General features: G+C 44.4%; 2 protein-coding genes and 4 non-coding genes across 6 annotated transcripts; all 6 read right to left on the bottom strand.

Moving 5' to 3' along the window:
• Positions 1–6,636: 6,636 nt before the first annotated feature.
• HSPA8 (heat shock protein family A (Hsp70) member 8) lies at positions 6,637–11,181 on the bottom strand. Its single transcript, XM_053452109.1, has 9 exons — positions 11,029–11,181; positions 9,963–10,172; positions 9,627–9,832; positions 9,386–9,538; positions 8,535–9,090; positions 8,126–8,328; positions 7,822–8,020; positions 7,364–7,596; positions 6,637–7,060 (listed from the first exon to the last, which is right to left on the bottom strand). Exons 2-9 carry the CDS (start codon positions 10,165–10,167, stop codon positions 6,872–6,874), a joined length of 1,944 nt encoding a protein of 647 aa, XP_053308084.1. The 5' UTR covers positions 10,168–10,172; positions 11,029–11,181; the 3' UTR covers positions 6,637–6,871.
• On the bottom strand, positions 7,244–7,338 carry LOC128470797 (small nucleolar RNA SNORD14). Its single transcript, XR_008346065.1, has one exon. It is a non-coding gene; the product is annotated as a small nucleolar RNA SNORD14 (small nucleolar RNA).
• On the bottom strand, positions 7,693–7,791 carry LOC128470796 (small nucleolar RNA SNORD14). Its single transcript, XR_008346064.1, has one exon. It is a non-coding gene; the product is annotated as a small nucleolar RNA SNORD14 (small nucleolar RNA).
• On the bottom strand, positions 8,396–8,494 carry LOC128470800 (small nucleolar RNA SNORD14). Its single transcript, XR_008346067.1, has one exon. It is a non-coding gene; the product is annotated as a small nucleolar RNA SNORD14 (small nucleolar RNA).
• LOC128470798 (small nucleolar RNA SNORD14) lies at positions 9,207–9,305 on the bottom strand. The gene has a single exon (XR_008346066.1). It is a non-coding gene; the product is annotated as a small nucleolar RNA SNORD14 (small nucleolar RNA).
• Positions 11,182–18,111: 6,930 nt separating the features above from the next.
• Positions 18,112–41,016, bottom strand: CLMP (CXADR like membrane protein). Its single transcript, XM_053452111.1, has 7 exons — positions 40,631–41,016; positions 21,649–21,809; positions 21,037–21,232; positions 20,201–20,368; positions 19,482–19,598; positions 18,666–18,807; positions 18,112–18,392 (listed from the first exon to the last, which is right to left on the bottom strand). Exons 1-7 carry the CDS (start codon positions 40,656–40,658, stop codon positions 18,203–18,205), a joined length of 1,002 nt encoding a protein of 333 aa, XP_053308086.1. The 5' UTR covers positions 40,659–41,016; the 3' UTR covers positions 18,112–18,202.
• Between the last annotated feature and the right edge of the window lie 31,073 nt (positions 41,017–72,089).

The raw sequence follows: 72,089 nt of genomic DNA, 5'->3' as shown, positions 1-72,089 counted from the left end.
TAAAAGGGTTTTTTTCCACGTTCTGCGCCGTGGTTTTTGTGGTTTAAGGTTTTCTCACCATCTGCCGTGAGCCGCGAGCAGGAGGGAAACTCAGCGACTTCACTGGAGATGACATTTGGGGTGAATGGGCCATTTTTTTTCTTCTAAATGTCGAAATGTTTTTTAAACCTCATATTATACTTTTTTGCTTTTTATTTCATCATCCGCAGACTTTCCGAGGCGTTCAGATTTCCTTCAATGCTTTATTTATTTATAATTTAAAGGACTTTACTTAAAAGTACGATAATTATACAAATTTAAAAAAAAAAATCAATAAAGTAAATTAGTTAAATAACACATAGTTTTAAAAAAGTAAATAAAATAAATTAAATAAATAAAAATAATAATATTAAAAAAATGTTTCTATAAAATATTATGTTTTTTACCCAAGGAGACTCGTGGACTCGCCCCGTGTCCCGGCTCTCACTATTATAACGAGACGCGGAAGGAGTGCTGCGCGGCGTGTCCTCCAGGTCAGTGGCAAAAACATACATTAACCCCCTGTCCGCTGGGATCAATTATCGCATAAGATAAACTAAACGTAAATGGGGTATATTGGGTACCATCTCTGCCAGGTGACTGCCCATAGTATTTGTGGCAATGCTAATGAAGTCTGTTCCTCCATAGACTTTCATTAGTCAGAGAGTCCGGCTGGGCGATTAAGACCGAGCCATTCCATTATTACCCACAGGCAGTACGATAAGGAGTCGCGCTGATATATTGGCCGCCGTATTAGATGTTTTATGGATTTCTGTTGTTTATTCCCCATTTTTGTTTGTTCAGGTTTTGAGAAACGCCGTCCCTGCGTTAAAGATAAGAGGAGAGATTGCCGGGAAGCCTGTCCCGACGGGTATTTCATTAACTGGGACGCCGCTCGCTGCCAGTCCTGCACCCAGTGCTCACACGGTAACTTCATTCGGGGTCCCCTGCGCCAACTGCCGTCCCTGCCCACCCCACCCCTGAATTTCTAAACTGGGTTGGAGATAAACTCAATATCATGGAAGTTATTATTATTATTGCTATTATTATTTGTATTAATTTATATTATTATTAATATTATTATTATTATTTGTATTAATTTATATTATTATTAATATTATTATTATTGTGATTATTTTTACTACTACTATTGCTATTATTATTTTGTATTATTATTATTATTATTATTATTATTATCTTTTATTTATTTAGCACCAAAAATGTACGCAGCATTTACATTTAATTTGTTTTTGTGATGTCATTGAGATAATGATGTACATTATTATTATTATTATTATTATTATTATTTATTGCTTTATGTAGCACCATCATATTCCGTAGCGCTGTACAATGGGTAAACAGGACGTAACAAGTAGTAAATAACGTAACAATTCGTTGCCGTTACTGTATTTCTAGTTCCAGATCGCGCATTAAATTCTGCCATTGAGTATAGAACCGTTTGGGACAATGAGGCTTTGGTTTGTTCCGGAATTTTCTTTTCTCCTGGATTTTTTTCACCCCGATTTTTTTCGCCCCGTGTTCCGTATGCGTTCCTTTCACGTTCTCCGTGTTCCTCGTAGATGCCGATCTCATTGAAATCCGGCCGTGTTCCGGGCAGGCCAACGCCGTCTGCACGTGTCGGCCCGGCTTATACTGCAAAACCCCGCTCGAGAACACGTGCGCTCGGTGCAAACCCCACAGCCGGTGCCGAGCCGGATACGGCGTGAAACGCCAAGGTAACGCGTCGGGCTCCATACGTAAACGTTTAAAACTAACCGAAACACGGAAATCTACAGATTATTTTTATTGTTATTATTATGATTATTTTTATTATGATTATTTTTATTATTATTGTTATTATTATTTTTATTATTATTATTATTGTTATTATTATTTTTATTTTTATTATGATTATTTTTATTATTGTTATTATTATTTTTTTATGATTATTTTTATTATTATTATGATTATTTTTATTATTATTATGATTATTTTTATTATTATGATTATTATTATTATTATTTATTACTTTTCTTACGTTCCCAGAATGTTTTTCTTGGTATCCTCCCGGCCGGACTCTGGTTGCGGGCGAATAAATCTATTCTCTGTTTTATATATAAAAGCGTGACTGTGATGTCATACATTTTATAAACTTCTTATAGCCCTGGCATCTGTATATTGATGTAATATGGTGATTTTTGTGTCTGCAGGCGATGAGACGCGTGACACTGTCTGTGAAAGATGCCCTCCTGACTCGTCTTCGGCCTCGGATCAGCGCACGGGGTAAGCGCGAATTATCGGTGTGAATCGCCATTATTACATATTCCTGCCAAAAACCTTAAGTAGGGGTTTGAGTCCCGGATATCAGGAAAAACGGGCAGACTAGACGGCCAAATGGTTCTTTTTGGGGGAAATTTGCACAAATTTACCAACCAAAGGAGAAATGATGAATCCTAATGAATTAATTGCTTTCCCGTCAGCTGTGCCAAATTAAACTCACCCTCTATCGATGCGGATTCCACGAATAACAGACGGCGTGACGATCCCGGGGGATCCAAGAGGTCTACGGGCGAACCCCCAAATAACCACTCAGCCCCCACCACCCCGCTGTACCCCAGACGTGCCACGGCCCACAGTATACCGGCGGCCGCGCAGACCAAGTCCAGTCCAACAACCCATTCACAGCATTTCTCTTTGGCTACAACCAACATCGCTAACGAGGATTCAGGTGAGTGAGATGCACCAGGGCCCGGGTTAGCCGTCCTGCTCTTTTGGCGTTGCCCCCAGCTGCCCCCTCCACGCCGTCCCTACGATATGACATCATAGGACGCCCGGTGTCGTGATATGACATCATAGGACGCCCGGCGTCGGGCAGAAGGAAACCGTGGAGGGCTGTGCAGAATGGGCTGGTTGGGGTGATCTCCCTTTTCTCCACCCTGCTGGGTGGTGGCGCTACGGGGATCCTGATCACCCAATATCACAACGTGAATGAACGTTCTCAACGTCTTCTGGATATGATTTTTCTACCAAACGAGTCGAAACGAGGACGCGCGACGTGATTGGCTGCTATTTCATCGTTTCTGCAGGTGAATGGCATCCCCTGCACGTATTGGCCGGCTGTATCTGCGTGGCGGTCCTGATCGCGTCTTCTCTGTTGGTTTGGAAGCAGAAGGGATGTAAGATGAAGCCATTGCTTATAACTCAGAACGGTAAGAAATCTCAGCGTGCTTCTAGAACTTCTATGACATCATCAATTAGACTTCATAGTTAAACGTATCATTATGATGACGTCACGGTGGCATTCTTCACCCAGCTATAAATGTAAGATGAATGGATCCTGTAAGCCCCGGTCACTAGAGTACAAACCATTCATCCTAAATGTATAGATCAGGAGAAGAATGACATCATAATGATGTAATGATTGGGCGAAGAATATTACCATGACATTATCATGATGTCATGATCAGGTGAGGAATGTTACCATGACATCATGATGGTGGCATTCTTCTCCCATTCTATGAATTAAAGATGAATGTATGGTATTCTAGTGGCCAGAGCTCATATGATGTCATCAGAGTGTTTTTCACAAGTTTTCTTTTGTACAACGCTACAGAACTGTCAGCTCTTTAAAGATGACTACAGCATGAATGATTATATATTCACAGTGTTTGTATATGTTTTTCCCCCCCAGGTTTTGCTCCGTATAAGTCCCACTGGGTAAGTATTTCTTTTTTGACAGAACATCCTAAGAGCGAAGCGTTCCATTCCTGGATACACGAGATTCCACGGTAACAAGAAAAATAGCAATTCTCGGTGGAATTTTCAAAGTATTTAAGTATTTCTTCTAAGCCCTGTTTTTGGACGTTTCTGATGTTTTACAGAAAAGGAATGCCGTCGTTCTAAAATTCCACGAAGAGTCGAAGGAAGAAGAGCTGCTCGGCCGGGAAAACTCATCGCCAGAACGGAGAGACTCGGTCGCTCAGAAAGATAAAGCGCGGGAGAGGGATCACCTGACCAACAGAATTGGTGAGAGTCGCCGTACCTGCTGGTAACACAAAGGTCATGTGACTGTTCTGTTGCCCTAATGCCACCGAGCCAAAGGGGTCATCAGAGCGTTCAAGCCGCTCCCAACGCACTCCTCCATGCCTCTATGAGCTTCCCTCCAACAAGAGGTCGTAATCTAAAACCAGAGGCTTAGCTGTAATGTAAGGAGGTTTTACTTACTGAGGGTAGTAGCTGAGTGGAACTGCCTCCCAGATAGAGGGTAATACAGTGAGGATGGGATGGGCATACGGCTCCTGAATCTAAGACGAGACCAACGACTGATTAAGGTTTGAGTCTTTACAGCAGGAGAAACGGGCAACTAGACGGGGGCCGGATGGGGCCAATCTACCGGCGAGTTCTGTGGGAAGCGTAGAAGAGGCCTCTTATCTGCCGTGATTTACTTTGTTTATTTTTTATTGATACAGAGAAGATCTACATCATGAAGGCAGACACCGTCCTCGTGGGATCCATCACCGACGCCCCAAAGCGTCAGGTAACGATATCCTCCGACGGTGAGACTGGCGCTGCCGCCCGGGAGGAAGCCGCGGTGTTTGCCACGCGTTACCCCCAGCAGGAATCCAGCACCGAAGCGGTTAACGACCTCAGGATTTCGGTTGAAGAAGAAGCAGCAAAGAATGGCGTAGACCCCAAAAACGATTCCTCGGCGTTATGCGTGTAAGTCGGGGGTCAGCGCGAGGACACCGAGTTCATGTGACGGCGGTTCGTCCCGAGGAGACATCATCGGAAGATACCGGTCAGCAACGGACCACAAAGCCGAGGAACCAAACCTGGACAGCCGGGTATCAGCATGAACGGTTATGACATCACTAGACACTGATACAAAGTTACAAGACGTCGAAATCATGCTGCCTTTTTTTCTTCTTCTCCATTGAACCCTGGTGTGCCGCAGGGGACACGGCCATCACGCTAGCGCTAAAAGAGTTAATGGGGAGGTCATGGTGGGGTGTAGAGGGTAATAACGGCGTGTCGTTGGTTAATCTTTGCAGTTGGAGATAGTGTCAAACTAAATTGGGGCACAAGCACAGTTCTCACAACCTGCTCGACTTCCACTCCTATCATCCCAAGAAAGCCTGGCGGTGTATCGTTCTTTCAATCCAGTAAGACTGTGATTGGAGGAAAGGTTGGGACCGCCTACAAGGAGCTCTTCAGCATCCACACCCCGGGCCCCATGAAAAGGACTCACGTCTTGGGTGCAGGGAAAAAAGTTAAACACGAGACGCTTTGCCCCTTGAGCTGACATTTTATGAACGCCTCTTGGGGGGGGGGGGGTTGATGTCGCAAAACATGGAGGAAAAGACAATTCCTTTCCAAACACGAACCCCGGCCTTCAATGGGTTAGAAACATCAGTTGTATTTTGTTTGTTTTTTTACCCCAAATCGCCCAGGAATTGCGTGGAGACAGACAGTAACGCACGCAGAAGATACCGTATAACCAGGAACATTATTAAGGATGGGGGGCCGCAGCGGACACAGGCCACGAAAATAAATGTATTGCGTGAAAAATAAAATTAGGATTTTAACATTTTTGTTTGGGATCATTTGTTTATTTTGAGGAAAACTTGGTTCTAAGGCTTCTGCTGGAAACTTCTAAAAGTCCAGTGAAAAGCAGCTGGCTCGACTCTAACTGGACCCCCCCCACCCACGACAGCAATAACTACCCCACCGGGTGTCAGATGGCAGCTGGTTGAGTGAACCGCCCTCTGGTGGCCAAGTGCAAAGGAGAGGAACTTTAGGGCATGTTAATGGGGTCTGGAAGATCTTTAGGAGGTTGTTTCTCACTGATGGTTTGAATAGGACGGCTGTGTGTGTTAGGTGTGAATGATATGCGCTTCTCATAAAAAGATAGTTACTGAAACTTGTATACTAGAAAGTCTGATGAAAGGAAGTAATGAGGGGCAAATCCTAAACACGGGGGGGGGCAAAGAGGTGACAGATGGCATCAGATGCAGGTATAGAGTGTACAGGTCAATGAGGAGGGTAGTGATATGGAGGGTGGGGAGAGGCAGTATGGAGTTAAGGGCTGTATCGGTCAGGAAATTTATTCTGGAGGGTGAGTTGAGCAGCAGATGAGGAATGGTGATTAATGCAACTGCAGTGCTGGGGGGGGGGTTACAATAACCCAGATGGGGCATAAACTTCTGCCATATTGTTAGTCTTCAGGTGTGGTTCTGCACCTAGTCAGCATTTAACCCCAAATCAGAACATGGAGAGCCCCTTTGTTTAATCAGACGCAATTCGTAGATGTTGTGGGGGTGTAGCGCTGTGTATCACCCCCCAGCACAGTATATAATATATATGCGTTACCCCAAACCATTTATACTGCCTCCTCTGCTCCGAAGCCCCAGCGGTGCCAACATATTCTGCCCTGAGAACCTGCGCTATGATGTCACACTGAACACAGGTTTAGCATTAAATTTTTAGTTACTTGGCTCATCAGCACCCCCTGCAGACGCAGCATAGAGGCCATAGCAGTTCGCTCGCTGACACAAAGGATTTACCTGCAGTGCGCAAGAACAGCCACCCAGCTGCTGCAATAAGAAGCAAAAAGCTGCATATGTTGCCAAATAGTTTTTTTATTCGCCTGGACCCAGTTTGTTACAGTACAGATAAAGTGCAATGGCGTTCTTATCTCCTGCAACGTGGAGTGACTTCAAGTATTAATGCCCCAAATAAACTTACAGCAGCTCGTGTGGGAAATAAACTTTGAACAACCATTCGATACAAATTGTGCCCCAGAGCGAAAAAAAAGAAAGTAACCCCTGGAGGAACGAATGCCTTTCCAGTTCGATTAATCGACCTCTTCAATGGTGGGGCCGGATGACGCTCCTCCTCCGGAGGGGGCTCCGCCAGCACCGGGGAAGCCGCTGGGCATACCCCCTGGCATGCCACCCGCACTCTGGTACAGCTTGGTAATGATGGGGTTGCAGACCTTCTCCAGCTCCTTCTGCTGGTGTTCAAACTCTTCCTTCTCTGCAGTCTGAAAACAAAGGAAAGAGAAGGGTTAAATTTCTATCATACCCACCATGACCAGAGAAGCACAATGCCCTGTATTTACCCCAAGCAGCTGGGAGACAAGGCATTATATCTGCCCCCACCCCCCCCATGGGATAAGGAGCCCCAATATCTGCCCCCGCAGTAAATGCATTGATTAGAGTAAGAGTCGCTCAGACATCCAAGGAAGGTACGGAGCCATCATGCGCCTTTCGGCATCTGGTGGAAACTACGAATGGCTTTGGAAATCGTTCATCACAGCGACCGGCGGCAGAGGTTTGCTGCGTACCTGGTTTTTGTCCAGCCAGGAGATGACCTCGTTGCATTTGTCCAGGATCTTCTGTTTGTCCTCATCGCTGATCTTGCCTTGGAGTTTCTCATCTTCCACGGTAGCCTTCATGTTGAATGCGTAGGACTCCAAGGAGTTCTTGGATGAGACTTTGTCCCTCTGCTTCTCGTCCTCAGCCTTGTACTTCTCGGCTTCCTGGACCATGCGCTCGATGTCTTCCTTGCTCAGACGACCTACAGAAGGAGATAATCTGGTTTAGTACAGGACCGACATCGCTGACATAAGACACAACACATGATTCGGGAGATTCTATGCGAAGGACGGAGAAGTCGCTCAGACATCCAAGGAAGGTATTGAGCCATCATGAGCCTTGCGACTCTGGTCTGGTGGAAACTACGAATGGCTTTGGAAATCATTCATCATGGCGACTGAGTGGAAGTCGGGAGCTGATGCGTTACCTTTGTCGTTGGTGATTGTGATCTTGTTCTCTTTGCCGGTGCTCTTGTCCACGGCAGACACGTTCAAGATACCGTTGGCGTCGATGTCAAATGTCACCTCGATCTGAGGAACACCACGGGGAGCTGGAGGGATGCCAGTCAGCTCGAATTTACCCAACAGGTTGTTATCCTTTGTCATGGCTCTTTCACCCTCGTACACCTACAGTGGTAAAAGTGTCATTAATGAGTTGTGTCAAGAATCTAAACTAAGGAATAATAACTGCAAGAATGTGCATTTGTAGCCTTATTTAGACACCGTTCTTACCTGGATCAGCACACCGGGCTGGTTATCGGAGTAGGTGGTGAAGGTCTGGGTCTGCTTTGTGGGGATGGTTGTGTTACGCTTGATCAGGACAGTCATGACACCACCGGCGGTCTCAATACCCAGAGACAGAGGAGTGACATCGAGCAGCAGGAGGTCCTGGACATTCTCAGACTTGTCACCAGAGAGGATGGCCGCCTGCACAGCTGAGAGAAAAAACACCAAGTTAACGGAGGACCCACAACTATTCACGAAGAACTTCAACTCAAGAGGTCGCTCAGACATCCAAGGAAGGTACTGAACCATCATGAGCCTTGCGGCTCGGGTCTGGTGGAAACTACGAATGGCTTCGGAAATCATTCATCATGGCGAACACAAGAGCCTAAAAAGCCCATAAAGTCCCAGAACATACCTGCACCGTAAGCGACAGCCTCATCAGGGTTGATGCTCTTGTTCAGCTCCTTTCCATTGAAGAAGTCCTGAAGAAGCTTCTGGATTTTGGGGATACGGGTGGAGCCACCAACCAGCACGATGTCATGGATCTGGGACTTGTCCAGCTTGGCATCACGGAGGGACTTTTCTACGGGGTCCAGGGTGCCTCTGAAGAGATCAGCGTTGAGTTCCTCAAAACGGGCTCTTGTGATGGACGTGTAGAAGTCGATACCTTCATACAGAGAATCGATTTCGATGCTGGCCTGGGTGCTTGATGAAAGGGTACGCTTTGCACGTTCACAGGCCGTGCGGAGACGGCGAACAGCTCTCTTGTTGTCAATGATGTCCTTCTTGTGCTTCCTCTTGAATTCAGCGACAAAGTGGTTCACCATGCGGTTATCAAAGTCTTCACCACCCAAGTGAGTGTCACCAGCTGTTGACTTTACTTCAAAGATACCATCCTCAATGGTCAGGATGGAAACATCAAAAGTACCACCACCAAGATCAAAAATGAGCACATTTCTCTCTGCGCCAACCTAGAAAGAAAGGCATACATGAAGTTCACACATCCACAATATATACATTTTGACATCTTGCCCGTAACGCCCTGCTGTCTTATTTATGAGAAGTTAACCTGAAGTTATTGTAAAAATCGCTCAGACATCCAAGGAAGGTACTGAACCATCATGAGCCTTGCGACTCTGGTCTGGTGGAAACTACGAATGGCTTTGGAAATCATTCATCACAGCGATCGTAAGGGACTTGGCGCACAGATGGGGGATTAGGCGTTTTAGACACCAAAGTGCACAAGAGACACCTGCAGACATTTACCTTCTTATCCAAACCATAAGCAATGGCGGCAGCAGTTGGCTCATTGATGATACGCAAGACGTTCAGACCAGAGATGGTGCCGGCATCCTTTGTTGCCTGGCGCTGGGAGTCATTGAAGTAAGCTGGGACAGTGATAACGGCATTTGACACGGTCTGGAAGAAAATGAGGACATACACCGTGACTTAAGAGTTGCAGACCAAAATGCAGGACTTAATTGTACGTGACCTCTAATCAACTCACCTTGCCAAGGTAAGCCTCAGCAATTTCCTTCATTTTTACTAGAACCATAGAAGACACCTCCTCAGGGTAGAAGGACTTTGTTTCTCCTTTGTATTCGACCTCGACCTTTGGCCTGCCCCCATCACTGACGACATTGAAAGGCCAGTGCTTCATGTCAGACTGCACAACGGCATCCTCGAACCTGCGACCAATCAGACGCTTGGCATCTGAAAGGAAAATAACCCCAGGTTAAGCCTCAAAAAGCAAAATGTCTGTGCCCAGTTCTTGCCGACAGGCTTCATATCTCTAGGTGAAGATAAATTAAGGACACCAAAATCCAGTCAAATAAAAACTTACCAAAAACGGTGTTTGTGGGGTTCATTGCAACCTGGTTCTTGGCTGCATCACCGATGAGCCTTTCGGTGTCTGTGAAGGCCACATAACTGGGGGTTGTTCTGTTGCCCTGGTCGTTGGCAATGATTTCCACTTTCCCATGCTGGAAGACTCCCACACAGGAGTAAGTGGTGCCAAGATCAATACCGACTGCTGGTCCTTTAGACATGGTTACTGCGGAGAGGAAAAGGCGTTACCATGACAGCCAAAAACTGACCCAGAGACACCATAGGGACCTAAAACTGTTTAGTAATTTAAAGGAGGGGCTACTGAGCAGTTTATTTTGCCCAATAATAAAGCTGCAGCCTCTTTAAATTAGACAAATATCCCCTTTAAATGAGAAGCCACATGGCCTCCAGGGCAGCCATTTTGTTCTGCTATGGAGGGAGCAGCCATCTTGCGCTGCGGCTAAACCATGTGACCTGGGTGGGGGGAGGCAAGAATAGATTAGGCTGGGAGGGGCATTTCTAGGTAGCCTCCCGCACATGGCAACAGCCTCCACAAGGGCACATAATGGCTTCTTGCCGCTAAAGAGGCAAAAAAAAAAAAAAAAAACCAAACCCCAACAAGGGCAATTAAATAAAAGCCACCTTGAAGTTAATGGCAGCTGAGAGGCCGGTTAAATATCTGCAGCTACCGTAAAACAAACCCTGATTAACCCTGGGAAGGGCAGCAGAGATGAGCCCAAAGCCCTAAACTCAGATTAACCCAATAGGAGCCAGAAAAGGGCAATTCTATGCCCCCCCAACTACCACCCATAGGGGCAAAATAACCCCCACTTCACCCCATGATCACCAGATTATAGGATTGTCAAGTAACGCTTGAAAACAGATCGCAGTATTGTGTAACAGCCCCAGTCACAATAAAAGGGAAGTTTAGGAGGAGGCCCATTGAGTCTTTTTTAAAGCATTGCCATTAACCCATAAAGAGTCGAAAAATAAACCATAAAACATTCTAAAGAAACCCGTAAACCCAACAATAACATTACAATAATACGAGCACTAAGCCAGGCCGTAAAGCGCAAACTCACTCTGTTTTTCTGGGTCTTGCCGTTGCTGAGCTGCTCGCCGTCTCCGAGCTGAAGTCGAGGAGAATGAGACTGTAATTCCGGCCGGCTCGCTTTATATACCGGCTCCGAACCTTCCAGAATTTCCCAGCGTCACTTTCCCCTTCTACCAATGGCAGCGCTCTCCGGAACCGCCTGACAGAACACCCCTCCCACTTCTGGAACATTCCTACTCCACACAAAGAGCCGGCTGCAGGCAGTTCCTTAGTCTCTGGGCGGCCATGTTTATTTGGGGCATATTAAACGATATATAACCAGCCGTCGGCCAGAACAAACATGAACGCGCGGGTCGTTATCTTACTAAATGTGTTTCTGAGAACGGAATGAAGGAGTTAAAAGAGTATCCATTCATCAAACTAATCTTAGTCTGAGCCAAACACCCCCGCCGGCGCACACATTCCGCCATTCCTAAACCTTTGCTGACTGAATCGTTCATGGCGGCTGGAATACATTTTTTTTATTGATTATAAGAATAAAGTAGAAGTCGAAATAAGGTTTGCCCTGATCCAAAATGGCGGACCCCGGCAGTTGGGGTGGGGTTACAGCCCGGCATGCGACATTGAAAAGCCGCTCACATTATGGTGACGTAAAAAGGGAGGGGTTTTATCTAGCCGGGAATCACCCGCCAATCCCAACGGGCGGTAGTGCAATGTGCCAGTTGTCAAGGCAACTGAATTAGTATGAGTTAAAATGTGGTTCTGTGGATTTTTTTTGTTAATCTAAATAAATCCTAAACCGCTGCAGAACCCCTTGCCTGTGTATTGAGGACTCAGGTTCTCTGTGTTAGTTATAATTATTATTATACCATCATATTATATACACACACCGGTATATAGGCAGATCTGCTTTTAACCCGGAGACATTTAATATAAATAATATACATTTTCCATTCAGGTTTCCTATTAAAGGTCTCCATTCCTTACTCCGCCGCTCACATTCTGTTTGTTTTTTTCCATGACGACCGTGTGTCACGTTTTACTTGGAATACTATAGAAAATCCATACAGCGGGGCTGAATTTTACCAGTTGGTGCCCTCTGGGATGCGTGTTTTATAAGCGACCTTTATTCATTGGGTAACGCGGCCTCGGGGGATATGCAAGATATCATATCCCTGCGCGGATCTGCATCCTTTGGTTAAGCTCGCCCATCCCCCCATCCTTATGTCAGTTATGCAATGGGGGAGGGGGATTGGCCGGGGTAATGCTTGCTGCAGTTATAGAAACATAGAATCTTCCGGCATATCGGCCCCATCCGGCCCCTGTCTAGTCGCCCGTTTCTCCTGCTGTAACGACTCAAACCTTAATCAGTCGTTGGTCTCGTCTTAGATTCTGGAGGCTTATGTCTATCCCATGCGTGTTTAAATTCTTTCGCTGTATTAACCTTTGCCGCTGCTGCCGGGAGGCTGTCCCACTTATCTACCACCTTCTCAGTAACCTAAATCTTCCTTGCATTACATTGCTATAGGCACCTCTTCTTTCCCAGCTGGCCAAATGAATGGCTCTGGTGCACAAGTCCGCACCTTAGCGCAGTGAAGTGGTAGCATTTGCTCCTTTGGGGTAATAGTTTGAATATCCCCCATCTATCTGATATGATTGTGTGTAGAATATTCCGTCTGCGCTGGAATCGCCATCGGCCGCTGCAGATCGTTATGTCCGTTTACAGCAAATATTTCATTGATTCATTCCAAGAACTGTGATCCCAGAGATGTAACAATCCCTAAAACCGCATGCATGGAAAGCACCCCCATTGATTTCAACTGGAATGTTTCCCTGCCACTGATTGGCTGCTTCTAGCTTCATACATGTGCATGCCGGAAACGGACCTTACATGGGACCCAGGCGGCGCTTTGACCCAAAACACGCCTTTTCTTTATAGATTCACGGAGAAAGAGAAGCGTTTCTGCACCTCTCTTTCTCTGCATTATTCCAGCCTTCCGGTGTGCTTCTGCAAAAGGGCGGAGCCACGGGGACAGCCCCTCCCCTGTTCCTCTAATCATGGGAGAGGGTGGCAAGGTTTTCCGGAGCAGAGGACAAAGAAAGAAGAAATGGAGAACACAGGATGTAAAAGAAGACAGGAGAAAAAGACATTCAAAGAGAGCTCGAGAGAGAGAATGAATGCGAGTGAGTGTGAGAGAGCATGAGAGAGTGAATGAATCATCATATAGCTTAATGTATATGGGCGTGGTTTTGGTGGGCGTCATTTCATCCTTGAACCCAGGCAGCACAATGTTTTGGGCCGGTCCTGGTAATACTCTCAACCGTTTCATTTAATGAACTAATTGTGTTAAACGACCTCGGTCTCGATCATTTAGAAATTTCCTTCCAAGAAAAGAGTTTATTCTTTCATTTCTTTTCCAGAAACTGAGAGCTTGTGTTCCGGAAACAGGAAACGGGCGGAGCTTATTGAGTGGCTTCATTCACTGAGTCACTTCATTCACTGCGTCGCTGTCTCAAACCGAGTCGTTTCCAGATTATCCCAATGTAACACTTTCTATGTTTTAGTTACTTCTAGTAAGTTTACCTCCCAAGTCTCTCTCTATTTAAGAGGGTCCCAAACCCCTGTGCCCCTCTTTCCTCCCCCGATGCCCCTCTTTCTTCTCTGATGCCCCTTTTTTCTAGGAGCTTGGAATGTTGCTATTTCTATGTCAAATTGTTACGTTATATATTACTTGTTACGTCCTGTTTACCCCATTGTACAGCGCTACGGAATATGACGGCGCTATTTAAAACAATAAATAATAATAATTTTCAGGTATGGCAAAAGCTGTGTCGGTTCCTCTTTAAGGAGTCTAGAAGTTTCCTCCGCCAAAGCCTCAAACCACATGGAAGAAACATGTGGCGAACGCAGCGCGCATGTACAGAGATATTGCAGTAATTGGCTCACCAGCTCCCTCTAGAGTTAGGCTTAAAATATCAGGAAAGATTATAGAAGTTTCAATATGTCTGGTGTGGAGGAGACAAGAGAGAGAGGGGATGGGAAAGAAGAGAGCGAAGAGAGAGAGAGGAGATGGGAGAGAAGACAGAGAGGGGAATGGGAGAGAAGACAGAGAGGGGAATGGGCGATACATTTAAATATATAAAGGGATTTAACAAAGGACGGGAGGGAATTTATTCCAAAGGAGGAGAAAAATTACAACAAGAGACCGGAATCTAACACTAGAGGATCAGAGACTGAGATGAGATGGAAGGAAGTTTTGCTTTACTGAGAGGGTGGTAGATAAGTGGAACAGCCTCCCAGCATAACTGGTAGAGCCTAATCCAGTGATGGAATTTAAAAATGCATGGGATAGGAATACGGCTCCTGAGTCTAGCATGACAACTGATTTACACAACTAGCATAGTTCTTCAGTTGTTTACATTGTTTACAGTAAATAAAGTGAATAAACATAAATCCGCCATACAAGCAGCAAACAGGCTTTTCGAGAAGACCGCGTGTCCCCTTCGTCCTGGAGCCAGATACCCCCCCCCCCCCCCGCTGCAGTATTATTACCTAATAAAGGAATGTGATGATTTTCTGGTAAAAAAAAACCCCAAAAAACTTCAGATACGTGTATAACCCGTAACCCCCACTCACTGAATATATAAATACATCCGCCGAAAAACATATTCAACACAATATTTTATATACCTATTTTATTAAAGTCATCTCGGAAGCCGTATTATGAACATTTAATTAAAAGTAAGGAAAAAACATGAGAAATCAAGTGCAACAAATGGCAGCGTAAGAGTACAATATGTATTTAAAGTGCTGGAACGGATTTTTATTAAAAAAAAAACAAACAAACCTTGGCAAGATCGGAAATATGTGTCGGAATTATTTTCTGGATGAGTAGGTTGTTAAGGATTTGACATTCTGCCAGCGAAGGTAAAGACACAAAAGGGGACAAACAGAGAAAAGTGGCTGTTCTCGGACGATAGAGAGGGACATGACTACTCTCAGATGATGGAAAGAAACATGGCTGCTCTCGGATGATGAAGGAGAAGATGGCTGCTCTCCTATGACAGAGGAACACAGATCATCTCCGATGATATAGAGGAAAAATGGCTGCTCTTTGGATGATAGAGAGGAACACTGCTGCTCTCAGATTATAGAGAGGAACATGGCTGCTCTCGGATGATAGAGAGGAACATGGCTGCTCTTGGATGATAGAGAGGAACATGGCTGCTCTTGGATGATAGAGAGGAACATGGCTGCTCTCGGATGATAGAGAGGAACATGGCTGCTCTTGGATGACAGAGAGGAACATGGTTGCTCTCGGATGATAGAGAGGAACATGGTTGCTCTCAGATTATAGAGAAGAACATGGCTGCTCTCGGATGATAGAGAAGAAGATGGCTGCTCTTGGATGATAGAGAAGAACATGGCTGCTCTTGGATGATAGAGAGGAACATGGTTGCTCTTGGATGATAGAGAGGAACATGGCTGCTCTTGGATGATAGAGAGGAACATGGTTGCTCTCGGATGATAGAGAGGAACATGGTTGCTCTTGGATGATAGAGAGGAACTCAGGAAAAAGGAGGGTACCTTAACGAAATCTGAGGGATCCTTGACTATGTATTTCTGTGACGTCATGTTCTGTCTGGCTCTTTCCTATCATACAGAAAAGGTATTTTCTAAAGATGGTAGGAAAACAATTAAAACAATAAAAAAATCTTAGTACCGGTATTAATGGTCATAAATTACATTTTTTGTCACGTTCATGTATTTTGATTTATTGCTCATATGTAAGATTTGAAGCTGCGTCGTTTTTAGAGAATTTTCAGTTAAATCTGCATTGTTTAAAAGACATTGTGGGACACATTATTCTCTGAAATGCCTTCCTCCGATCTGATTTTCTTTACCAGTTTTATACAAAATGTTATAAAGATGGACAAAATAAATTATGAATTAACAGCCAATCAGAATCCTGGGAAACAGAATATAAGGTTCTAAGCACCAGACAAGTATTATAATTGGATGGGATATCTTCGGTGGTCAAACTATGGGTTCGACCCCCCCTGCTATTTTAAGACATAGATTCAGGCACAAATTCCTTAGTGATCAGACAATAAGGCACCTTTCATCCGAGTCACACCTTCACATTCTCTAGCAGGTAACATTATATCCAGGTCCTTGGCAATGGGTTGGGTACATCGATGATTATGCCCCCCCCATCATATAATATAAGTTATATTATGTATATTATAGTTGCATGTGGGTTCTTAAATATAACAACAGCTCTGCCCGGGGTTTAGTGAATAACCCCTGTTGTGTTCTCTATACTCATGAAAATAGAAGGATTGCGGAAAATTAGATATTAATAAAATCATTGTCATATTTTACACAAGAATATTACATTTCCATGGTAAAATAAATCATGCGTAATCCAAAAGACTCCTATTTTTTTGTTTGTTTTTTTGTTACTCTTACAAAAAATATAAGTTAAGTCGGAGAATATTCCAATTTACAAGGCGGTTAAATCCTGAGGAAGTAAGTTCATAGCAAACCGTTGTCATGCTTTATAAATTGTACAACGATTCAGTCGTGGCTGTGGCTTTATCTATACTTTTTTTTGCCCATTTCTGCCCACTTTTAGACAGGGGGTGATTCTTTTTCCCCCCGGGACAGCAAGGACGAACAATGTCCCCACCGAGTGTGTAGCGAAACATCTGTTCCCGTCAATAAGTCCTTCAATCTCCGTGTGTCAATAAAGCACTAAGATAAGGTCCAACAGGTCATCACTAAGGTCGACATCGAGGGAGGACAATTCTACTTTCCAAGGGTCGCTTCCGGTCCCAATGGCCTTCTGGAGACCAGGCTCCTAGGAACCCTAGTTTCCACCAGCCACCAGCCGGATAGGCTTTTAAGTAGTCCAACCCTAGTTTACATTGACCACCAATAGGTCATGTTTAATTTATTTTAGTTTAAACGCGACCCGACGACAGCCTCAAAGAAGACTCTGGAGAAGAAGAAGAAGATACATCTCTATACCTAATCCTTCTTTCTTTGTCTGTTCACCTTAAATCATTTAATACCTGGATAAGCTTCTCTCTTTTATGTTTAAACTGTTTTTGGAGATCTTTGAGATATTCCTCTATCCTTAATGTCATCTTAGGATCATCGGATAGATGTTAGAATTCTGTCTTTCCAACCAACGTGTTCCCCTCTAACACATCAGACTCGCGCTTATGAACCCTCAAGGATCCCTTGATAACCAACTTAAAGTTCTAAGAAGCCTCCATACCATTCCAGAACTACAGGCCAACCCCACGTCCCGCACGTCCGTAATAAGTCAGGCTTAAAGTACATCCAGCTCAAGTCTCCCTGTTAAATAATGAACGCCACCGGACCTATGGCTGTACCGGGCTGCCGAGAGCCGCTTAATGGTCCAGGTTGGCGATGGTCAACTCTCTCCAAGTCACTCGGACATCCCTGCTCTTCGGGGATATTAAAAATTTCCTGAGAGGAATTATGGAGTATCAGACGTGGACGCGATTTTTCTACTTTAACAAGAAAAATAAAAATAAAAAATTAAAAAAAAAGCGAGCGTATCGGCTCACATTTACTTTCCGACATTATATTATTTCGTACCATAAGTCAATAATTACTCTATATGTTATATCGATTGTATTAAAATATCATTCTTATAAAACAGATAGCAATGTAAGCAAACGTCACCTTGTACCTTCAATTTAAAGTAGTTAAAGTCGCCGTTTTTTTTGTTTCCCTTACAAAAAAAAAACAGACGACAAAATTCACATTGCTCAATAGTTCTTCACAATGATTTGCTGTGTGGCGGAATCTTACAGCGGCGTCATCGGCGACACGCTGGAAACCACGGAGTACATTCCCCTTTTTATTATTTGATTCATCTTCTTCAGACAATTCTTCACAATCATCTCTAGAAACCATTTCCGGATCAGAAAAGCTCTTCGGCGTCCGTAATATTAAAACCACGGCGGAAAAAAAAAAACCCCCGATCTTCAAATTGACTTTAAAAAAAAAAAAAAAGGTGCAAATTCTGTACCGGTGAAAAGAGAAAATCTAAGAAACTAAACGGCTAAAAATAAAAAAAAAAAGTGACTTTTGGAATCCTTGAAAACAAAATGTATCCAGATCCAGAAGAGCGCTCGGGTTTTTGATGGCCGACCAGTTTGCTCTATATCTGGTCCAGGCAATGATGTCTCGGCTCTCCGTGGGAGGTCTCCTGGGTTGAGAGAGTCCGTTGGCTGCGAGAGGCACTGTTGGTTGTTGATCGGGTCGAGGAGGAACCTGAGCGCGAGCTTCTGGATCCCGAGGAAGACGATCCGGGTTTCACCAGGCGAGCTTTCGGGGCTTCCGCGTCCTCCCTGCGTGACAGTAAATTCATGATGACTACGGAGATTAACCAGGAATAGGGGTTTTTTTCCTTCAAAATGTAAGGTTTTTTTGCCAAATTATTTTATGTTTTCCATCTAAGCCTCTGACCCGCTAGTGTTCATTTTTCACAATCACAAACCACCAGTCACCCCCCCCCCAGTGTAGGGTCCAGTAGAAGGAAGGATCTAGAAGAGATCCATGACCGGAGTAACTGGCAACTTTCTCACTTTCTCAGAGACTTGCCTTTTTTTATCATATATTACCTAATCTCATTTAGGAATTCATCCTCTTCTCTTTTTTTCAGCTCTTTTTTGCGAAGCAGGATCCATATGGTGACACAAAGAAGGAGGACTCCGCCGACGGATCCGCAGATCACGCTAACCAGGAATCCTACGTTCATTGCATCTGCAATCAAACAATTGTCCAAAAAATGACATAAATTCACAATATTTGTACGGCTGATACCCAAAGACTGACCAGCGAGACGGACAAATTCCTCTGAACCACGAAATGCATGACGGAATGACCCGAGTCGTGTATCTTTTGTATCTAATAGTGACCCCCGCTCAGCAATGGCTCCCTCTAGTGGCTGTAGTGAGAATAGGCTATGAAATCAGATCGGGACACCTTTATCGGAGGTGAGACTGGAGATAAAATGGGCCAGAACTGGAGGCAAGATGGTTGGGAGCGGAAAGGTCATCTTACCCAAAGAGCCACCATGCGGCGCTCAGTTGCAGAACACGGAGAGGAGGTCAGGTTGGAGCAACAGTGGATGTTGATTTTACATCTTACGATCCCCACTGCCCACAAAGCGGGGCTGTTGGGCAGCTATGGGGGACACTGCCTAAAAATCGTGACTGCCCTGTAAAAACAGGGCACTCTGGAGGTATGTATATATGTAACCCTGTGTAAAGTACAGGGTGCAGGGCTTGACATGGAGCCATGGATTTTTAGAACTTTTTGTGCCTTTCATATAGATCTCTGGGGGGGGGCAGCTTTCTGGCTCCTACAAAATATGAAGTCAGCTTCTGGCATTGTCCGTCTGGCTCCCATTAAGCAGACAGGGGCCCTTTACTTACTCTGCACTCTCAGGTGCACCACGCACGTCCTTTTGCCGGCCTCGTTGGCCACTTCGCATTGGTACGAGCCATTTTCTGCTTTACTGAGGTTCTGCAGCAGAAGACTCTGTTGGGTTTCTAATGAGGGGGGGAAGCAAACAAAAAAATCTTTAAAGGGGGACGTAGGACAAAGTAAAAAGCAAACAGGATGCAATGAGAAAAGTTACGAAAAGTGTCTTTTTTCTTTTTAAACGCTAGAAGTCCAGCTAAAAACACAAATTGACAAACATGAATTGTAAAAATGACGAAAAAAAGAAGGAAAAAAATGCACAAAGAAGTAAAATGATGATTCGTAGAAACGTTTGGGATCTCTTACTGTTTTTACTGATCGACGTGATGTCTTGAAGGAATTAATATGTATCTAGCAGTCAGATTATTGGCAGAGATTTTACCTCCGCTATTTTTATTTTAGACATTTTCAATAAAAACAAACATTCATTTATAATATAACATATCAAACAAAGAGGAACTGCCTCCCAGCAGAAGTGGTAGAGGGTAATACAGCGAGGGTATTAAACATGCATGGGATAGACATACGGCTCCTGAATCTAAGACGAGACCAACGACTGATTAAGATTTCAGTCTTTACAGCAGGAGAAACGGGCGACTAGACGGGGGCCGAATGGGGCCGATCTGCTTATTCTAGGCTTGGCACTGGAATAAAGGTGTATTCGCCTTACCGAGTCTTGCCGTACTCGGCATGGATAACACCGCTTTATCCTCGTAGCGTATCCGTTGCCAGCGGTAGGTTAAGGGCTTGGTGCCAGCCGATGACATGCAGTGGAAGGTCACGTTCTTTCCGACCAGCTGATCTCCGTCTATCCAGCACTGCGGCTCCGACGGCTTAACTGAAAAGCATATTGAGAAAAAACGTCATCAATTGAAATAACCGTTGGCTCAACTGCAACAATATAATTTCTGCTCAGGAACATCCTTAAAAACAATAATATAAAAAAAAACAGTTTCCAAAGAGACCTCCCTTTTTAGATGTCAGCTGCTTTAGAGAACCTTACAATACAATATCTGTGTGGATACGGAGTCCACTTAGTCTCATCCGTGAGTGCAGTTTGATCAATGAAAACGCCACTCCAGGGGGCCCGAGCAACCCCTATGGTCACCCCTTTAACAGCCGCTGGCTGCAGGCAACACCTGCAATTAGCTGCACCGAGAGTATAGAGATCATCATATTGTATCATATCCATTTCCTGCACGCTGGATCTGTCGTTTGGGGGCCCAAGATGGCACAGAGAAGCTGTTTGGGGGCTCAGATGGCACAGAGAAGCTGTTTGGGGCTAAGGTGGCACAGAGAAGCTGTTTGGGGGCTAAGATGGCACAGAGAAGCTGTTTGGGGCTAAGGTGGCACAGATAAGCTGTTTGGGGGCTCAGATGGCACAGAGAAGCTGTTTGGGTCTAAGAAGGCACAGAGAAGCTGTTTGGGGACAAGGTTGGCACTGAGGAACATGTTGCTTGGTGAAGGCGTAGTTCTCCTTACCCCCCTGGTGCTTCATGCACTCACCTAGAACCTCCAGCCAGATGTAATTCCAGTAATATTTCCCTGCGTTTTTCACTTTGCAGGTGTAAAATCCGGCATCGCTGGGTTCCAAAGACCAGATGATTATGGAGGCGTCTCCGGCGAGGAACTTCGACACAAAGCTATATCGTCCTTTTCTGTCATCATTGTCATAGACCTTTCCACCGCTGTAACTGATTAGCTGCCAAACAAAATGAACATCGGACTCTGTAGTTCTTTCACGTTTACAGTTTACATTCCTGAGCAAGTTTAAATATGAATGGGATGGTGGAGCAGCCTCCCAGCAGAGGTAGTAGAGTTTAATACAGCGCATGGGATAGGCATGCGGCTTCTGAATCTAAGACGAGACTTCGGCAAATACATTTACATATATATATATATTGTTTAAAACGGCTTCTTATTCAGAGATGGCGAGATAATTATATCTCACGTATATCTTTAAGGAGATAATTATATCTCACGTATATCTTTAAGGAGATAATTATATCTCACGTATATCTTTAAGGAGATAATTATATCTCACGTATATCTTTAAGGAGATAATTATATCTCACGTATATCTTTAAGGAGAGTATTTTTATGAATTGTTTTTCTTACCACCTTCTGCCCGCTATGTGAAATGTTTGAAAACCATTCGATGTCCAGGCTCTGTTCCCCGAGGATGCCCAACTCGTGCTGGCATTTCAGAGTGACGTTCTCCTCGGCAATTCTCTTTATCTCCACCAGGTCCCCGAAAGCTCCGAAAACACAGCAGAGACCTGCGCAGAAAAAAAAGAAACTTTGTAACAGTTTCCATGCGCAAGCAATTTAACCATCCGGCCACCAGAGGGCGCAAGGGAGCCAAAAGAACAATTTGAAATTCAATTTCTGAAATATTTTACCTTTTTTTTTTTTCTGGCCCCGGTGATTCTATAAATATTTTTACATCCAAGAAAAATACGCTTCATATGTATCTGGGCTAATTAGGAAAATGTGACACAATGGAAAAGCATTCCTATTCTTTATTAACTCAGTAAAGAAAGGCTCTGTATATAAATAGAAACACAGAACCGCAAATCGGCCCCCTCTGGCCCCCCATCTAGTCACCCGTTTCTTCTGCTGTAAAGACTCAAACCTTAATCAGTCGTTGGTCTCGTCTTAGATTCAGGAGCCGTATGTCTGTCCCATGCGTGTTTAATCCCCTCACTGTATTACCCTCTACCATTTCTGCTGGGAGGCTGTTCCATGTATCCACCACCCTCTCAGTAAAGTAAAACATCCTAAAATACAGCGGTACATAGTCTTGAAATTCTGTTATTGATGTATGCACAGATATTTATATGTTCTGTCTGCATTTCTGTGAAGATACATAGAAGCATTTCAACATTTGAAGCTCCTGGCCACACTCCTTAAAGCCAAAAATCTTTGGCCATTTTTATGTGACTTTGTGCCCTATTGTGGGGTATTTGTGTAACTGGGTGGTGCATTTGGACGAAGAATAATGGGGTTTATTTACCCCGTTTAATTTATAAAGCCGTTTCCTGCTGTTTCTATACACATTATCGGGGCTTTTAGGGCTGTAGAACCCTGCGATCCCCTCATACCCAGCAAACATTCTGACCTCCTAGAAAAGAGGGGCATCGGGGGAGGAAAGGGGGCACAGGGGAGGAAAGAGGAACATCAGGAGAGGAAAGGGACATCATGGGGGGGTAAAGAGATGCATCAGGGGAGGATAAAGGGGCATTGGGGTTTGGGATCCAGAGAGGAACTGGTCCTCCTAAACAGGGACACTCGGGAGTTATTAGGAAGGTTATCTTCCAAATCTTTCCCCAGAGGTGTTTTAATCATAAATTACTCCTTTTAAGGCATCGGGATTCAGCCGGGGAGAGTAAAGAAGTCAGGAATGTTCTGGCAGCACCATTGGGGAATAGCAGTGAAAGTGCCGTTCTTCTCACCGAGGGGGGGATCAGGAGCGCCGGTGTCCGTACGGGGAGCTCCAGGCGCCGTGAATCAGCTGGGGCCGGGAATATCGAATAACTGGCGATGTGGAGTAATTAACCAACACGGATAGATGTATGTATAGCACGTATATCCAGCCGTGTGGAATGGGTCGGAGGAACATACGTGACAACTGTCACCGGGAGAAAAACTATTCCCAATTCATGAATCAGGGTTAGAAGAAGCGAGCGGCAGGCGTCCAGGGACCATTTCAATGAATTGATCCCGCTAAATGGGATTTATTGGTAAAACAGGAGGGGTTCTGGGAAAGTGTCCTGGGACTATAATGTGTATTGAGAAAGCTCACCATGCGCGTCTTCGTAAGAGCTGGTGCTGGGGTCTTATATTTCTTATAATACCACTATAATTTATCCTAAAGAGTGCAAGCTCTTTAGCGCAGACTCGAGGAGTTTCATCTTCTAACTCAAATAAAAACAGAACGAATGCAACAGTCTACATCCAAACATCATCTAATAAACATAGACATCTATACTATATAAATATAATGCTCTAGATTGTAAGCTCTTGTGAGCGGGCCCTCCTCACCTGTTTCTGTAAATCAAATTGTTTTGTTATATCCTCCTTTTTATGTCACACGGCATCTTAGCCAGACCATAATGAAGTTTCTGTGTGATTTAGGGATTTCACACACAATACGCGTACGTCGGTATAACGTATAGACGCCGTGTTTATGAATCTAAATCTTTCCAAGGAGAGGGAGAGCCCGGCAGATCTGACACAATGACAAACTCAGTTTACTCAAACACAGAAACCTACGCAATGCAACGGACATGCATGTAACGGCAGAAGAAACCGGAAAAAAAGGGAAAATGTAAATTATTTAAAAAAAACAACACAGTCTGCGTCATCCATCCAAGATTTAAATGCCATGTTTCAACAGGAACTATGCCTTAGAGTCATTAAGGGGTTAAATATCCAAAAGGAAGTGGGGGGGAGTCGCCGATCCTCTTAATGTGACGGTTTGCAGAATGGATTCAAAGAAAACTCCATTACGGGAAGATGTTTTCACAGTCATGTTAATGTTTCTGCCCCGACTGCCCTGCTTTGGCACAGACAGGGTTAACCGACTCTCTCTATATGACGTCAGTGAGCGCTTGCGCTTCTTCTGCCAGCCCCCCGTGGTTTATAGAAGGTCCAGACGCCAAGGTTATAAACGGCAAACCACATCCCTCGGTGCGGGTGGCAGGGAGCTGCTGTTTACCCTACAATCTGGAAGAAGGTTCTGGACTTCGTCACACGGGGTGGCAACAAAATAACCAAATACTGTGTATCGTAACAAGATGCGGTATTAGAAACACCATCCCAAACCCTTCCCAGAAATAAGTCTTTAACCACACCAAATTTTATCTCATTCATGATTTGTGCCGGGAACGTTTAATTGTCATGTGACACAAAAGCAGGTGCCGATAGGTTGTTGCCATAGAAAGCGAAAAAAAAAGGTTTAGTTTCTAACTTGTTTTTTCATCGAATTAAATCTTCTGTCCAAGTTGTTAGGTGATGGACTACCTGTCCTGTCCTGTTTACCGGTTGTACAGCGCTGCGGACTATGACGGCGATATATCAAAAAATCTATAAAAGATAATAAAGGCAACAATGGAAAAGAAGGATTGGTTCTTTATAAAAGAAAAGAAAAGGTCGGAACAGCGATAATAACAGATAATCCATCCCAATTACCCGAGTGATAAATCACCTGACATGGTGTCAGCGCTGTAAAGGTTAACGAGGTCTGTAGCCTTGAACAGGAATCAGTGACCCGCGGCAGGTAATGACTTGGACCATTTGGAAGGCGCTGGAGCTGCATCCATCAGTGCGAGGGGGTTTAACGACTGGGTGAGTAGTGCCAGGGGGCAGTCTGGACTGGGTGAGTAGTGCCAGGGGGCAGTCTGGACTGGGTGAGTAGTGCCAGGGGGCAGTCTGGACTGGATGAGTAGTGCCAGGGGGCAGTCCGGACTGGGTGAGTAGTGCGAAGGGCAGTCCGGACTGGGTGAGTAGTGCCAGGGGGCAGTCTGGACTGGGTGAGTAGTGCCAGGGGGCAGTCCAGACTGGGTGAGTAGTGCCAGGGGGCAGTCTGGACTGGGTGAGTAGTGCCAGGGGGCAGTCCGGACTGGGTGAGTAGTGCCAGGGGGCAGTCTGGACTGGGTGAGTAGTGCCAGGGGGCAGTCCAGACTGGGTGAGTAGTGCCAGGGGGCAGTCTGGACTGGGTGAGTAGTGCCAGGGGGCAGTCCGGACTGGGTGAGTAGTGCGAAGGGCAGTCCGGACTGGGTGAGTAGTGCCAGGGGGCAGTCTGGACTGGGTGAGTAGTGCCAGGGGGCAGTCCAGACTGGGTGAGTAGTGCCAGGGGGCAGTCTGGACTGGGTGAGTAGTGCGAGGGGGCAGTCTGGACTGGGTGAGTAGTGCAAAGGGCAGTCCGGACTGGGTGAGTAGTGCCAGGGGGCAGTCTGGACTGAGGTGGCACAACTCCAGACCCTGAGGGACATACACAGGACAGGAATTCTATGTATCGTGAAAACAAGGTTGGCTTTTTAATTGCACTCCAGCTGGACTATCCAGAAGCTGTGGCCTGTTTGCGGCCCTCGTAGACTGGAGTTGTTCCTCCCCTGGTCTAGCGTATGGAGTATTTGGCAGCAGGGCACGCGCCCAAAACACGTCGGGCCTCGTAACGTTTAACGTATTCCCCCAATGAATATTCATCGGGAGTAAAATAAGCCGCGGCGATGTTATTTTTGAAAGAGTTGTACTTAGTAATTAGTCTGTCGTCCCCCTGGGGAGCGTGACAGGCGTTGGGACTGCAAGGCGGCACTCAAGGACAGCTGCTTCTCATTAGACTTCCCAGGGCCGGGAGATGAGAGGTCGCGTAACCCCCCTGGGATGGACCCCGTTCCCCATGTGTGGAGCCTGCAGCCAGCTTGAGGTCCGGCTCGCGAGTCTCCGTCCCCAAGGAACACAATCCTAGTATTAAAAACAGCGATCAGTCAAACCCCGCAGACGTGCGAAGCCTTCCTCGTGTGTGCCTCTCGCACGAGAGAAGTGTAAACAGACCTTCGTGTTCTCCTTAAGCAGTGAGCGCCGTTTCTCCTCCGGTTTCGGGCTGTTGGCGTATGTCTCCTCGGAGGAGTCGGCTCAAAGGAAATGTTTTGGAACAGCAAAGAATTTAGGAGACGCTTCTCAGAACCTCTGGGAAATCCGCTGTTGCACAATATTTTTACAGTATATTGCAGTATATGCCCCTCATTCCCCAACTGTACCCTCTTTCCTCCCCTGTACCCTCTTTCCTCCCATGTGCCCTCTTTACTCCCCTGTGTCCTCTTTCTTCATCGATGCCCCCTCTTTTCTAGGAGGTCAGAATGTTTGCTGGGTATGAGGGGATCGCAGGGTTCTACGGCCCTAAAAGCCCCAATAATGTGTATAGAAAGTCACACCTCAAACAAAAGTGCCCGCCATGGGCCAGTGTCTGGAGGCCTCAGTTGCGCAGTACAGAGATGTCGGCGATGATACAAATGATGATACTTATCTCCATGTTTGGGGGGCATCATATAACCAAGAGGCGTTGGCGGGGCCCTTCTCTGCTCTTGGTAGAGCCCCGTCCCATCGCTCTGCAAGATCACCATTAGGCAGGGGCAAGTGGGGCTTCCATGTAAGAGGCAACTCGCCCCCATGCCGAAAGAGCTAACATTTGACATCATTCTCTCAGTGATGCATAAACGAGGAGCGAGAAGATGAGCAGGAGCCACGCTCGCCTCCTTCCAAGGGGCCCCACGAGACCTCTTTGCCCCGAGCTCGGTGGACCCCAAGAGCAGCCCTGATCTCGGGAAGTGAACCTCAGTGACCCTGCATATATATATTTTTTTCCCTATCCCTCTTTCCTGAATGTTCCTAAATTCTTATCACCGACGGACAAAACTAAAAATCGCTAAAATAAAAAAACCCCCAAAAAACCAGAAATCCGTTTTTTTTCTTTACCGTCCTCGGATTCCACGAAATCCGATTCAATCTATAAATAAAACAGAGCGAAATTCTTGAACCAAAAAGCCACAAATAAAACAGATTTTTAATCCTGACATCCCTGATGTTAAAATGGCAAAAAAAAAAAACCCTATTATTGTCGTCTTTCGAAATTCCGCCTTTCACAGCACTCGCCCTCGGCTCGCGGATTCACCGGCAAAAGCAGCTGTTTTCCATGAAATTGAATTTTGATTGGCAAAATCCCAGTTGGAGGTGAAGCCGCGCCGACTAATAAATAATCGCAGGCGACGCTTGCACAATCTCGAGAAGCAATGTCGCGAAACGGGATTAATGCTTTTACTAGATAAGAAAAAAAAATGAGACGGTCGGCATGTTAATTATGGCGGAACTTCATGATTTGGGGAGGAAAAAGTGGTTTGTTAAAATGAACACACACAGAGCGGACCCTGGGTCCCCCTCGCCGAACGCCCGGCTCTCGAAGGCCGGATTGGTCGGACGTCGATAATAATGCATATTGTGCGTGAATTTAATGTCCCAGTTCCTGCCGCTTAAAATAATCTCCGACTAACAGAAGGCGATTAAGTTAACAAAATTAGCACGGTCCCTAAAATAGAACGTGCGATGACACGACGAGATACAAAGTAACACGCGGCGCTGATTGTGAATTCTGCAATAATTAGTATTAAAGGGGAAAAAATGACAAAACCGGTTAATGTCTACTGCCGGGGCCGGCTGGCATCATCCGGTCCTAGGATGGGTCAAGTGGCCGTTTAACCCGGGATATATAAAACATTAATGAAAACGTAACTATTTCAAACCTCACAGGGACCCGGAAAAATTACAATTGGGAATTTATCCACGGCAGGGATGGATTAACGACGGGGCATTTGGCCCAGGGGCCTTCATGGCAAAGGTCCCCAACTTTGCTGCAGTGCCACTTGTTGTTCTCATTGACAGCAATAGGACATAGTTTTCTGGGCATGCGTTTTGGGGGTCCGCAGCTCCCCGAGCCAGCGCTGGATCTGACCGCCAGTAAGTATATCAGCCCCGCAAACACACGAGAGGTGGAAAAAGGGGGCACCAGGACAATTTAAAGGGGCCGCGCCGCTATCATATACATTAAAGAGCATGTGATGAGTGCAGTGTCCCTTTACGTGATCTCTCACTTATTGCCAGGTTGCTGATTGCTGTTTTGCGAGACACTAAATATCTCCAAACCAGTCAAACAAACAGCGCCAGCTGCATTCGATCAACTTAAAATAACGGCGGCAGATCCTTTTTATCACACAGCAAAAAATCTGCATTTCCATCCCCGGATCAGTCATTCTAAATATTTACCCTTACAATGTATACAAACGGCTACACCATGTAACATAGCGGCACGTGCCAATATCTGTGCATCTGGTTTTACGTTTACTAATCTCGTGCTCATTTTTTTTTATTTTAATTTATTGCTTTTGGGGATCCTGGCTCTAAAGGGGTTAAAATTTTATTAGTGCCTAATAAATTATGGAATGTCATTAAAAAAAAAAAAATTCCACTTGGAGTTGAGACGAGACGCAGGAGTAAAAAAATACTTTCTATGAACTGCAAATCATTACGGGGTAATAATAACTGAAACTACGAATAGCGGAGAAATCAAAGGGAAATACAAAACAAAAACCTTAATAATATTAATCATAATAGTAATAATAATGATGATTGATCTATCATTATATGGTATGAATAGGGTGGGGGAAGGGTACGATTGAAGATAAGAAAGTGTTCTGTACATAGCCTTGAAAGAAGCACATTACATAAAAATAGCTATTGTTAGAACAAACAAAATAGCTACTTTTATTATATATATATATAAATATATATATAAATTAAAGTCACGATAATTGGATTTTTTACAATCAGATTTTATAAATTCACGCGCATTATATCTCATATTCACAGATTTATATATTTATATATTATTTCTTTCTCCTTTGCATTTCATTTTTATTTCTTATCATCTAATAAAATAAAATAGAGGTGGGTTTCCATGGCGTTCGGTAGATTCTCCCATCCGTCTTATTTTATCTGACATCCTGAAAGGTGCTGATCCATTTAGACAACATATTAATTGCACCCGCCGGCGCGTTAAGCAAATAATCCTAAACTGGTCTGTCATTTTTATTCTTTCTTCTTAAGGGTTAATTAAAAAAAAAATTACAGAAATGTTGAAGGAGCCTTTCAGTTTCTATGACAACAGCCTATCGGTGTCTGCTTTTGTCTCACATGACAATTAAGTGTTGCCAGCGTAAACAATGAAAGAGGCTAAATATATTCAATGTAATGTATAGGAGAGCTGTGCCCCCCTTTAAATTAATGATTTTTCCTTTTAAATGCATAAAAAATACAAATAAAAAATATTCTTTTTGTTTTCCAGTAAATTTTCCGCAATTAATCTTTTTTGACTATACTGGGAAATTCGCTGTGAAATGCGCATATTGTTGTCTTTATGCGCTTTTCCTTTCCTGGTTCCCAGTCTTAAACTGGTTTCCACAGCTGGCTGAGTCGAAAATCAATTACATCCCTTTCGGCGCAGGCACTGATCTCCGAAAGCTCTGCTTTCACCACAAGCCATCTTCTTATATTTCTCAAGATACTAAGTTGCATCGGGATCCACGTAGTAGACCTTCGTCACGACGACGAACCTTCTAAATCCGGAATCACCGGGTACTGTCAATGTATAAATGCGTAACGTGCCCTGGATGGATTCTGAGCCATTTTAGGTCCCGTTGACTTAAGAACCCATTGAGTCGTTAGCGGTCTTGTTTTAATGTTACCATTGATGATCACAAACTGACAAAGTTACTTCTGCAGCCAAAAGGGCCGCCATATATGCCTATGTGTCAACATCTAGGCAAGATGGCGTGGGACCAGTAGCTTGGTTCAAATGGTTCTTTCAAATGGTTCTAGTTTGTGCGTTCATGGCCACCAGCCATTTATTAAAACCCCTCTTCTTCTAGTCAAGGAGACCTAGACCTCAAATACTCTACTCATCATCGGAAGACTAATCATAGAGGAATAATGACTCATTATTGTTATTACTGAGTAAAGTCGTGTCTTAACCCGGAGGACAAACGAGATAAAACTTGGTGGGCATTGAGGAGGACATGGCGGACCTCTGATCTAGTTATCCTTTTGTAAACCGTTCAACCTTCTGCTACATCTTCAGCTCTTTGGTTTCTAGATCAGCGAATCGTAGCGTCATTCCTCGGGGACGCATAACAAGGCCACCTGTCATGCTTTGGTATCCATAAAGCCTGCGATGTTACAGTTCAATGGGGAGAAGAGTTCCGAATTCCGACTGTTGACTAACGTCTCGTTTGTGTCACATCATTTTTTGTTGCTTTCCTCATCTACGCCCGAGCGTTACCTCTTCATTCTCCCTGTCTGATTGTTATTTTTCCTTTACTGCGAAACTAAAATGTTACATAAGAATGAAAACTAGCAGCGAATGAATGTCGAGCCTGGCTGAGATTTGAAGCCCAGGGTCGGCCTTCTGGTTTCTAACTGCATAATCCATCACACACAAAGTCATCAGAATGTCACAACGTCTTAATGTCATCGCTTGGCTAATGTCAGTGCCTCTGATTCACTTTTAGAACACAGATTCTCGATGTTTTTCTCCCAAAGGACATTTTAAGGATTTCAAAAAGAGATTCCAAGCAAAAAGAATTCAGAGATTTATTTCTGGAATATCCACGACTCCCGACGAGGATGCGAGAGACTTTCCAGGTGCCTCCAAGAACCTGGGATTTTTGGGGTTGTAGCGTATATTTTGGGTGAGATACAAACATTCCATCAAAAATATTTAGAAGCCCCCAAAAAATCCCCAAACTCTCAAGAAGGGAGGGTAATTTTAACAATGACTTCTTCCAAACTCAGTGTTTCAACAATAACTTGCCATTTAGGAATAAGAACTTTACGTTGGCCTCAAGAACATTGTCAATCTACTAAACGGCGTGTTTCTTACCTATCAACGTTATTAGATTACTAACAACTTCTTCCATACAATATCTTCAAGTAACAGAAACCTCAATAATTATAACACTTATAAGAAAAAGAGATACTATATATATTTCTCTGCTCTAGAAAAGGCCAGACGTGCATTTTATATCTTGTGTCTCTTTCTAAAGTTCATTGTTGTTTGCAGGCTGTTAGGTTATTGTAACTGTTCATGTGATAATGTGATAGGGTGTAATTATTGTATGGGATATAACGGCAGATTAATTATCTTGTGTAGTTATCGGTTTAACTGCATGTTTAGAGAGTCTGAAACAAGACCACGTAAGACAGAAGTGCGTGGAAAAGGGTTCCTATAAATGGAATTTGCAACAGATATAAACAGAAGCTCGGAGCCCAGCGTGTTCTGTAAATGATGACGTGAATGGCTGGATTCATTGTTTTGTGGATTCCATCTGCATGCAGAACATTTAAAAAAAAATTAAAAACGTTATCCAAAATATCGCTCCGTTTTCTCATTCAAACTGTCGTTTTTGCCCCATAATATAAAGTTTTCAGGCAGCTGCATATCAGCCGTTTGTATGATTCTCGCTCTGTTATCTGATCACCAAGCTACTAAACACACCGACTCCTTATCATACTGCCTGTGGAAACAATCGAATGGCTCAGTCTTAATTACCCATTCAGACTCTCTGACTAATAAAAGTGTATGGAGGAACAGAATTCATTAGCATCGCCATAAAGCATCAGGTTGGTGTGGTTTTTGAGCAGGAAAGTCACTCAGGAAAGTTACTGTATACAGCGCTGGGGGTTATATTACTGTATACACCGCTGGGGGTTATTACTGTATACAGCGCTGGGGGTCATATTACTGTATACAGCGCTGGGGGTTATATTACTGTATACAGCGCTGGGGGTTATATTACTGTATACAGCGCTGGGGGTTATATTACTATATACAGCGCTGGGGGGTTATATTACTGTATACAGTGCTGGGGGTTATATTACTGTATACAGCACTGGGGGGTTATTACTGTATACAGCGCTGGGGGGTTATATTACTGTATACAGCGCTGGGGGTTATATTAGTGTATACAGTGTTGGGGGTTATATTAGTGTATACAGTGTTGGGGGTTATATTACTGTATACAGCGCTGGGGGTTATATTACTGTATACAGCGCTGGGGGTTATATTACTGTATACAGTGCTGGGGGTTATATTACTGTATACAGCGCTGGGGGTTATATTACTGTATACAGCGCTGGGGGTTATATTACTGTATACAGTGCTGGGGGTTATATTACTGTATACAGCGCTGGGAGGTTGATATTACTATATACAGCGCTGGGGGGTTATATTATTGTATACAGCGCTGGGGGGTTATATTACTGTATACAGCGCTGGGGGTTATATTACTGTATACAGCGCTGGGGGTTATATTACTGTATACAGCGCTGGGGGTTATATTACTGTATACAGCGCTGGGGGTTATATTACTGTATACAGCGCTGGGGGGGTTATATTACTGTATACAGCGCTGGGGGGGTTATATTACTGTATACAGCGCTGGGAGGGGGTTATATTACTGTATACAGCGCTGGGGGTTATATTACTGTATCCAGTGCTGGGGGGTTATATTACTGTATACAGCGCTGGGGGTTATATTACTGTATACAGCACTGGGGGTTATATTACTGTATACAGCGCTGGGGGTTATATTACTGTATACAGCGCTGGGGGTTATATTACTGTATACAGCGCTGGGGGTTATATTACTGTATACAGCGCTGGGGGTTATTACTGTATATAGCGCTGGGGGTTATATTACTGTATACAGCGCTGGGGGTTATATTATTGTATACAGCGCTGGGGGTTATATTACTGTATACAGCGCTGGGGGGTTCTATAACTGTATACAGCACTGGGGGTTATATTACTGTATACAGCGTTGGGGGGGTATTACTGTATACAGCGCTGGGGGTTATATTACTGTATACAGCGCTGGGGGTTATATTACTGTATACAGCGCTGGGGGTATAGTACTGTATACAGCGCTGGGGGTTATATTACTGTATACAGCGCTGGGGGTATAGTACTGTATACAGTGCTGGGGGTTATGCCCAAGAAGGAAACCATGAAGACATTACACAAAACTAATTACACAACTTATGAATGAACAATTTAAAATTCTGCTTTCTTTATGAATAAAATCACAATGAAAATTCAATATTTTACGTCTTAGACTAATGTACCTCGACTAATGTTTCTCATCTGTATGTCAAACACAGGAAAGAGCTGTAATGTACGAATCGATTATATATCGTGCAGATCATTAATTCTTTGTATATTCCTAGAATCGAGGATATACCCTAAATATTTTTTTTCTCTGTGGTACAAAAATAAAATTAATTTAAGAAACACTATATTAAAAAAAAGGATTTACAAATAATTATTATTTATTTAATTAAATAATATCCACAGCTTTAGCTATTATAACTAATAATGTGATCTCTAGCGCTAGCGGCTCATGCACCGTCCGCTAAAACAACGCAGGAAGAGAACAGGAAGTGGGTAGCAACTTCCTGTTTGGGCTGAGGGGAGGATTCCGATGCAGTCTGCACTGAAGGATTATGGGAAAAGGTGGAACATTAGCATTAAGCGTCGTGGCGATGCGGTTCCTCTTATGTTTTTTTGGAGTGAAAACCAAGCTTTTAAAAATAACACGAAGCCTTGTCTGTTTATATCGAGCCTTTTCTTTCCACATTCCATATTCTTCGAGACTGTCTGCCTCCGTTCCTCCCAAGGGCAAATATAACATCCCCGCCACGGATGCTAAGCAACGCTCTATAGGAGGCCATTACTGCTTGCACTTGCTAAAGAGTCAGCATTTTTTCTGTGTTTTTTTTTTCCTGTTGGAAGAAATCCCAAATATTTCTGCCCCGGGTCCTGTATTAACCACCGATTTCTCAATTTGAGGTCTTTTTAAATAAAAATTATCCCTAAACCTTGTGCACCACCAAACATTTCGTTCCGACCCCAGGATTCCCGACACAGCTTTTAATGTTAACTTAAAATCAGCAGAGGTGGCCGATCAATTGATTTTCAGTAATTATTTTAGGCAAGGCCTAAAGGGGGCGGGGCCACGTGCTCCACATGACCCTGCGGCGTCGAGCTCTAGGCTATCCAGGACAGATACTGGGTAGTTTGGGGTTTAGGCTGTGTGTGCGTAAAAACACAACGCTGCCTGTCCGCAGTGTAATGCTCTGTGCATTGGCAGTATTTTTATGTCGGGACAGGACCCAACAAACAGCACTGTCCTGGGAAATTTGGGACTGTTGGCAGGTATGCCTCGATTCGGGAAGGGGTAGAAGTTGAGAGAGAGAAAAAAAAACACAAGAAGGGGTCAATCTGTGCCTACAAGCCCCGTGTCCAACAAATGTCACAGGACACATTTATCAAGAACCATTCTGGGACAAAGTTGTAACGTGGAGCAGTTGCCATGGAAACCGGGGACATGTTCCTTCTGAATCATCTTGATAAACATGGGGCGTGAAGCTGGCCTCGGTTCCAGTAATAATTTCCTTTGTGACAGATCACAGCTCAGAGACCCGGATCGAGAGGATGGCTGGGAATTATCAGCCAGTCCACAGATCCAGGAATTCACCCGAGACTTCAGAGAAAAACCTGTTTATTCACAATATTCACCCAAATCAACCCCGTCCCGTTCTCTGCGCTGATTCTGCAAAATCCTTTACGGCATTTTACAAAACACAACAAATTAACAAAAAACTGACTTAAAGTCTTTTTTTTGCTCAGGCAGAGCAGAATTTAACTTATCTTTCCTTTCAGAATCTCCCAAAAATTATTTTGCATTAATATATCATCCAAATAATTATCTTTCACCTTGAGCGCTGTATACAGTAATATAACCCCCCAGCGCTGTATACAGTAATATAACCCCCCAGCGCTGTATACAGTAATATACCCCCCAGTGCTGTATACAGTAATATAACCCCCCAGCGCTGTATACAGTAATATACCCCCCAGTGCTGTATACAGTAATATACCCCCCAGTGCTGTATACAGTAATATAACCCCCAGCGCTGTATACAGTAATATAACCCCCAGCGCTGTATACAGTAATATAACCCCCAGCACTGTATACAGTAATAACCCCCAGTGCTGTATACAGTAATATAACCCCCAGCACTGTATACAGTAATATAACCCCCAGCGCTGTATACAGTAATAACCCCCAGCGCTGTATACAGTAATAACCCCCAGTGCTGTATACAGTAATATAACCCCCAGCCCTGTATACAGTAATATAACCCCCAGTGCTGTATACAGTAATATAACCCACAGCGCTGTATACAGTAATATAACCCCCAGCGCTGTATACAGTAATATAACCCCCAGCGCTGTATACAGTAATATAACCCCCAGCACTGTATACAGTAATAACCCCCAGTGCTGTATACAGTAATATAACCCCCAGCACTGTATACAGTAATATAACCCCCCAGCACTGTATACAGTAATATAACCCCCAGCGCTGTATACAGTAATATAACCCCCAGCACTGTATACAGTAATAACCCCCAGCACTGTATACAGTAATATAACCCCCAGCGCTGTATACAGTAATATAACCCCCAGCGCTGTATACAGTAATATATACCCCCAGCGCTGTATACAGTAATATAACCCCCAGCGCTGTATACAGTAATATAACCCCCCAGCGCTGTATACAGTAATATAACCCCCAGCGCTGTATACAGTAATATAACCCCCAGCGCTGTATACAGTAATATAACCCCCAGCGCTGTATATAGTAATACCCCCAGCACTGTATACAGTAATAACCCCCAGCGCTGTATACAGTAATATAACCCCCCCAGCACTGTATACAGTAATATATCCCCCCAGTGCTGTATACAGTAATATAACCCCCAGCACTGTATACAGTAATATATCCCCCAGCGCTGTATACAGTAATATAACCCCCAGCGCTGTATACAGTAATATAACCCCCAGCGCTGTATACAGTAATAGCCCCCAGCGCTGTATAATAAGCTTGGCTGGCTGGGTGATTAAGACTGAGCCATTCTATTGTTTCCCACAGGCTGTATGATAAGGAGTCGGGTGTTTAGTAGATCGGGGATCAGATAACAGAGCGAGAATCATACAAACGGCTGATATGCAGCTGCCTGAAAACTTTATATTATGGGGCAAAAACTACAACTGGGGTAAAAAAGAAAACAGAGCGATATTTGTGAAAAGGCATTTTTTAAAATCTGATACAAGTAATACAAAATTGTTGGAGTTCCCCTTTAGGAAGACTTATGTTTCTCTGGGGGACAGCAGGGCGTAACACGTTAACAAATAAACCCTTCTGCAACGTTCACTGAAGTGATGTATAAAGCGTTCCGTGCCACGGATACATTGGGTCATAAACCCTCATTTCCCGCTGTCTGCTGGAGCCGCACTCATTCCTTCGGGAGTTTTGCTTACACAGGTGCTTTGATTTCTCTGTATTTTTTTATACGATTGACCAGGACCGGCTGCTGACCCCTCGCTAAGGGAAAGATTCGGAACAAAAATATCTGCGCCAGAACCCACAGCTCGGAGAACACGGATTTCTAGAGCGGAGGATAGCAGAGTCACAGCGAGGTCAGAAGAACAAACACTCGGCTTCTGCAAACCACACAAGTCATACCTTTCTGCTGAATCAAACGGAAATGGGCCAAGGACTGCACCTTTGCTTTAGACAATAAGGGGTGAGACGCGTAGGTGGTGAATAACTTAGACTTCGCAGACCGCTTACTTAGAAACGGACAGCACTCGGGAACCACAGGTTGTCTATTCACTAAAAGTTGAGTTGAATCGAAACCAATCAGGTTTGATAATCAAGTCTCCTAAGAAGTTGTCAGCCTAATTAGCTCTTAAGTTGGACGTTGTGTTTGACCAAATCTGGGTCAACTGTCTTCTTCTACAGGTCTTCTCTACTTAATTGTGTTGAGTCGGAACCCTTCTGTAGTTGGCAATGAACGCTAAGTCATGATGACCTCAACAACTCAACCTGCCCACCGACTCACCTGAGCCCCCTTCTGGGTATCTGAATAGACCTTTTCTTCTGGTAGCTCTTTGAGGATAAATGTTACCATTTGGGTTTTATTCCTTGTGATGCTCACTAAAAATTCCGAGGTCTAGAAAAGAGGGGCACCTGGGCCTCAAGAAAAGGAGAGAAACTTCTGGAAAAGAGAAACGTCCCAATCAAATAAGCTCACTTGGGAGACAAGCTGTTAAAGAAACATAAAGAAGAGTGTATTCATAATATTTTATTAATTAAACTAAAATCTGCAGCCCACGCCGGCAAATAATTCATAAACTCTAATTGTTTTAATCAGCGCTCGCGGATTCCCAGCAGCCGGGTAACCTCAGCTCTTAAAAGTTTCCCAGCAGCCGTTAACATTTTTTAATACTATATTAATCTCCGGCCGACACGCGGTTTCCCGGCGCCTAAAATTATCTTGACGCCTAGATTGTGCATAATGTATGTTAATATATCTTGCTGGGGTTTTGGTTGTGAAATCGTAGAATGTTGGGTAACGTTGGAATGGTGGCAGTAAATTAAAACGAGGCGTACGGAGAACGGTTGGGTTCAAGGCTGGTTCACCGCAATCATTCTGATCGTTGCTAGCAATGCCGGCACGGTCAGATATGGTTAATATGGTGCTGGTGATACAATGTATTCTGCAAGGTCAGACTGGTGACGACAGGGTGGCCCTGACACTTTTAAGAGCCGGCAGCTGGGCACATCTAGCTGGCGGCCGCACGTTGGAGCGCCCAGTCTGCCACTAGAGCGACAGATCGATGGCTGCGGGCCAGCAGGACACCATTGTCAGATGGCCGGTTGCCCTGTACCAGGGTAGCCCCATTAAAATTATGCCCAGAGGGTCCGAACAGCAATGATGTAACCGCTGCTGAAAGTCCTTGTGGCCATAGGTGGAATTACAAATAAAACACACAAAAGAATCATCCTGTACCCAAAACGGATCTATCGATATTGGTCCAAGAGAAGATGGGCTCTCTAGTCGAGGCGATACCTTGTAGAGTCATATAAGAGTCTGGGACCTCAGACCCTTTCGTCCGAAGAAGAGACCTCTCAGGTTCCGAAAGTTCAACGTCTTCGCTTCTCTAACTTTTAATGTTACCAAATAGTCTAATTAGAGCAGCACATGGGGCAATTATCAATCTTCCCCCCGGAGCCTGGATGTCGGGGCATTTCATTTCATGACACCACGTCCTGCGACAGACCTGCTTTCGGAACACGTTATGACTACGGGACTAGCCAGCCGCCATTAGGGGACATGATTTACCCCCAAGAGGCGTTCTGGAACAGTTTATTAACGTTCTCATTATCCCCAATTAAGGACGTTTAGAAAAACGGTTTGATATTTAAGGATATTTAAGGAGAGCTCTACGGGGAGCCGTTAGACTGTTTATTTGTTTAGTGACACGCAATACTCATTTATTTCAGATTGGTTAAATTATTACAAGGAATTAAAACGCTAAAAGTATATAAAAAAACCTTCCCAGCAGAGCAAAAAAAGTAGCCAGTCCGGAGGGCCGTTTAACGTGCGTTTATGCAAAGCTTATTGTCGTTTGTGGAAACAAATAAATAAGTCGTCGGACTTGGATAGTAAATATACCGACGGTTTAGTAGTGATTTCTGGGGAGTTTTTACGGAAATATTGAATAAATAATTGAGATAATTGGATGCGACATTAAGTTTAAATTGCCTCTAAAGCGTTAAAAAAAAGTCTTTGTGAAAAAGTGTCAGACCACAGGCATTTATGGGGTCCATAATAATAAATCATAGGTCTGGCTAAGCATCTTGGGAGTTGTGGTCAGCTGCTGCCATCGTGCTCGTATTCTTTCATGACAGAATCACATCTGGATTTTTCTCTCCACCTCCTGTTTCTCATTATTACTTTTTGCTGCCTAAAAACCTTTTTTTGTCCGTTACGTGAAGACGGGGGGTCTGAATACATTTCATTAGAATTCCGTCCATTGAATGCAACTTGCTGCTTCATTGAGGAAATCTCATAAATATTATGAATGCCGGAAAAGCCCCCCCCCCCGGCTCGCGTGGCAGGCGCAGGCACGGGCTGGGAAGCAGAATCACACAAAGGAAGGCGAGCGGAGATACACGGTACTGATGTGCAAACCCGCAGCCCGGGTGACACCATGCCAGGTGACAACTACACCTTTCACACAGATAACACCCCCCCCCCATTTTATTTGTTCCCAATATGGGAAATCTGGGCAAATCCTTGAAAATGTAAATTATTATTTTTTTCCTGGTTGCAGGGTGGAAAATGTATGGTGTGCATGGGTTGCGGGTCCTTTACAGACAATTACAATTGTGTAGCTGCAAAGTTGTGTCAATAGAGTGACAGCTCTAAGGACATATTGTGACAATTGTACAATTACCGCACGTCACCCTCTCCCGAGGATCCTCAATCGGTATCTGCGCCCGTAGGGTGTTGTCTCTCTCTCTCTCTTTTTTCCCCCTCTTTCTATGCTATTTTCCCTGGTGTTTAGATGCAGAAATTAACTACTTGAGTGCCAGAGGGCTGTAGACTGCAGAACACAGTGATTTTAGTTAATATTATTGACCCCCCCTCCCATTGTGTCTTTGACCTGAGGATCCTATTTGACGGCACCTGATTTTATTTTCTATTTAGCGTTCAGGTGCCAGAATTAACCCTATCGATGCCCAGAGGTGGTGAACTATTTGCGGTTTTAACTGGACATCTGGAGGTTAAAAGGCTTTGACACCCCTGTTGATCAAGCCTGCAGCCCACACACGGTTAAACACCGGTGACTATAGCGCACGAAATCCACGCGGCTCGCCCCTCTGGCGCTGAAAGAGTTAAATGGAGTATTACCCAGACTCAAGGATAAAGGGGGGGGGTTGTAGTGATTGTCAGAATCACTGCAATGGCCATGGCTTTTTGTGAAATAAAATAAAGGTCTTTCCTCTCCATAGAATGGGGTTTAAATTCACTATTTCTTGGGTTAAAATCCCTGCTTTTTCTGTTTTTTTTTACCTCTCTGACACATCAGCCTTTTCTCTCCATCCCTCCCTCCTTTTCAGCCTCCGCTTCCCCACATCTGTTTCCAATATGTGCAGCCTGTAGGAGCCTCCTCTGTGCAAACAATAGGCTATTTTCCATCAACCTGAACAATGATAGTGTTCATACAACCAGCTCCCTCATCCCACCACCCTCCAACCCAAATCACTGCCCCCCAATGCATCAGAGAGGTACAGCTCCCCAAACCACATCTGTAAAGTTCCTTTCCACTAAACATTGAATCAAAGACCCACCATTCCATACAGGGTCTCATAAAACACCTTCCAGGCGATTGCCCCCCTCCCCAAATATATCTCTATTCAATGAAAGAAGTAGTAGAAGGTTGGGGGGTTTCTTTCTTCTAACAAACACAGGTGCCATTGGCTCCTTTTAACCCACAGAACCCTGTTTGTTTGTTTTGACTTGCGTTGGATACATTGTAACTTTAAAAATCATAACAAAGAAGAGAACTTACCTAATAAGGAATGCAGAAGGCTTCGCATCTTTGTTCATTAGTCCAGAACAGTTCCTGACTCTGGGAGTTGGGAGAGAGTTGAAGCCTCCCAGTAATGCATTGGATTTCTGGAAGACAGGCAGTCAGCCCTGCATGGGGGAAGCATCACAGTGTATGGATTGCAACATAATCACCTCCATGTGTCTGCCCCCAAAAAATGGAAAAAAATATATAAAAAAAAATATGTACAAGTTTCCTCCACCTCTGGATCAGAAGATGTCTCTGTGTGCAGCTATTAGGAATCTAGAACCCTGCAAGCACTGAATTTGGGAGAAGAAGGAAGGGGGTCTTGAAGTGAAGGATCCAGCTTGACTCTAACAGCTACTTATCCCTGTGAGCAAAGAAAGGAAAATTTCTGTGCATAACACAGACCACATGGCAGCCAACCAGACCTGCTCCTCCCAGCTATGAGCTGGGATGAAGCAAGGAGTCTATACAGTCCATGGGACTAGAGGTGGACATCCAGACTCCTGTCCAGACGACCTTCTCACCAATGGAGCTCGAGCCTGGGCTGGAAATGCATAATGTTCCACATCTGTCTGGATAAAAGCAAACCTCCCCCAACAAAGCCAATCCAGACCAGGAAGGGTTACTGGAATATTTGTCTCTGGTTTCTAAATTTTCTTATCGCTCAGTACGGTCGCAAAGCTCTTGCGGAAATTCGATAAAAGCCCCACTGGGTCCTCTTTTGCCCTTACAGAGCCAAAGTGCTAACGCCGCGGGTGACCAAAAGTCACGGGGGCCTCCATTAACGTTATTAGAATTACCATTATCACAATTTATTTCTAAAAATAAATACATGCGCTCTGGCTGTTGAGGAGAACGTTTTTTTTTCTGAATACCCCCCCCCCCGGCTGAGCGTTATGAGGGTTGAAGCCCGCTGGAGTACCGGAGAATTTCTTAGAGCGCGTAAAGATATAAGATACTATTTTAGGCAGAATTTTATTTATTCCTAGAGAGCTCACGTATTAACGATCGCAGTAAGCGACAGATAAAATATTAATGGGTTAACGCGACCTTGAAAGCAAATTGTAGTTTCAGGAAGAGAAGGATTTTCATTGGGGACAAAAAAAAATAAAAATATATTTTTATAAAGAAAAAAAATGATAAAAACATACAATTTGCCATCAGATCGGCCCCATTCGGCCCCCGTCTAGTCGCCCGTTTCTCCTGCTGTAAAGACTCAAACCTTAATCAGTCGTTGGTCTCGTCTTAGATTCAGGAGCCGTATGTCTATCCCATGCGTGTTTAATACCCTCACTGTATTACCCTCTACCACTTCTGCTGGGAGGCAGTTCCATTTATCTACCACCCTTTCAGCAAATCACAATATAATGTGCTACATGTAAACACACAAATAAATACATTATAATATTTATACAGAAAGAACGCAGGGTATCGCCTATCAGTCTCACAAATACAAAGAGACGAAACCAGCAGCACCGCTCAGGGTCGCAAAATAAAGCATTTTTAGGCAGAAATCCATCAGTTTTGTATATATATTCGCAGCTTATATGTTTCCTTATTAACCCGGGAATGGTTCAGCATCTCCGGGACGTCCGGTGTCCTTAGAGGTCCCTTCAAGGAACGGAGGGGACGCTGACAGCAAATAAGAAATGCTTGGCGGATCCTTCGTGATTTAAAGCGGTTTCTGTCGGATTTGAAGCGTTAGCGTTAGAGAAGGTGAAAGGTCCCCCCGTAACAACGCACCACTTCTGTCCTTTCTACGTCCCCCCAGCTGCTGTTACCTCCTCCGGGAATCCGTTCCAAGAATCTTTATGAAAATTCTCGGTATTTCCACCAAACCCGTCACCCGGCGGCCTCCTGTTTTGTGTTGGAGAAAACAGCAAAAAAATATCCCCCCCCCCTGAAAAATTAAGGCCGCTACGGAATGTATGAAGACAGCTGGATACTTTTACTGCACGCAAACAAAATCTGCCGCTTGCTTCATTTTTATTTCATTCAAACATTTTTTTTATTGTTTTTTTTTTTTCATTATATGATCAGAACCTGCCGGCAGATCGGCCCCATCCGGCCCCCGTCTAGTCGCCCGTTTCTCCTGCTGTAACGACTCAAACCTTAATCAGTCGTTGGTCTCGTCTTAGATTCAGGAGCCGTATGTCTATCCCATGCATGTTTAATACCCTCACTGTATTACCCTCTAGATTGTAAGCTCTTGAGCCGAGACACCCGAGCCCACCAGTCTTACTTCACTTTGCATGGAAGTGCCATAAGCCTGAATTGTAAACTCACGGTAGGTTGTAAACTACTGAGAGGGTGGTAGATAAGCGGAACAGCCATCCGGCAGAAGTGGTAGGGCATAATCCGGCGAGGGATTTTAATCCTGCATCGGGAAGCATTAGTCTGTCCTAAATATAAAACAAGGTCCAAAGACCAGGCAAGGTCTGACTGGGGTATAAAAAGGGGGTAAATCTGCTGAGAATTTCTATGTTTCTATGATTTCTAATAAGAAACAGACAATTGCAAAATGTCAGATGTAATAAATGGGTCAGGGGTATGTTGGTGAGCATCTTGCCCGCGGTGCAAATAAATTACAGTGGAAATTCTAGCGCCCCCTGGTGGCCCATGAAACCTGGGCATAGAGGAGCTGAATCCGCTTTCTATACAAATCACAAAACAATCTATAGCAGGGGTGTCCAACCTGCGGCCCTCCAGCTGCTGCAGGACTACATCTCCCATAATCCTCTGCCAGGTCCTTAGCTGAAAGAGCACTGTGGGAGATGTAGTCCTGCAGCAGCTGGAGGGCCGCAGGTTGGACACCATTGATCTGTAGCATATATATATATAACTGTTGTTCTATTGCCCGCTAGATTGTAAGCTCTTTTGAGCCAGGCCCTCCTTTTTTAAGTCTAAATCGTTAGCTGGCGCTCTACAGGTTATGTCCCGTTTACCCATTGTACAGCGCTGCGGAATAGGATGGCGCTATATATAAATAAATCATACTATTTTGCTCAGTATAGGGTTCAGGTACACTTAGAATTGCCCAAAATACCCGAGAAAGGCCCGAATCTGAAAACCAGACTATGATGTATTAATTATGCTTCCACCATAAAAAAACATTTTTTTCGCCAAATTAGAAAACCTCCCGTCTCTCGCCTGCAATCTTTAGACGCCGCCGCTGCCGCCGCCCAATAAATCGATCCTCAACCATTAAACATCATGTATTTCTTTCCCTAACGTAATGCAGCGTTGGTTGCCGTGACGATAGTATGAAATAGCGAATAACTGTGATTTTTTTTTTTTTTTAAAAACAATACCTTTTTTTCAATAAAAAATAAAGCTAAAAAAAATCGGGAAAAAAAAGCGGTGAGACGTAAGCGTTTCCTCCTTTTACGTGATTGGACAGAAACGGCGTATTTTGTATGGAAATTGCGTCTTTTGGGTGAATGTTTTCGGTGATTAAATTGAGGGCTTTTTCTTGAAACGCTCGGCTGGGTCTGTGAAAGGACATAAATCAATAAAACAACGCGCGGGATCGCAGAATCGCTCCGTCCCTGGGAACCTCGCAAGTACTGAGCTTGTCGCATTTCATTACGGCTCTGATACAAGAGGACTCTCCGTGCTGCTTAGAATAGACACAGCCGCTCTATGACGAGACACGGCGGTGCGCGCCTAGTTATTCCTCCCCATATTCATGCCGTCTCAGTTCATCCGTACGTTCCCCTCCTTCTCCGGCGGGATTTTAAACTGGCCCCCGGGAGCGCAGGGTCCCCAGGTTTGTCGTTGCAATTCATTATGGCTCCCGGTTTCTTGGGCTCTGGGTACCGGTCTCCTGTGACATCTCGTAGCCCGCGGCTGTCTTTTATTGCCGCTTTTGTACCGTATATCACAGCCCCCCCACGTTTATTTCAATCCCCCCCAGCAGAAATTGGGTCTTAATGAAAAACGACATGAGGAAAAAAATGCGGCTCCGGTTCTAGAATGGTGAGAGGAGACCGGTAAACGATCAATCACGCGGTGAGTATGCTTATAAAACAAGAGACTAAAGATTCCACCCTAGAGCTGCAGCTTCTCCTTCATTTTTTCTTGCGTATGAAAGCATATTAAAGCGTGTTCAGAGTATTGTAATATTTCTTTCGACTGCCTTTTTAATTACGATTCCGCAGTGAAAGCCCCAGGGAACTTTACACCTGAGATTTGTTGGGATCCGTTGTCTCCAAAGCGGAGTTACGGAATAAAGCTCCGGCCGTCGGTATAACCCCCCCCCACCCCCCGCCGGGGCAAAAGCACCAATTTTCCTGTCAAGCCGCAGTGAAGCTTCAGTCCTGCAACGGCCGGTCTGAGCTGTGATTTATTTATACTCCGCTCAAAAAGATGTGATTTCTACAAATAAATGTTCTCCCCGCATTAATTCCACGCTGTTTCACCTCCCCGCCGTATGAAGCCGAACCAATTAGTTCTCGGCAGCGGTCAGGATGTGCAGGGAAAGGTCTCTCGCTGACAGGCGAATCCGCGTGGACCTCCCTAACGATACATCGTACCCCCAAAAAAACAAAAAGAAAGTGTTTTCACCTAAATATTTCTCACTCTTTTTTCATTTTTAAGTTATTATAATTTTTTTTTCTGTAAACCGGTTCCTCGCGAGAATGAATGTTGGGGGGGCCGGGGCGAGGCTGTCCTCCTCGTTCCATACATAGAGATTTGGGGGAACAAAGATCTTAATAACGTTAGTAATGTTCTCTCCGTTATTGCCCTCCTGGTAACAGGCAGGCCAGATCGGGGAAGAAAAGTGGAATTTCTAGGCTCTTATCTACTAAATGAGGCCCGTGTGGCTGCTGGTTTGGATGCCCGGGGGCATTAAAAAGCAGATCTGACGTGTGAGGGGCAGTAATAGCAAGCAGCCCGCGCCATCGAGCACTAGCCCACCAGGCATTTGCCCCGTTTGGCGGATGGCCCCTCCGGACCTGGATTCCGGCCCGCCGTGAACTATGACCCCTCTCATGATGCTTGGCCAACCATAAAGACACTTGATGGCATCAGATGGTAGACCCAAGAGCGCAGGTTGCGATGCCCTCCCAACCTCTGCCATTGACCTCCTTCTTCTGCCATCTTCCTTCACCCTCCGGTCTCCTTCTCTCTCTCTGTTCTTGACCTTCGGAGCATCGACGAGTTTAGTCGCCAACCTGAATGCGAGTCGAGACGCCTTCCGCATGCAGAGCGGGGTTGGCGCGTTGACCGTCCTGCGAGGGAGATCAGCATCGCCCGTCTCTGGAAGGGGCTTTGAAATGATCGACGCGATTCTGTCCCGCCTTTCAAGGTCAAGAAGATGGAACAGAATAATGTCCGAGTTTGGTGACTCCGCGGTGTCTAACGAACATAAATGTGCAAAACCCACCAAATAATCGGAAAATGAAACCAAGCCACTCTCAACGTATCTGGGACCCGAAAAGGGACTCGCACTCTCAAACAGGGACACTTGGGAGGTATGCTTATTGTGCTGATCAGAAATTCACATCAGATGGTCCAACAACTTCAATTCTGCGAGTGATGACAACGAGTGATGACAACGAGTGACAACAAAGGGAACTTAATGGTGAGGAGCGTCACTGATTGAGAGAACCGATAATGTAACGAGATTCGTCTTCTGTATGAAACATCTGTGCGGCGCTGGGAAGGAGCGGATGCCGGGCGGAGGGATCTGCCGCGGGAAACAATCGGACTTGATTTCTTTAAATGGCGGCATCCATGAGATCTCCGCTACAGCTGGGTGATGGTAGATCCGAGTCGGTCAATGTACCCCATTCCGGCTTATTGGACTAAATGTAGAAGACGTTCTTCTATACAAATTACCACTAGATTTTCACCAAAATGTAAAAAAATGGATATTCAACAAATTTGGCAAAAAAATATTTGATGCTCAGACTAATAAAAGTCTATGGAGGAACGGACTTCATTAACATCGCCATAAAGCATCAGCTCAGTGTGGTGTTTGAGCCGGGAAACGTCACTCAAAATAGCGCTGGGGGTTATATTACTGTATACTGTGCTGGGGGGTTATTACTGTATACAGCGCTGGGGGTTATATTACTGTATACAGCACTGGGGGGTTATTACTGTATACAGCGCTGGGGGTTATATTACTGTATACAGCGCTGGGGGTTATATTACTGTATACAGCGCTGGGGGTTATATTACTGTATACAGCGCTGGGGGTTATATTACTGTATACAGCGCTGGGGGGTATTACTGGGACCCCTTTAACACAGTAACATTTATCGCAGGGGATCAGGCATTAGGATGCTCTGTCTGTTTCTGTAAAAGCCAATTCATTAAAATATCACTTCTGGACTTTAAATGCTGAATTCGATCTCTGCTGTCAATGTTAAAAAAATAGCATTCAAGGCAAACAGCAAATGCATGAAATGCCCCGCGGGGTTTTTGACCCGGGCACGGTCGACTTAATAGCGCGGCCAGAAACCTGGCTGAACGACAGTTTTTATATTGTCAGGATAAGTGACTATAAATGCGACATCAATAAAAGCCTCGGGGGCAGCAGAGACTCTGCCTCTCCGTTTATCCACAATTAAAACCAGAGAATCGCTGTGAAATGGTTCATTTGTAAAGGTACCAAACGTGCGATAATTATCCCCGAAACAAACGGAGATTTACAACCGAAATATAACCGGAGAGGAAAGCAGGGAATTAATGATTGTTAACGATAAAGGTCACTGTTGACAAATCCAGACTTTTTGAAACGTTTAACAATAGCAGTTAATTGTTATTGATTACATAGAAACATAGTATCTGCCGGCAGATCGGCCCCATCCGGCCCCCGTCTGGTCGCCCGTTTCTCCTGCTTTAAAGACTTGAACCTTAATCAGTCGTTGGTCTCGTCTTAGATTCAGGAGCCGTATGTCTATCCAATGCATGTTTAATACCCTCACTGTATTACCCTCTACCACTTCTGCTGGGAGGCTGTTTCACTTATCTACCACCCTCTCAGTAAATTAAAACTTCCTTCCATTCCGTCTCAGCCTCTGACCCTCTTGTCTTAGACTCTGGTCTCTTGTAACTTTTCTTCTCCCTTTCTGAGACATTTATCTCCGGGGGGGCCTCTTTTTGGCAGCTTGGGTTGCATAGCGCTCGGATGAGTGTACCCCAACTTTTGTTTCCGTTGGTCCAAGTTGTTATGTGATGCAGTACTTCTAGCATAATTTTTTTTCCCCTTGTACTGCGCTGCTGAATATGTTGGCGCTAATAATGTGTATGGGTTTAAAGTGCGGACCACAGACAGTTAGTGCTACAATCTAACGCCATTTAGTAGATAAAGCCCATGTTGTGGAATCCATGAGTCTGAGTGATTCTAGCGCCGATTCTCTTCTGAAGACGTTGTGGATTCTGCCAGACTCAGCATTCATCGCGGGTTAAACTAATTCCTGCCCTCTTATTAAATATATCTCACGTTAAACGCTTCCTCGAGTCCTGTTACACTAAGAGAGGCGATTACGAGACTTTGTGGAAATCGGATTTGTGCCGCCGGGCCAGACCCTGTTTGTTATTCGCTAATCTGATAAATTGCAAGGTAAGAAGAACCGTCATAAATGCTTATTTTCAAATCATAATTCTGGATGTTTACAGCAGAAAGCGAGGGGTCAACGGAGAGCTGACAATGCACGCCGCTAAACGCTTCCATGAATCGTAACGGTATTCAACGTTCCTTCAGCTCCCAACAGAAAACCATTTTCATACTTGATACTGCTCTGTTTCTACCACTTCTGCTGGGAGGCTGTTCCACTTATCCACCACCCTCTCTGTAAAAAACTTCCTTCCATTCCACCTCTGACTCTCTAGCGTTATATTCCGGTCTCTTGTTGTAACTTTTCTCCTCCTTTGAAATAAAATTCCCTCCTGTACTTTGTTAAATCCCTTTATGTATTTAAATCTCTCTCCCATCTCCTCTCTGTCTTCTCTCCCATTTCCTCTCTCTCTCTCTCTTCTCTCCACCACACCGGACATGTTGAGATCCCTCAGCCTTTCCTGATTTATCCTACATCCATGCACCGTTTCAGTTGTCCTCCTCCTAACCGGCGCGACGTACGACACAATGACTGATACAAAGTATATAGTGACCCCGGAAGAGTTATGAGAAGACACCGTGAGACCGCATGGGACCTTTGATAACCCAGTTGTTGGACATCTTCGTTGCTAACCCGTTCTTCCTCTCGGAATTGCTTCTTTGAACAGTTCCCCCGCACCGTTGAGACCTTTATCTTTGTTACATTCTGTAAGGCGAGGAAGAGAGCTTTGCATCCGTGGTGGAATCACATATCCACTGCCTTTCATGGAACGACAACTTGGTCGTCCACCCAACCAGGGATTTAAAGCCATCGCCCCAAACATCCCTCTTTTCTAAAATTGCTAATATTTTAAAGATTTTGATGAGAAGAAAACCTAATTCCAAAGAATGTTCTGATATCATTGATTAGTGAGCATGTGTTTCATGGACCATGATGTCCACTCCACCTCAGTTTGGTTTGTGGATGGTGAGAAGGTGTAGGTCCTAATGACGAAGGTATTGGTGTTGGAATGATCCTCCGTCTTCTCCAAATCACTGCCTACTGGTCACAACGAAGTCTTCTCTCCTTGGTAGACCTCCAGTATCAGGCGTATCTCATTCCTGAGCCTCCATTATGGTGACACCAGCTAGGTAGGGGTTCCTTACCCTTTACGTATCATCTGCTGCCTCATGTTTAGATTGTAAGCTCTCTAACCGACTACCATGGACAGCCCCAGCATAATTTATAACGTGATTACATTTATATAATGTGATATAACGTCGAATATTTAGAGGCAAACGTTCCTTCAAAGGGTATCGCTGTAATGGTTAACATTCTAGTGATACTTAATAGCAAATCTAAGTGGAAGAATGCCTTATTGGGTTAATTTATGCTGATTTTAGTCAACGGGATTAAAGTGCAGCTTTATTTATAACCAGGTGAGAAGAAAGAAGTTCCCTTAACGAGGATGGATGGAGGTGACGCGCGTCGCCTTTTCCAAACCTTTTGAAAATCTGTAAGTGTTGATTGATGCAAAGCAAGATTGTGTCGCTTCAAAGGTTGGCTTTTGCTTTTAGCTAATTGTAAGTACAAAACACAAAGGCCTCAAACGCCCCCCGGGTGGAGTGGGGGGGAAAAAATGTCATGATGCATAAAAAACCTTTAGGGGACATGTCTAACTGTCCTGATAATGTCACATACAAGCTCCAGGAGGACAGCGATTCGTGTAAACACTCGCAATGATGCAAACAACAAGGGCTGAGAGATATATGGAGTGCACGAGACTGCTGTGGTTATGGGAAAGCCAAGAGACTGTTGAGTTCCAGTGGCATCTAAGGGACTGTTGGGTTCTGGTGGGAACCAAGAGACTGCTGACTACTAGCGGTAACCAAGAGACTGTTGAGTTCTACTGGCATCTAAGGGACTGTTGGGTTCTGGTGGCAACCAAGAGACATCTCTTGTGGCATCTGTTAAGTTCTGGTGGCAACTAAGAAACTGCTGACTTCTAGCGGCAGCCAAGAGACTGTTGAGTTTTAATGATATAATGAGACTGCTCGGTTCTAGCGGCATCTGTTAAGTTCTGGTGGCAACTAAGAAACTGTTGACTTCTAGCGGCAGCCAAGAGACTGTTGAGTTTTAATGATAGCCAAGAGACTGCTCGGTTCTAGCGGCATCTAAGGGAATGTTACGTTCCAACAGTAACCAAGGAATTGCCAAGTTCTCTTGACAGCCATGAGACTGCTGTGCTTAAACCGTAGCCTAAAACCCATTGAATTCTAGCGACAGCCAAGAGACTGCTTCATCTGTATGATATGTGCAAGACTGCTAGGCACAAGACTGGCTGACCGTCTCGAGACCCTGCAGTGTGTATAAAAGTAACTTGCCACCCCGCTTTAGGATTGTATAAGATAAAGACTCCGGTATAAATGTCCAACGGTCCTGGAAGTCCGCGAGGGCCTATAGCCATCCATGCCTCTTCTATAAAGAAGGACGACGTTTAATTTTTATCCATTTTCAGTTCATGAAATAAAAAAACATATATATTTTATTTAATCTCTCAATTAAAAACAGAAATTTGTAACATGGAACTAGAAAAAAAACGAATTCTAGCGGCGTAAACGCATTTACCGTGTTGCCTGTAATGAAGATCTTGAAACGTCTCCTATTGTGCGTTTCCGCAAAAGTAATATCTCTTCCCGAAGCATTCGAAAAAGAACTCTGGGAATAAAATTACGAGAAAAGATGTAAAAATGTAAATTTAGAAAATGTTAATTCTTAACCTAATCCAAGGGTGTTTTTTTTTTTTTTTTATATCCGTTCCGGTTTTTTGACGATCGCATAATCTGCTTTTTTGCTGAACATTAATTGCTATTTTAGGTGGATGAAAAGGAAGCGGTGATTGCACCTCTCGAATAAATTGGTTTCCCGGTATAATGGGATTCACATTTTTAGCGACGCCTGTGGAAGAAATGGCTAATTACTGATAGTTGTGTGAAGGGAGGTTACGCGCCGGGTCGCCTTTGGATCCGAAAGCCCGGAGGTCAGAAGATTGACGCTATTTTCACATCTGGCTCGCCATTAGAAATAAATTCATGATAAACATTATGGGGAAAGGATTGGCGCGTCAAGAGCTGATTCACACTATAGGTGGCACATGTCAGGGTGTAAAAATAACTCTATTTTCATAAAAAAAGGAGACAAATTGAAATATATTCAGCAATCACACTGCCTTGTTAACGGGGAACGTCTGCCATTTATTCTATTCCTAATATCAGATTAAACATAAATTTTCATAACTGTTTTCTTTTTTACCCCAGTTGTAGTTCTTGTCCCAAAATATAAAGTTTTCAGGCAGCTGCATATCAGCCGTTTGTATGATTCTCGCTCTGTTATCTGACCCCCGATCTACTAAACACCCCGACTCCTTATCATACTGCCTGTGGGGAACAATAGAATGGCTCAGTCTTAATCACTCAGTCGGACTCTCTGGCTAATGAAAGTCTATGGAGGAAGGGACTTCATTAGCATTGCCATAAAGCATCAGCTCAGTGTGGTGTTTGAGCCGGGAAAGTCACCCAAAATATCACATGACTGACAGCAACGGCGGCTCCAGGTCTGCAGACAAAGGGAGTTTAAAATGAGATAAAACCAGGTTTTTGTCACCGACTGACATTTTTTTCCGTGGGACTTACCCTTTAATGGTAGAAATTAATCACCAGGCAACAAACACTGGTTTAAAATACTATACCGAAAATAAGGAGTAGAAAGATCACAAGCTTTAAACGTTAAAGTGTCCTACTTGGACTACTGTACCAGACTCGGCTGCCCGGCAAAGCCGTCAGAAGGACATGGAAGGGGCTGCAGGGGTCTCAGACCCGATCCAAAAGCTTTAGGTGGGCTTTGCCACCAACATCACTCTCCTGCACCCCTCAGGCTGAATTAAGCTCACACGGTGCCCCGCATTCACCTTCATCAATGAATAAAGTGAAGACTTCCACGTTTCTTTCTGTTGCCATCACGAACCCCCTGGAGATATTTGTTTCCACCGACTCTCTCTCTCTGTGCGACGAATGAAAAAAAAAAAAAGGTACAGATTCAGCCGCTGCTCCAGTTCTTTCTGGAACAAGGGATGGGGGGGGGGGGTTGCTTTCTTCCGCTTGCTTGATTTTGACATTAATAAAAGCGTTGGCTGTGTTTTATCCAAACTCCAGCGATGGCTGCTTTCCATCCAAAGTCAATGCAAAGTGGCAGGTGTCAGATGTGAAAAACCCCAGCGCATGCACAACGCTCTAACAACAGCTAAAGGAATAAACCTAGAAAAAAGCAGGCTGTGACCACGGCAAATCGGCGCTGCCTAAACCGGCACCTATCAGATATTCCGGCGACCGTACCAAAAGTCATCCATCTTCACGGCCTTTGATTTATCCACTTTGGGGGATAAAAAGTGATAATAAGTCAATATAACGGAAACCTTACTGGGATAAAACTTACCTCAATAAATTCATGGCGGGACGGCCTACGTAATACCCACGTTTCTTGCACACGGGGTTAAAACATGCGCGTTATGCAACTATCCAATCAGGGGCACCGATAGAAAGCTCGCCGACTGCTGTATCTGTCAGGGCTTTAATGCGAAAAGACGTCAGGAGAAAGAAATAACAAAACAAATAAAAACAATTGGCTTCTAAGCCCAGAAGAATGACATATTTCCAGAAAGATATCCATCAAGAGGCGAGATATAGCTGGGAGGAACGGACTCGTGGTGTATAATGAGCGCGAGGACCGACAACGTGGAATACCCGGCGCGTTTCGGATAACCCAACCGACAGATATCACCAGCAGATCCACGCGATTCTGGAAGAGCTGCCCAGGTCTGTAATGATCTCGTCTCAACCCAATGTGGCTTCCAAGCTGTGCCGAAGACTTTTACACAAGCCAACGCGTTTCGCGGGTATCCAGAGAATATATATGTGACCCGGAGACTCTGCCCCTTTACCCTGAGACCCTGAAATCGGGGCAAAAACCCTGAGGCTCGGAGGATCACCCAGGTATGGATATTATGAATTAAATAGAGTATTTACAGATGATCTGTCAACGGTGTATAATGTGTAAAAATAAAAAAATAATAAAAAAACAGCACACAGTGAGCTCTTCCAACAGACTCAGGGACAAGAAAATGGTGAAAAAGGTAATTTTCAAAAGCAAAAAAAATGCTTTTTATGAATAAACATCATTATCGGAGATTTTCGTGAATTATGTTTTTTTGGCCTCTATAAAGGAATTGTCTTTTCCAACCTGGTTTAATTGAGAGGCCAATTAACCCCCGAGATGGGTTCTAAGTGATTCTGTCCGTTGCCCGGGTTATCGGTTCATCAAGCCGGGTATTTCATGGAGGCGATCGCCGTAAACCACTCAGGGAAAAGGCTCATAAAATAAAAAAAATGCGACAATTGATAAATAGGGAGCGATATCTCCAAGGACGAGTCCCCGAGCTTTAATCTGTCCGCACGGGATGGATGCCTTTCTATTTCTTTATTACCGTCCCGCTCTTTCTAGCGTCGAGTTGCGTCATTATGCCGCGTGGACTGGATTTATTCCTTTAATATATTTCTATCTGATCTAGAATTACGTTCTCATATCACAGAGATTTACCCCATCACCAGGATCATTGACCTTGTAAATATATTCCGTGTCTAGGTGTCAAGGTTTTATTGGTTTTCCAGAGAAAAGCGGATTTCTTGGGGCGTTGCCGTTGGCGATGAAAAAAAAACAGATTTAAGACTCAGCTTCACTTTTTGATTTCATCGATATTTGTACCTGACCTAAATATCCCTTTTTGGGACCCAAATCTCTGCCCCTCTTTTGTAGGGATTAGCGTGTGCGAGTATATTACACAGAGGAACTCATAATGATAGATGGGGAAATTCTGGTGACAAGAAGAGGAGTAATTGCCATAGCAACCAGTAGAATGTCCCTGCTTATTGCTACAGTGTATCCAGAAGCTTCCAAGCTCTTTAGCAGGTGTGATGTGGCACCATGTATGTTGCGATCTCTTCTGCTTGAGTGGTCTCCTCTAGAGACTCGCAATCTGTTATACGGGGAGTCCTCCGCGAGAGCACCGCATTTACACAAGAAACGGACCTGCTTTCCGACTGTAAGCTCCTGCGTTCAGGAACAGTTGGGGGTTAAAAGTGCTTAATTAACGGGGCAGTCCAGCTATCCTATCCCTTTACATTGTTGTGGTGTCCCCTTCATACATGAAGGTATTCTGCAGAATGTCCCCGTATGTATTTGCCCCTTTTTCTACCCCCTAGCTTGTTGCCTGGCATGTGATATACTGCCAGTCAGCACCAGCGTCGGCTTGGGGAACACTAGAGTGGTCTAACAAGACCCCCATCTGCATGCACAGAAAGAATTCAGTGAGAGCACTCTTCTAACACTGATTGGCTGATTCAAGCAACCAATCAGTGGCTCGGAACATCAGACCACGGGGGAGGTGTCCTGCTGCAGATCCGGAGCTGCAGCTTCTCCATAAAGTAAGTAACTGCTTCCTTTTTTTCCCAGGTCAACTAAATTCAAATGGCTTACAAAGTACTTTCATCTGCATTCATTGCCTCCTTTAAGTCAGCCCCTCAGAGTTAATAGGGGCCAACTGTCCTGTGACATTCCACGAACGTGGCTCCAACAAGTGATAATTCCACTGATGAGCAACGTCGTTCAGTCTGTGAGAAGACTGAATGAGAAACCACGGCCATCCTTCTTGTGCTGAAACACAAATGAATTCACGCGTTTCTGTCCCTAGAGCTGGGTAATAAGAACGGGGTGGCTGCAGGGTACTAAGTTCCTCGATGCGCCATGAAATGCCCGGCGGTATATGCCTAACCGGACGGCTTAATCAGCGAGGCTCGGAAACTGCTTTCACTGAAAACTCCCGCGGGGGGAACGGAGGCATCTCTGGGGCTGGAGCCGAGTAGAACGCCATAGAAGGGCAGATAACAGGGGGGCAGTTCCTGCTTCTCTCCGACATGCCTGGTTAGCTCGGAAATAGACAACGGCTTCTCCTTTTGGGAAGTGCGTGCGATATGCTCGAGGGAACGTTATATATTTCTATCTATCTATCTATCTATTATCTATCTATCTATCTCTCTATCTATTATCTATCTATCTAATATCTATCTATCTATCTATCTATCTATTATCTATCTATCTATCTCTCTATCTATCTATTATCTATCTATCTATTATCTATCTATCTATCTATCTATCCAATATCTATCCAATATATACAGTATATATAATATACGGTATATACACACATGTGGACAGACACGTGGTCAGTGTTCTGTTTTGAAGGATTTATATTCAGGCTATGATTCCATTATGAAGATTCAAATATTTTAAAAAAAAACCTTAAATGATATTGAAAAGATTTTTGAGAAACGTATACTTTGTTCTTCTTTAAGATTTCATGAATTACGAGATTTATTATAAAGCAGGACACTGTTTTTTCTAATTTATAAAAATAATAAAAATATAAAATCTATTAACTATTATATATTTTTTATATACAAAAGTTTTGTGTTTTATTAGTTTTTGTAAGCCCTGTTAACATAGCTGTGCACTGCGGTATGGTACCCAAAATGTTAATATGGGTGGCCTCTACTTACCTGCTCCAAACTATTTATTTGCATTCATTTTTTTGGGCTCGTATGCTGTTTATATGTCTGTTTGTTATTTATTAAGCACTAATAGAGGCTAGAGGAGGGGAGGGGAACGGCTGGACCTGAGAGAGGGTGTGGCAGTCCAAGCAGAGGTGTGGTCAGGGCAGGACCTCCCTCTCACTATGCCTGAGGAGCCAGCTTTACAGCTTCCTGGGCTGCTCGGGGGAGGTCAAATGGTGGGCGGGGCAGGTACATAGGTCAGTCCCCAGAAAATCAGACCCGTGAAAACTGGGAAAGTCGGCAGGTATGCATTTACCCCAAATCCTATTTTTTTTACAGCAGACCAGATGAAACAAAAGGCTCTTAGGTGCCATCATATTTTATGTCTCAAATGCTGAAAATGCTATGGAGAGGTGGGTCAGAATTAGCAGTACTCGCTATACTGCGGTAGTTTATAATCTCGGTGAAGTCACATGCTTCCCAGGCCGTAAAACATTCCTCCGGCGATGAGAAATAGTATTATCGATCCGCCGATGATTGAAGTGTAGATTACAACCGAGCTTCATAGACACAAAGATGAATGACTTAGGTAGATGAGAATGAAGGTCAATTGAGGGCAAATGCAATTTCATTAACAATAAGTAATATAATGCATTTGGGGTGAAAAAAGGCTATGGCAGAGGCTAGGAATAATGCATCGATAACCCAGGAAGGCTTTTCATCATTAACAGCGTCCCTGGCCAATGCGTTGGAACAGGCGGGGTAATCAATACTGTTCCCTGTCGGGGGACCCAGAACCAGCAGGCAGTTTCTGCCCCTGCCCTTCTATACTCCAGGCGGCATTTAATGATTTGCTATGGGCTCTCCCTGTGAAGGAATGTGGAGGGTTAACACTGATCCCCTCCAGAGGTCTCTGTGTGCAAAAAACTTATTGCACAATTATGAGCAAAATCTGCATTAAAACAATCTAGAAGAAGGTGCTGTTCCACTTCGACGAAACAATCCAGAGATGTTGATAGGAAGGGGTAGGTCTTGTATTCGGGGATATTGTATAGGTGTGGGCTCGCACTGGAGGGCGAGGTAGGTTAATGTTCAAGTGGAAGAACCATGTATACTATATAGTGTCCTCACTGACCTTACCGAGTGGCCGTCCAGGCGAGGTGACCAAGCACCATGTTCTCCGATAACCCAATGGGTCATTCTCTGAGGACAATAGCATGACGTCCCTCTTTTATGTGAGAATCAACTTTGTTTGGGACTCTTTAGTTCCTATGGAACCTCCACCGAATTTTGAGCCAGAAACCAGATGATGTCTACGTCCCACCAGCTATGAACCTCCAGTGGTGACTCCAGTGGTTGGAGAACAGACCGTAGAGGTCTGAGCGCTCTCTCTGTAGCGTGGGCACAGACTCCCCGTTTCCTGGTTGTTCACCAAGCCCTTATATATCTAACGTGTCTTCTCCAAGGCCTTGCACATCCATTTCTCCTTACAGAGGAGAGGCAGGTGTTACTCTTCAAGCTCCTCTGACAGCGGTGAAGTTTCAGGAGCCAGAAAGCACTCTGCTTGCTCGAGAACACGTCAGCCTGTCATTATCCGCTGGTAAGTTTCCAAAATAACCATCTCTTAATTACTCTCAAGTCCAGCTCCTCTGTCTCAGGTCCGGTCTATACTCCCTTCAACCTGTTTACGTTCTGGGGAAGAATAATACGGCGTTCTCATCTCTCGTGCATGCAGAGCGGGATGTAACGCAGGTTCTAAAACCAATAGAAAGGAAACAAAGTTTCATGGACACCAAAGCTGCTCGCGTGAGACTTCTTTTGTGGGCACCTTGTTTTTGTAGAGGTCAGACCTAGCGTGTGGCTTCAAGACCGGGCTCTACGAGAGACCAATACCCGTGATTCTTATACAATTAACCGGTTACAAAGACAGAAACCTGAACGATACAAACCGTACCTTCCGGATCTAAATAGTCCATTCTAAGTTTACTCTTAAGACGTCAATCATTGGGTTGTTGCCTCGACTCTACCCTTTATTACACAAACGTGGCGCCCAACCCTATCTGTCTCTCGCTGTCTCTTAAATGTCGGCATTTGCGCTCGGCGTTTGGCAATAAAGGACATTAATCGCCGCCTTGACGGGTTACTTTTCTCCTGTCTGTTGGATCTAATTATTTTTCCGTCTTGCGCTTGGCACTTGGTCGGGAGCGAGCCTTTTCTCGGGTTGCATCTGTCTGAGTTGTCCCTTAGTTTGATGTCTGGTGTCCAGATCATTTCTGGGTTTTGGGTTCATTTGTCACATCGCTGCCTGTTTATGTTACGTGTCTGAGCTGTGAAGGCACTCGGCTATCGATGTAACGAGCAGAGGGCTTTTATGTCACACGGAAAGTGTATCTTGCGAGTGTGTTCAGCCGCTTGTGGAGGAAAAGGGTTAAATTATGTGTAACCTTTAATATGAGCGTTAAAGGGACAGTTTAATGTCCTGGGCGGGCTTACCAAAAAAAAAACACACCTATTACGTTGTGGGTCCTTTAATATGCACAGCGCACCGGAATATGACGGCGCTATATAAATCGATAAATAATAGAAATAATAATTCTTTAAAAAGTTAAATAATAATTAAATAAAAACAGTTATCTTATAGAGAGCTGGATACTGATTGGCTGCTTAAATCAATAGAAGTGCATATGGGGGGGGTTGTCTCGTTAGACCCACCCGAGGAAGCGGACGTTAAATAAATAAACAGCCTTCATAACGCCTGTGCCCGTTATACAACGCGCCGGCCCGGCGATCTAAAGCGTAATACTCTGTCTCTTTCTACAGATTGGGATTTACCAAACAGGAAGCTCGCGCAGGCGGTGGTGTAACATGAAATACTGCTCTCCGGTCTCTCACTTTTATTATTTATTCTTATATATATATTATTCTTATATAGCGCCATCCTATTCCGCAGCGCTGCACAAGGGGTTTTACTTGGTCATTTGGCCACACCCCACAAACCATCACTGCGCATGAATAATACACATGGTGCGCATGCTCGGCAGAGAATAACCGTGGGATATGTGTGTAGCTTAGGGGAGAATTGAAAGAGAGAGGGATGTGATGGAAACATTTAAATACATAAAAGGATTTAAGAACGTACAGGAGGGAAGTTTATTTTAAGGGAGAGGAAATGTTAGAACGAGAGACCGCAATCTAAAATTAGAGGGTCAGGCGCCTGGTGGTAGATAAGTGGAACAGCCTCCCGGAGGAAGTGGTAGAGGCTCATACAGCGAGGGGATAACATTACCGTCTTTGTAATTCTGGCCCAGAGATTCGCCATCTGGCCACTGCCTGCGCATGATCGTGGAAAACGCTCCGATAGATAGTCGGAGGCAGACAGAAGTGTATGTGATGGTGATAAGCGTTGTAGGATATGGCCGCGTCTCCTCCGCTTGACAAGGTTCTTGTGTGCAGGTTCGGGGGGTGTCGGGGAACCGGGGGGGACAGCTGTACTAGAAAGTGCGTGGGAGAAAGCGACAGGAGGACCTTGGGGCGCAAGGTGCAAAGCATATTCCTGGAGGGATACTTTGTAGCCGTCCCCACCAGCGGGACACCTTCGTGACTTGTGTCTGGGCTCATTCCACCTGACGGCCCCCCAGGCTTCCGCCGGGAGGTTCGGATTCGCAGGAGATCTGTCCGGAGCGCTCGTCTTCTGCAGATCTCCGCCATTTGGCATCACCGCAAATTATGTACATTTATAAAAAAAAAAGTGAATTCACGTCGGACGGTGTGAAGATCACCGGCCTCGGGGGGCATCCGGAGCAATTGCATCATAAATGACAGCGTGAACAATCGCTGCTTACAACATCCTACAAGCGCTAAACGCATCAATAATGTATAGCGGTATTTGGAACATCATAACGATGCCCGGATTTACCCGACACCGGGGCAATCACTGACTGGAAGCTTTTACAGAAAAAAGTTCAACAGGTGCCAATTTTTATCATCTTATCTTTGTAGAACGAGCAAAGAATATTTCCCCTTTCCTTCGCCATAAAGCATCAGCTCAGTGTGGTGTCTGAGCCGGGAAAGTCACCCAAAATATCACATGACTGACAGCAACGGCGACTCCAGGTCTGCAGATAAAGGGGGTTTATTGGAACAAAATGAGATAAAACCAGGTTTTTGTCACCGACCGACATTTTAGAAGTTACGGGTAATCTGAACACTTGATATTTTATCTTTTTAAAGCTAAACGCTTGCGCCATTCCTCCTTTTTTTCCTTTGCTGAAAAACCACATCAGTTACCCTTTTCTCTGGGCACTGGGATTAAAGCAAAACCTTTACAAAAACAGAAGGAAAAAAAAAGATAATTCTGATCAAAAAGGTCTGTCGGGTCTACCTTCATCGGATCCTTTTAATGTAGGGACTGTAAGAAGCGCTGCAGGAATTGTTGGTGCTATAGAAATAAAAATAATTTCAAATAATCAAATTAAATATATTGTTTAATAATAGTAATCAAAATAATAAAAATCATAATAATAATGATAACTACTCAATAATGATAATGATGCTGATAATAATAATAAATAATAATAATAGTAATAATGATAATAATAATAATTACGAAATAATAATAAATAATAATTATAGTAATAATGATAATAATGATGCTGATAATAATAATAATAAATAATAGTAATAATGATAATGATAATAATAATAATAATAATAATAATCTCTTGCTTGCAGACAGTGCTGAGCTGTGGATCTTGTCTGCCCCCTGCTGGACAGAACAGGTAAGTGAATTTTGTTGTGGTTCCACCTTTCCAGGGCAGAGTGATTGTTTGGCTCCATGGAATGACCTTGTCTTGGAGTTTCTGCCTCTTTTAAGGTTAAATTCCTTGGGGGGGCCCAAGATAGAGCTTTCTCTACCTGGAGCAGGTGTGTAAGAGTTATCTGCAGGTGCCCTGGGTGACTGAACGATACTCCTGTTATTCTGGATACCTGGGCGGCTCTTGAGTGCTCTTGCATACGGGGGTTTTAAATATTCAGGTTGTGGGGTTAGCAGCAGAGCTGTGTTTTTGGCGATTGCTGTTTTAAGGAAGTTTAGGGAATTTTCAGGTCTTAATTGGTTTCTTGGGGGTCGGCTGCGCGGCTGGGAGTTGCACTTCTTATAAATAAGTTTTTTTTGTTGTGTTTGTCAATATTGTTTGTTTTGAAGATCAAAGGCAAGCGCTTGGGGGGGAAGGGCTAACAAATCCCATACTTTCTTTATAAAAATGTAATTTCAGGGCACGATCTGCTCCGGTTTCTGGTTTGTTAAAATATTTATATAGTAAATCCATAAAAAACAATATATTTAATTTATTTAAACATTCAGACACCTGAATTCATGCTGTGGGGAGTAATCATTCGCTGCGGCCCTGCCCTGAATTTCATGGACAGATTCTCAGGTCCTTTACCGAAATCTATGGCATTCGAACATCCCAGTTGGTGCTTTTCTCGCTGCTTTATCTCCTGCTTGAATACAGGTGACTTAATTTAGAATATCTCTACCTCCTGACAAGTCATGGTTTCAATAAGAACAGTTAATGCAATACAGTCCGTGTCATTGGTTATTAAAGGGTTAATATTTGACGAGTATCGTGGTTGGATTTCGGAAGTTTCTGGAACGGCTCCCGGTAAAAATCCGGAGCATGAAGTTCCTGATAGAATGTGAGGAAAGTGAATGTATCGACGTATATGCGTTACAGAAATCACTCGTTTTCTCAGTAACAGTTGTGTATTTTGATTATTTTGATCTATATGCTGCCAGATCATGTAAAGTAAGTTTTATTTTACTGAGAGGGTGGTAGATAAGTGGAACAGCCTCCCAGAAGAAGTGGTAGAGGGTAATACAGTGAGGATGGGATAGGCATACGGCTCCTGAATCTAAGGCGAGACCAACGACTGTTTAAGGTTTGAGTCTTTACAGCAGGAGAAACGGGCGACTAGACGGGGGCCGGATGGGGCCGATCTGCCGGCAGGTTCTGTAAAATGGTTTAAAGACATTCTGGGGATTATTTACTAAGCGGCGTGTTGTAGGTCAAATGGAAATCTCACGTTGCGGTGATACCCGTGGATTGTGCATGCGCTCTAATCGCATCATCATTACCGGCCGCCTGAGAATTCTAATTATAACACAGGAAGGTCGTTTAACTCTTTGCTTACCCTTGCAGCTCCTGAAAAGGTTAAACGGAAGCGCTCACCTGTTTCCCCCTCGCTTCTCACGTGGCTTTTAAGTGGAATGCGGAGCGTCGGACGCGGGAGCGAAATACCCTGCCAGCTTTTCTTAAATCGGTAAAAATCAATGCCTTTTTGATGCTTTCTTTGCGGTTTTCTTCCTGCGCGGCTCCCGGTTACCCCCTGCGGGGAATTTAGCCGGGGCAGGAGGGTTCATACCTATGTTTATACAGAATTCAGTGTGAAATGTGACGCTTTCCTACTAAACCAAAGCGGGCAGAATTCTGTGTGGCTGGGCTTCATTCACCACATTATAAAACCAGCGTTAGGAGCGGAAAGGGTTCTCCTCTGTGATTGGCTGAGGTAGCAGGTTGCCGTTCCTCTCGGCACACGGTGGCGTGTGAACTCGCCGGGTTTTGTCCGGAGACTCCAGCTTAACCACGGCTTCCCTGGGTCGCTGGAGCAGCTTTGTGACACGCCCCTTTCCCCGCCCACTTCCACTCCAAAAATGGGCAGATTTCGGTTGGGCCGCCTGCCAGCATCCTGAAAAGCGAGGGCTCCGGGAAGCCGGACCCTGGATGCTTCCAGGCTGATTTTTTTTTATTATTTTATTATTATTGTTTGTTATTATTTTGTGTTCTATTATTTTTATTAGTTTATAATTATTTCATTTATTATAATTATTAGGATATTTTATTTTCTCAGATTGCTGCAGTTTTTTTTTTCGGTTCCTAACATTGAAATCGTCTTTTTTAACATCAATAACCTGATGTTTCGCGTGGCCTCCTTTCAGCAGGTATAATAACCCCCTAACCTGCCTAATAAACAGCCTGTTTGCCACACGAGTCTCTTTGTTGCCGAATCCCCAAGTGATGCCTAATTTTATCCCTTCAATAGACAACACGATGCGGGGTCTTTATGCGTCCGTAGCGGCGACGTTACGAAATCCCTGACACGTGAGCCCCTTATCACCTGTTTGCTATTAAACTGGATTGAGGTCCAATCTTCCCAGGCGGTTCCAGCAGGACCAACAACTGCCCTGGGGGGCAAATCATTAATTATACCCCCTGTATGTTCTAACATCGACCAGTGCTGGAAGAATAGACGATGTGTGAGGGAGAGATGGAGGAGTTGGAGGAAACTCGTAGGTCTTTGATCAGAGAAGCTAAGACGCGGCGTCTCGTTAAGCGTGTCGTGCCCTTTCGTGTCAGCCGGTTCCTCACATACCCCCCGGGAAGTTTTTCACGTTGTATTTAACATCGAGATGCAGGTCGCGGCTCCAGCTTAACGCGATTCCATCGGTAACAGTAGCTGCCGACATTCCGTCTCGGCCTGTCGGGGTAGAACGCGCCTGGGTGGACGTGGTGGTCATCTTGGCTTGACTTGGCCGCGTTGCTATTAGGGTGACGACGTTGGCCGCCATACATCTACGATAGATGTGGTAGATTAGTGGAACAGCCTACCAGCAGAAGTGGTAGCGAGTAATACAGCGAGGGAATTTAAACATGCCTGGGATAGGTGTACGGCTCCTGAAGCCCCCGTTACGGCTCCTGTTTATAGAGGATCGGCGAGTGACCGAAATAGCTGGATGCAATGGTGTGTGTGTGTGGGGGGGGGGCTGTGATTTCTATCAGGCCAGGTAACACAGACACAGCTGTTACCATGGCGACACCAAGGCTCGGACATCATAAATTCCAACTCTAATTATTTTTTTTTGTAATAAAATGCTTATTAAGTCAGTTCTGGAATGTTTATTCTCGTACCCCCCCCCCCCAACGGGCAGCAGTGGAAGGAGTACAGATAGGGTTAAATTATTGACCCGTTACTTTCAAGAGCAGATCGTATTCCAATTCCGAGACATTTTCAATCTAAGCATCAATAAGACAAAAGGAACGTCCGGCACAAATCTGTAATTTAGGGGTTGATTCACTAAACCGTAAGTTAGGGATCTGTTCCATGAGCTACGCCTGCTATAGGGCAGAAAAAGCAGAAAGACCCCCGTAAACCATAGCGAAGTAGGTGAGAGTTTGGTGAATTTTAGTTTTCTGTTGGTGAAAAATGTTTTTCCATTGAGGTCTCTGTCTAAAGCTGCAAAGACAATAAGATGAAGATCGGTGAGTTTATTGAGGGCTCTGAAGGTTAAAGCGGATCTCCTGCCGACTTTTTATTACGCGTATCAGTTAAAAAAATACGTTTTCAAACGTATCGCTCTTTCTTTTTAACAGAGTTAAATGTTTTGCCCCAGCACTGGGGGTTATATTACTGTATACAGTGCTGGGGGTTATATTACTGTATACAGTGCTGGGGGTTATATTACTGTATACAGTGCTGGGGGTTATATTACAGTATACAGTACTGGGGGGTTATATTACTGTATACAGTGCTGGGGGGTTATATTACTGTATACAGTGCTGGGGGTTATATTACTGTATACAGCGCTGGGGGTTATATTACTGTATACAGTGCTGGGGGTTATATTACTGTATACAGTGCTGGGGGTTATATTACTGTATACAGTGCTGGGGGTTATATTACTGTATACAGCGCTGGGGGTTATATTACTGTATACAGCGCTGGGGGTTATTACTGTATACAGCGCTGGGGGTTATATTACTGTATACAGTGCTGGGGGTTATATTACTGCATACAGCGCTGGGGTGGGTTATATTATTGTATACAGCGCTGGGGGGGTGATATTACTGTATACAGCGCTGGGGGTTATTACTGTATACAGTGCTGGGGGTTATATTACTGTATACAGCGCTGGGGGTTATATTACTGTATACAGCGCTGGGGGGTTATATTACTGTATACAGCGCTGGGGGTTATATTACTGTATACAGCGCTGGGGGTTATATTACTGTATACAGCGCTGGGGGTTATATTACTGTATACAGCGCTGGGGGTTATATTACTGTATACAGCGCTGGGGGAGTTAATTAGGCAAATGTAGCGTATTTGGAGAAGAAAAATAAATGATTTCTCTTTTTTTATTTGTATCTCCGAGTTTTCTCATCACAAACCCTAAATTAAAAGGTTTAGGAAGTTTCTGACGTTGCTATGGAAATGGAATTTCTATGTCTTCTAATCTCCTGCAAGTTCAAACACCCGGCAGATAAGAAACATTTAATAGGACCCTTCGAATTTTTTTTTTTTTTTTTGCTGTAAACTGGTGTTAAAGGGACAGGCACTTCTTTATGGTTTGTTTTTTTATAATATAAAATATTTGATTCATTATCACACTTTTATAAGAAATACCGCATCATACCCACTTATGTCCCCGCGCCTGCGGAGAAGGGAGCGTGTGATGTTGCGCATGTGTCTGTCCGCTTTATGGTATCATCAGGAACATCCAACAAATGGAATATAACCTTGGGTGTCAGGACTGACCCGGCAATGTCATGACGTTTGGCAGCTATGCTGCAGTAGCACTTAACTGTCACAGATTCAGGGAATGAACCCAGTGAATCGGATGACGCTGATCCAAAGCATTTTATTTAGACTTGGGGTTCTTTTGACGCAGTGGCGGGCTAAGCGATATATGAACGTATTTTGTATTTCTTTTGAATGATATTGCTGAATTCTTGCTTTATTTAGACTAGCTATGGTGTCCTTTATGTAGGTTCTACAACCAGGTAGGAGGGGTAGAAGATATAAATACTAGAACTAAAAATGTTTTTTTGTTTTTTTTTTAAATAAACCCCGCCCACTAAAACACATAAAAAATAATAATAATAATAATAATTGTTGATTTATAGAAGTGTTAGCTTTGGGACGTGCCATACCCCTTTCTGATCACTAGAGGGAGACATTGTTCCACCCTCTCTTTTAGGCGATGCTAAAGACTGAATCTATTTGATTCCTTGTCGCCAGCGCCAGTAAGGTAGAGAGCGGCGAGATAAGTGCAGGGATTCCTCCGCTCTCCTCGTTCCGCTCTCCCCTTCCTCGTCCTTCTCTACCGCCGGGGCCACTTTGTAGCCCTTTTCTTTTAAAGTACCCTCGAGGCGTCGTAGTCTTGTAGATGCGCGCGGAGCAGGCGGGCGGCCCCCGCGCACAGCAGGCAGGTGCTTTAAAGTTGCTTGGGGTTGAAGTTTTGGCCGTGGCGAGGAAAGAGTTTTTCCTGTTTCGCTCTTAAGCCGGCGGGTCTTGGGTTTCGCTGGCAGCTGCAGCTTGTTCTGAGAATCCCCCCCCCTGCTGGTCTCAGCCGCTACTTCTCCCTTTAATGTTTGTTTCCCCGGCTCACGCTCTGTGGTGGTTTATTGTCTAATTTCTCTACAATTTGACCTTTTTTTTGTTACAGGATCAACCAGAAAGGGTTTCGACTGCATGACGAGGGCATTAAGGACAGGCAAACAAACGGAAGCCGCTTTATAGCTCGGAGAGGCTCGCTGCTGTTTAAGAAGATACATTGTGTCACTCTTGATAGCCGCGCGGGTCAGGAAGTCGTCTGATTGGTTCTGGAGCATCTCGTATCGTCTTCGAGTTTCAAAATGTTAAGTGGGGAGATCGGCGAGACTCTACAGATACCAGACTTGAGGATCCCAAATCTAACAGACAATACCCCAGCCTCCCCCACCTGCCCCACCACGGGGCATCGGCGCAAACGCTTTAAGATGAGACGCTCGAAGGCCGCGCGGAACCGGGAATCGGCACACAGTCTGGAGTGCACCGGGAATCTCGAATATCTCCAGTTGCCCTCCATAGAGATAACCCCGTCGAGCGATGAAGAGAGTACCCGCTCTAACTGTTCCACGCCGAGCACGTCTCCAAGACGCCGAGGACTGCGGCTAAGAAGTCGAATGAGCCTTCAGATGAACGAGGGGACGGATCCCGAAATCCAGGGGCTTAGTGAGAGCAGGTAAGTCTCCTTCAGTCCGTCCATAACTGTTTTGCTTAATTACTGGCCATCGGTGTCTTCCCCGAACGCCGCGGCGGCTGCGCCCTGCGGCTATTTTGTTGCATTTGTTAATGCGGATCAGTCCGCTTCTTCCGCGAGGGGCCGTTGCGAATTATCCGCACGGACCGATGATGGATAGGTAACGGAGGCAATACCGGCATGTACCTGCCTACAGCTAGGACGGGGTGCGCGTAAAATGCGTGTCGTGATAGGAGTGTGTGGCACAGGGTCGAGTGTTCGTGATGTAACGGTTCTTCTCTAACCCCGTATTGGTTGCCTGAGGGTGATAAGCGTTGTCGATCACCTGATTGCGCTTGGTGGATCACCTCTCGTGCCCGGTTTCCAGCGAGGAGCCGGTGTGTAATGCGGTTATTTTTAGTTGCCTCTCCTGTGTCTTGTTATGCTCCTGGTCCAGCTCTGCCTCTCCATGGATCCCCTGGAGGAGATGACTGGGAAATAACCCTCCTACCGTGGCTGCTAATTTAGGGATTTTTGTTTCCATGGTAACGGGACCCAGATACCGCCGCTGTGATCCTTCGGTAACCTCTTCAAAAGTTTTCTAAGGATTGCAGAGCATTTCGGAACACCAGTTGGGATACATTTGCGTGCTACGGGGAAAACAAATGAATTATTTATACGTTGGCTTAGAGTGATGGGCAGTGTCGTCTTAGGATCTGCTGCTTCGTATTGTTGCTGTACATAATGTGTTACCTTTGTTACTTTGTTTAGGAATTAATTTATTTTTACATTTATTTTTTTTGACATTTATATTACTCAGTAGGGAGATCTTTGCCTCTGTGGGGTTATGACATCATAACTTGTGTCGCTGTCAACGTAGAAAGGTTGCGGGGTTGCTATGCAACCGGACTTCATCATGGGACTTTGGCATGGTTGCCCCTTTGTAAAACCATATTGTTACACCCCTGACCAATGGGCATACTTCCAAAGTGCCCCAGTTCAGTTTGGCCAGTCTCTCTTTGCGCAACCTTCAAGGGGTATGAGGATTCTACAGCCCTTAAAGCCCAAATAATGTGTAAATTCCATTAAAAATAATAATATAAAATGATGCCTCACTCATTTCCAGACAAGAGGCACAAAGTCACATAAAAGGTCTTGGTGATGGATCTAACCACAACGCTAACCAGTAGAATATATGGCACTGGCTGAGGCCTGACCCACGGAAAAAAAAATCATGAAATTCATCCTCATCATTCCTATCCATTAACCACAGTTGTGGTTGATGGGGTGTTTAGGGTTAATTTCGGGGCAGTTATGGTTGATGGGCTCTTTACAGTTAATTTAGGGGCAGTTATGGTTGATGGGGTGTTTAGGGTTAATTTAGGGGCAGTTATGGTTAATGGGGTCTTTAGGGTTAATTTAATGCTGATGAGTGAGGGTTAATTTAACAAATTTAATAAAGTTAACTTAAGGTGCAGTTAGAGGTGAAGGGGGGCAAACTGAGGGGAATGTAAATCCTGGGGCAGTGAAGATTATTAATGTATTTATTTATAAGTATTGTGTCTGGGATATTCTCTGAATGATTCGAATCTTTGAACGACTCTCTGACTCTGAGTCATCGTTCCTCTGTGAATGAATGAGCTGTAACCTGACCCCAGAGTCTGTGTCTGAGTGCTGTGCAGATGACTCACTCTAGGATCAGGGTACAGCTGCATGATTCACAGACTGGACCGCTACAAATGAATCGTTCAGTCTACTGAACCGATTCATCCGGATCACTGAAAAGAATCGGATCAAGTGAACGATTCGTTCATGATCCGGACATCACTAAAGTGTTGTGGGCAGGGGCCCAGGCGAGCTGTTTGGCTGGCACTGAGAAACTGTCTGGGGGCAAAGGTGGCACATAGGGACATGTTGATTGCTAAAGTCAGGGGACACCAGGGGCAATTTTTGCACCAGGGCCCTATTACGCCCCTGCCCATGGACCTGCCTCCCTAGGCCTGAATATGCCACTGCCTCTAAGTACATCCCTTAAAAGAGATGTCAGGGGCGGATTAACAACTCGTTCCAGTATAATTACTATAGTAGCTGGCGGGGCACAGAAAGAATAGTGGTGCTTCCGGGTGATGTGGGAGGTCAGGTGGGGGCCCGCTTGGTGTAGGGGGGCCGCTTGGTGTAGGGGGCCCCTCTCCTGCCGCAAGGGTATTTGCACACACGCAGACACGCTTCATTACCCTGTTTAGCTTGTATGTGAAGGGAAGATGGACGATATTTTTGGGCTGAATTATTAAAAATCAGCAGCTCAGAAATCTCTCTGACCGATGTCTACCGTAAATAATGTATGTGATTGTAGTACAGCGCTATGGAATAGGATGGCCCTATACAAAGCAGTAAATGATAATAGTTAATATCTGCATATTAAAATAGGTGATATATATATATATAAGAACCCCCGTTGGGGTGGTAGAAGCCACATTACTATGTGAAGCTGCAAACCAATTGATTTATTAACCAGAATAAGGAAATTAGAATTGAATATATTTTATTTAAAGTATTTCATTTCTAAACATTTTCTGCTGATACCCTTCTCTGGCCGGTGTCCACCGTAGTTGTAGAGCGCACGTGTCACAATGCCCTGTGACATCACAGGGTTCTGTTGAGCTGCAGTTGCTGTGATGTCACAATGCACTGAGGCCTGTAAATCTGCCGTCACTGCGAGTCACCACTTCAGACAGAGTGACGGCGGCTGCTAGAACTCTGTAGTTTTCTGCTCGACAGAGAATCTTTTTGGTAGCGAATCAATCGATTTTGCTGGTTTAGCGGAGTTTTTACATCTAATTAGGGCTGCAACTAACGATTATTTTAATAATCGATTAGTTGGCCGATTATTTTTTCGATTAATCGGATAAAAAAAATGAATGTAAATTTTTCATTTATTTAAAATAATTTAATAAACAAATGATGTTAAATACAAACAGCAGAATAACTTTGATAATACATTTCTTGTCTTTATTTCCCAACCAGCCCCCCAATATATGCACATTTGAGCCCAGGCTTGCTACGCTGCCTCCCAGACATGCCATGCTGCCCCCCCACATATGCCACGCTGCCTACCACAGCACTCCACGCTGCCTCCCACATCTGCCACTCCACGCTGCCTCCCACATCTGCCACACCACGCTGCCTCCCACATCTGCCACTGTGCCTGATACGCCTTATATCCCCTGATACCCCACTCCATCCTCCCCAGACATGCCACCCTGCCTCCCAGACATGCCACTTCTCTACCCCCAGATATGCCACTCTACTCTACCCCCAGATATGCCTTATACACCCTGATACACCACTCCGTCCTCCCCAGACATGCCACACTGCCCTCCCCACATATGCCTTATATACTGTATATGCCTTATACCCCCAGATATGTCACTTCACTGCCCCCCAGGATTTAGATTCCCCTAAATTAACCCTAAACTCCCCATTAACCATAACTGCCCCTAAATTAACCCTTAACACCCCCTTAACCACAGCATCCCCTAAATTAACCCTAAAGACCCCATCAACCACAGCATCCCCTAAATTAACCCTAAACACACCATTAACCACAACTGCCTCAAATTAACCCCAAACACCCCATTAACCACAGCTGCTCCTAAATTAACCCTAAACACCCCATTAACCACAGCTGCTCCTAAATTAACCCTAAACACCCCATTAACTATAACTGCCCCTAAATTAACCCTAAACACCCCACTAACCATAACTGCCCCTAAATTAACCCCCACCTCCCCTAACTTTCAGTAGCCCAAATATATATATATATATTACATACATATATATATATATATATATATATATATATATATATATATATATACACACACACACACATACACATTATATATATATATATATATATATATATATATATATATATATATATATATATATACACATATACTTACAGTTAGATGAGTGTCACAGCCATGTGGTTCTGGCCTGGAGAAGGAAGGGGCGGGGCCAGTTGTCACAGTGATTACAGGGAGGGGGAGTAAGTAGGAGCTGCTGCTGTGAGACGGTGAGTCAGACTAAACGGATTATATCATGAGGGGGATTTTTCAGAGCGTTTGCTCTGAAAAAACCCTCATTTTATAATCGATAATAATCGATTCAACTAATCGATAATGAAATTCGTTGCCAACGAATTTCATTATCGATTATTATCGATTTTTATCGATTAGTTGTTGCAGCCCTACATCTAATATCCGCAATCTGAACGTCCGACGAGGGACAGATAAATCCCTCAAAATGGAGCTTTGGAGATACTTGAGGGTCAGACTTTGCATCTTCTGCTTCCCCAATTTTAGGTTAGTGAATGAAAAACATTAATTTATCATACGTAAGAATTGTAAATATCGGATATCGTAATGTTGCAGATCTATACAGTAAATAATATGTGATTGTTGTATAGCGCTATACAAAGCAGTAAATGATAATATTTAATATCTGCATATTAGAATAGGTGACATATATATTAGAACCCCATATATGTATAGGTATGTATGTATATGTGTATATGTATATGTATATGTGTGTATATGTGTGTATATATATATATATATATATATATATATATATATATATATATATATATATATATATATATATATACATACATATATATATATTATTCCTCCCTGTTTGGTTGCATTCTACTACCCTATTGATTCATTAACCAGAATAAGGAAATTAGAAATTAATATATTTTATTTAAAACATTTACTTTTTACACTTTTTCTGCGGATACCCCTTATGGGCAGCGGGATGGGCGCCTCCGCACGGGATCACGTTTAGCTTGTATGAGATGGGAAGATGGACGATATTTTGGGGCTGAATTATTAAAAGTCAGCAGCTCAGAAATCTCTCTCTTGCGGGTGTCCACTGTTGTTGTAGAGCGCACGTGTCACTGTTTGTCCGATTCATTCCTTCACTCGTTCGGTGACAGCTCTTTGCGGTTTCTTTCGAGGAACGCTCGCCGCTCCCAGGCGCTGTTCCTCCTGAGCGTTTTGGGCTCACGGGGAAATCAAAACAGATGGAAGCGAGGTGATTCCTGTCTGCATGCTGCGCGTGCCCTGGGGGCCAATTATCGGCCCCTGGTTCCCCTTCCTACCGTCTCAGGGTGT

The sequence above is a fragment of the Spea bombifrons genome, chromosome 12 (assembly GCF_027358695.1).
Source record: "Spea bombifrons isolate aSpeBom1 chromosome 12, aSpeBom1.2.pri, whole genome shotgun sequence".
NCBI lineage: Eukaryota > Metazoa > Chordata > Amphibia > Anura > Pelobatidae > Spea > Spea bombifrons.
The sequence above is the reverse complement of the archived record's forward strand: the minus strand, read 5'-3'. Positions and strand labels throughout refer to the sequence as shown.

Bases quoted from the DNA above. Each gene is read 5' to 3' on its own strand.
- CLMP (XM_053452111.1), bottom strand. From the start codon at position 40,658: ATGCGAAGCCTTCTGCATTCCTTATTAG. The intron at 20,369-21,036 runs GTGAGTGCATGA...TATGCTTTTCAG, and splicing joins CATCTGGCTGGAGGTTCTAG to TTAAGCCGTCGGAGCCGCAG. The intron at 18,393-18,665 runs GTAATATATGAT...ACTGTCACGCAG, and splicing joins GAATTCCTAAATGAGATTAG to GGAGGACGCGGAAGCCCCGA.
- HSPA8 (XM_053452109.1), bottom strand. From the start codon at position 10,167: ATGTCTAAAGGACCAGCAGTCGGTATTGATCTTGGCACCACTTACTCC. The intron at 8,329-8,534 runs GTATGTTCTGGG...TTTTTCTCTCAG, and splicing joins GGCTGTCGCTTACGGTGCAG to CTGTGCAGGCGGCCATCCTC. The intron at 7,597-7,821 runs GTAACGCATCAG...CTCCTTCTGTAG, and splicing joins CACAATCACCAACGACAAAG to GTCGTCTGAGCAAGGAAGAC.